This window comes from Chanodichthys erythropterus, chromosome 1 (genome assembly GCF_024489055.1).
Source record: "Chanodichthys erythropterus isolate Z2021 chromosome 1, ASM2448905v1, whole genome shotgun sequence".
Lineage (NCBI taxonomy): Eukaryota > Metazoa > Chordata > Actinopteri > Cypriniformes > Xenocyprididae > Chanodichthys > Chanodichthys erythropterus.
Genome location: NC_090221.1, coordinates 16,490,113 through 16,562,201, shown reverse-complemented (window position 1 = coordinate 16,562,201; position 72,089 = coordinate 16,490,113). Strand labels below are relative to the sequence as shown.

General features: G+C 36.3%; 1 protein-coding gene across 1 annotated transcript; it reads left to right on the top strand.

Moving 5' to 3' along the window:
• The first annotated feature begins 56,428 nt into the window (after positions 1–56,428).
• LOC137017147 (uncharacterized) lies at positions 56,429–65,675 on the top strand. The gene is made up of 9 exons (XM_067381125.1): positions 56,429–58,459; positions 60,250–60,412; positions 61,159–61,351; positions 61,451–61,519; positions 61,715–61,813; positions 64,504–64,632; positions 64,783–64,999; positions 65,126–65,257; positions 65,443–65,675. Exons 1-9 carry the CDS (start codon positions 58,351–58,353, stop codon positions 65,661–65,663), a joined length of 1,332 nt encoding a protein of 443 aa, XP_067237226.1. The 5' UTR covers positions 56,429–58,350; the 3' UTR covers positions 65,664–65,675.
• Positions 65,676–72,089: the final 6,414 nt, after the last annotated feature.

Genomic DNA, 72,089 nt, shown 5'->3' with positions numbered 1-72,089 from the left:
CTTGCACCTGGCCAAGAGGCTTTGGATGTGCAAACCTTGACTTTTTTTATGTCAAAAGCAAATAGAACCCATTATAATCACTGACGCTGTCTATACTGGATACAACATACAGATGTGAGTTCAGACTCCACACACTTGAGTCTGTTGACAGCAGGACAAATGGAGGAGTGAAAGAACGTTCACTTTGACGTGTCCAGTTTTAAGGGTTAGTTCACCCAAAAATGAAAATTCTGTCATTAATCATGTCGTTCCACACCCGTAAGACCTTCTTTAATATTCGGTACACATATTAAGATATTTTTGATAAAATCCAATGGCTCAGTGAGGCCTCTACTGACAGATAATTAACACTTTCAAATACCCAGAAACGTACTAAAGACAGTTCATGTGACTACAGTGGTTCAACCTTATCAAATTGTGTGTATCAAAGTGCCAAAGTCACATGAACCATTGACATTTTGAAACATTTTGATGACGTAACAAAGCCTCTTTTACTGAAATCATGTGATTTTGGCAGTGTGATAAACGCTCCAAACCTCTGAAAGTTTTTAAAAAGTTATACTAAATTAAACTAAACTTCTGTGGGCCAGGGTGGAGGATTTATTCTCCAGAATGTTTTACCTGGGATGAATTTCTTTGAAATTCAATGCAGTAAATTCCTCTTTCTGTCATTCCGATGCAAATTCCAATTCAACTTCCTGTGAGGTGTGGCCAGTTCAATTCAGTTTCACACTTATGAACTGAAAGCGAGCCAATTCTTCAATTTTGTATTGTGCGCAACCCTGGTTGTGTGATAATCAATAACTTTGTTCCAAGAATCCGTCCATTATTGCTGCACCTTGCCGAACCCATTACAGAGAACTAATGCATCTTGAGGGACTCGAGCCCTCCTACAGATGGAAAGCACTTTGATGCATGATTCCTTGCTTCCACTGTACCAGGATTATTATGCCGCTGCTCAATCAACCCCCTGCTTTCCCCGACTTTTGGAGGCATTTGGGAAAATAAATCTATATCAACTCTGTGTCGTACAGTAATGAGTATGTGTATGTCTGTATATTTATGCATGTGTGTGAAGGGGTTAGACGGTGACTATACATCTTTGAACAGCCGTCTGCGGAGACCTTAAAAGCTCACTGAAATGGAAATGTGGTTAAATATAGATTGATTAGTTTGTTTGTTGTTGCAGATTGATGTATTCGGAATACATTTTGCATATTTATCTAATTTATCTGAACTAAGCAATACAGCTTGCCGCCATGTTTCACCATAAAATATCAGGAAGGTGCTTACCACATGGAGAAGAGATCTTCCCCTTGGCCATGTTTTTGTTCTACTAAAGAGCCTTCTCGTTAGGGTTTGTCTTTTAAATCTGCAAGAAAGCACAAAATAAATGAATTAAATAAGATCGGAGATGAAACGGAGGGAGAAAAAACAAGGTGTAATTAGGAAGCAGACAACACAAACATACAATCGATAGTTTGGAGAAGCTCAGAACACAAGCAAACGGAACACCCTTATGGATGTGAAAACCAACACAGTATGTTATTACTGAGTGCTGTCTCCAAGCTCTGTGTTTCACAGCTTAACCCGTAATCTCCAGGGCTCGAGTTTCATATGCGCTTCTAGCAAAGTCTGGGCCAAGCCACAATGAAACTTTTGCACAATCAATATAATGTAATATGTACAAAGCCCCACATGAAAATAAAAAAGAGTCTTTACCTTTTCTCGCTTCCTCTATCCTCTTATTCACTACACAGGATGCTGTTCTGTGACACAGGACATTGTTCTTGTTATTTAAAACCCCGATATCTCGCAGCAAGGATTCGGAATATCTACATCCAAGTCCATCCTCGCTTCTCCTCTCTGCCTTGTGGAAATCATTTTATTCTGACAATATTTCTCTTTTTCTTTTACTCTCTGAAAAGACACTAATGAGTCTCTCCATACAGGCCTGATGGTAGACAGAGGCAAGGTGATTATGCAAACACAAGGTCTCGAATTGCTAATGAAAGTTGGGGAATATGTAGAAGACAACCATGTAGTAGAAGAAAAGATTAAAAAAAAAGGAGTAGAAAGTTTGTTTCTGGACTCTTTTGTAAAATCAGCCCTGACACTCAGTGCTATTAGTAACCCATTAAGCAGTTCAAGGACAATAGCTGTCCTCCTGTTTGATCATTTATCCTCCGGATCTCGTTGTTATGCCCGGTGCCTAAGATCAAGATGACTTCGGAATATCAATGGCCTTGCTAAGAAAGTGTGCAACCTAGGTAAAATGATACCTGTATTTACACAAAACATAGTTTCACAAGGCCATGTTGTTCATCTTCCACATCAAGTATTGGAGCAATAATTCAGTTTTGTTCAAATATAATGAAGCAAGTTTTGGTGCCATATGAAAGTATAACATTTCAAAAGCATAGGCTGAAAAGCCCCTTGATATTGATTCATGCCTGTGGGTGTTACAGAAAAGTAGGACAGCTCAACCTGTGCAAGGTGAAACGACAATGCGTGCCTTTCCTCTCTTATTCCTCTAGACATACTGGCTGTGTATGTTCAGTGAAAGGACCACGGGAGAGGGACGACAAATGAAATCCATTTCAACCTCTTCCTTAATCATCAGCGGTAGTTTCTCCAAAGCCACCGCCATGGATAACACATTGGGACAATCAGCCTGGCATTGTTCTCTCAGACACTGTGGCATAAAATGGCTTCCTCTTTAAAGAAGAGAATGACGTGCTTTTCATGTAAGATGCCTGGTCAGAATGTCCAACTTGAGCCATTATTCATTACTTTTCAGCAAGGTAGTCTCAGACATCTGGTTTATAGTTCTTTTCTCAAACTGCTTATTTTTTGATAACTAATAACTTTAGACTTTATTCTTGTTTTTCTTTTCTGAAATGCTTTCAGCTTGTCAAAATGGTATTGAAAAGCATTCAAAAAAGCACCTGCATAGATTCTCTGAAGACTTATGTTTCACTTTTTTATTTTCTATTGTGATAAACATAAAGGAAGTGTAAATTAGTCTTAAGTAAAACATTTCTTAGATATCCCCCCCTGTAATGTTGAAGGGGTAGTTTCACAGAGAAATAAATATTCTGTCATCACCCTCAGAACATATTTTTGCCCCTGCATTCAACATAATGAACTGTATGGACAAAAAAGGAGGCATTAAATTAAAATATCCTCTTTTGTGTTCCACAGAGGAAAGAAAGAGTAAAGGCTGAATTATACATCTGCTTCAGACCTACACCGGAGCCTCTGCACCGTAGGCTGTTTTCATTTATACTTCTGCATCGTTGTCTGCGTCGACGTGCATGCAGACCACTAGTAGGCAGTGTCCGCGGTCATGTTGAGTATTAAGGCAAAAGCCGAAAAAGAAGCAGCTTGTCATGAGACAAGCTGTCAGAGAAGCTTACAAATAACAGCGGCAGAAAAGCAGCAAATAGCTAACGAGTTTTTTTGCAGTTAGACTGCATGTGTCCCCTGAAACAGAGCGTTTTTCATTCCTATGTAAGTTGAAAACGCTTACTCTACTCCTATTGCTCCGCGCCAGTGAGTCTCAAACTCCAATGTTTCCTTCTTCTTATATAAATCTCATTTGTTTAAAAGACCTCCGAAGAACAGGCGAATTGTTACGTAACAGTCGGGGTGTATGCCCCCAATATTTGCATATGCCAGCCCATGATTGAGGCATTACACAAGGGCAGCCAGTATTAACGTCTGGATGAAAGGCATTAGACAAGGGAAGAACGTCTGGATCTGCACAGGTGAATCAACAGACTAGGTAAGCAAGCAAGGACAATAGCAAAAAATGGCAGATGGAGCAATAATAACTTCATGATAACATGATATTTTTAGTGATATTTGTAAATTGTCTTTCTAAATGTTTCGTTAGCATGTTGCTAATGTACTGTTAAATGTGGTTAAAGTAACCATCGTTTATTAATGTATTCACGGAGACAAGAGCTGTCGCTATTTTCATTATTAAACACTGCAGTCTGTATAATGCATAAACACAACTTCATTCTTTATAAATCTCTCCAACAGTGTAGCATTAGCCATTAGCCACGGAGCACAGCCTCAAACTCATTCGGAATCAATGTAAACATCAGATTTTTTGATAAAGATAAAGATCCATTTTGAGGGTTATATTAGCTGTTTGAACTTTTTTTTATGTTGTTTAAGGCAAGCGCGAGCTCTTGGGGCGTGGAGCACCAGATTTAAAGGGCCACACACCCTGAATCGGCTCATTTCTAATTATGCCCCAAAATAGGCAGTTAAAAAAAATGAATAAAAAAAAAAAAAAATCTATGGGGTATTTTCAGCTGAAACTTCACAGACACATTCAGGGGACACCTTAGACTTATATTACATCTTTTAAAAAAAGTTCTAGGGCACCTTTAATAGATTAAACTGTTCAAAAGTGACAGAGAAGACATGTTACAAAAGTTTTCTATTTCAAATAAATGCTGTTATTTTCAACTTTTTAATCATCAAAGAATCCTAAAATAAAATGTGTCACAATTTCCATTAAAATATTAAGCAGCACAATGGTTTTCAATATGGTTTTCTTAAGCACCAAATCAGGATTTAATATGATTTCTAAAGGATCATGAAGACTGCTGGATGGCTGCTGAAAATTCAGCTTTGCCATCACAGGAATAATTTTAAGCTATAATAATATTTCACAATATTATTGTATTACTGGATTTTTAATCAAATAAATGCAGCCTTGGAGAGTATAAGAGACTTCATAAAAAAAAAAAAATAATAATAATAATAATAAAATAAATAAACATTAAAAAATCTTACCAACCTCAAAATTTTCAACAAAATATGTAACAGAGAAAAGGACAAAGGCCTGTATGCTGGTATTTATTAAACACTGGTATGTCCTCTCATTGACCAGCGGCAACAGTGATATCTATCTCATTCAATTATTCTGCCCACATGGACATCTTGCTAAATCCTTTTCAATCTCATGTGCTTGATTAGTCTTCAGTTCATGCTTGATTTGCCCTTTGCTGTGCATCAACCTGGGGGCTGTTGTAATGGATAACAACACACCAATTAATCCCATCATTGTGGCAATTAAATAGATTGAGTTCCATGATACCAAAGGGGATTCCAGTGGGTGCTGGAGGATGTCAATGGATGGGAGCAGATTGATGCTCCCAAGAGCCTCCAGGAGACTAACACAGATGAACACATCTGCTTCATCTCCAAACAAAGAGTTAAGTTAAGGCTAGAAAGAGTGAAACAGAACATCAGTTTAATACTACATAAACTGCTCTCTAATATAATGTGACATTTTAAGAAGGGAGCTTCTCCCCTCCTGAGTTAAACTTGACTCCATTAGTGTGGCTTATTAGCATGGGTCAAGTTTGATCCTTGTGGGGATAGTGTGTGTCAGAAGATTGTTTTGAAGTAGCTTGTGGTAGCGCAGAGGGGATATCTCACAGCTTGAGTGAAGACTTAGTGTCATGGTGCTCCTAAGGGAGTCTGGATTATAGAGGAGTTCAGCTAACTTGCCCTAGCCCTTTAGCGTGATAGGGAAACGTTCCTTGCTTTCTGTATCTGCTTTCATCTCTCCATTCATAATTTCTCTATATTATATTAGATATAATTTTGTTTTAAAGAGCTTGCACAGTGCCATTTAAAGAGGACACCAAGACTGGAGAAATGATGAATATATATGTGTAAATATAAATGCAATTTAATTCATACAAACACATACTTTTAACAATGTTAAAAACAAGGGTACTTGTCATTGAAATAATTATCAAACAATACCAAACAAATTAATTAAATGATTAAAAAGTCCATGCTGTGTTGACCTCATTTCTAAGTAGTTCAAAATAAAAGCATCCTATTTTGCTTTTTTTCTGTATCAGTGATCTTTCTGTGTGTTTTACTTTAGTTTCCCAATCATTGGTGTGCTCTCTCTCTCTGTTTTTTCAATGTCTTTTTCTCTCCCTGTGTCTCTCCTTTGTCTCTGCTCTTTTGCCATGTTCATGTTGGGTAAATGAGAAGTGGCAATGCACACAGACACATGTACAGTGTCTGTTCTCATTATCTTCGAGAGAACTGCCTCCTCCCTCGGCCCCAGTGGCACTGTGCAGTGCAATCCAAAGAAAAATGAACTGAATGCACTAAGAGAACTCATCAAATTAGAACAATCAGAAATAAACAACAAATGTATAAGCAATATTTTAGAAAAGCAGAGACAGATTCGGTGAGAAATAGAAAGATTTTCACATCAATCTCCCATAATTTACTAATGAATATATAGGGCCCTATGTTAACAATCTAAGTGAGACTGTCCTCCAAAAAAACCTGACCCTATGGGTCGGTTTTTAAGCACCATATTACGACCTATATTTACATTTTTAAGTCATAAAAATAATGACAGTGTCGTGTTACGTCTGTCGTCATGAAATGACGTATGACTGTCATTACCAAAATGCGTGTTCATTTATATGCAATGTGTGGACTTTTTACACCATTTCTCCTATTTCCACTTAGCAAAACTAATTTTTATTAATGACTACACCCACACCACCCCTAAACCTAACCTTAGTGATTTATTGTGCATATACACTTTACGAGCACATGCGTTCCCTGGGATCGAACCCACGATCGCATTATCACATGATTGCATGTTGTTATTGGAATGCTCTACCAGTTGAGCTACGCAAAAGACGAAATATGACGCAGGTAAAAGGGAACAATGCATTAAAATTAAAGTGTTCTATTGTCAATAGGGGCGCAACTATAGCAAACGCTCCTGTGGGTTCGTATTTTATTTGTGTGCGGCTGCGTGTGTGTGTGTGTGTAACAAACAGAGTGTATGTGCATTGTGCACCCATCTGTACCCACATATTACTAATGTGCCCTTTAAATAACAAAAAAAGAGGGTTTTTGTTGGTCAATGACGCAGTCCTTTTCAGTTGCCTCAAAACAGCAATACGCCAACAATGCGCCTGAACACTCTTCGTTTTGAGACCAGCACACCCATGGCATATATATATATATATATATATATATATATATATATATATATATATATATATATATATATATATATATATATATATATATATATATATATATATATATATATATAGAGGTGGGCATAGATTAATTTTTTTAATCTAGATTAATCTAGATTAATTTTGGAATTAATCTAGATTAATCTAGATTAAAATGGCTCATTTGAATTCTGCCGAATACATTCAGAATATGTGAGATACCCAAATTGTCCCTGCGTCCCAATGTCCATACTATCCATCCTAAATAGTATGTGACATTAAAATAAGTGTGTCCCAAAGCATAGTATGTTGAAAAGAGTATGCCAAAAGTCCCCGGATGGTCTACTATTTCCGGTAGATTTTCGAAGTGTGGATCCGTGCACACTATAGAGGCTAATATTGACCACAACCCATTGCACGTTGTAGGAGGATTCAGTTCAGAACTACAAACACGAGTAAAAAGTGTTAAAAACTACAAAACATGACGAATATGCACGATAGAGGCTGAGAGGCTGTTTGAGTGACTAATAATCAGTTCAAACTGATAGAAAATATTTATTTAATGTTATATGTGTTATTTTTCATCTGCAAATACCAATGTGGACTTTTATAAAGATCTGATTGGCCATTAAGTTTTAAATTCATCTTTATGCATTAATAAGAGGAGAGTTCTCCACATGAAAGACTCGCGACTGCAGATCAACGTGCTGCATTTCTCTCCGATACGGTAGGAAATTAGCTAAATGAAATGTGGAGGATGTTCGATGATTGACAGGGAAGTTTACGGTGACAGGATGCGACAGAGAGAAAAGACGCAACTATATGACGTGATAGTATGTCCCAAAGCTTGTCTACTCTTTTGCTACACACTCAAAAGTAAGTACTTTTTGTTCACAGAAAGAGTACATATTTTAGGGCGTACTATAAGTAGGCGAATTGGAACGCAGCAAATGACTAAAAGTAATCCACCATTTTGTCCGACAAAGCAGATAGGAGTTAGAAGATTAACCTCGGTGGAGTTAAACTTTTGTATATTATATTTTGTATATTGACATCTTTCCGTGTTTGAAACAACATTGATTCTCATGTTCATTCATGGTTATTTGATGCTATAAATGGACTCGTAGTAAGAGATGATAAGTTTACGAGCCTCTTGAGCTGAGGCGCTACAGCAATCTGTCACGACCATAGTCACGACACATTAAAGAAAACTGAATTTCTTAAAAAACTACACAGTTTTAAAGCTGGGACTTTGTTAAATATTATAAGTAACCTGCTTTGTCTTGTCAGTGTCCTCTGCTCCGTGATGCATTTATCACTGTGTGACGTGACGGCCTGACAGCACCACGGCTTGTCAACCAAAGCAAAAGTAACTAAGGGGGGCGGATCTTTGCGAAGGGTCAGTTCGGCTAGGTATACATCCGCGCTAAAATATCACGGTGAAAGTCATCATAACTTGCGTAGAATAGACCCAGCTCCCAACCCAACTTTGAAAATAGATTAACGGCGATATTTTTTTTATCGCCCGATTTGAGTCTCGCGTTAACGCAGCACGTTAACGCCGTTAACGGCCAACCACTAATATATATATATATATATATATATATATATATATATCATCCATGCTATTCTTTCAGGTGTCAGGGCTGTTCCCTGTCGTAGCACAGCATGTTAGAGTTAGAGAGATCATTACATGAACATAATGAGCTTGTTAAGGAAGAGCTTAACCCATGGGCAGAGAAACAGAACATTAATCTCTTTGCTTTGGGCTAATTAGGGTAAAATCCCCATACAGAGGCATATCAGCATTGTGACCCCTGTCTCCATCCTCTCATTTAACATTCATAAATGAGTATTAAGACAATTCACAAATTGTCTGCACAGGCTTACTGCGCTATTTGCAGACCTGAAGACTGAGCTGAAACAACTATAATGTAAAAACACACGCAGCGCTACTTAGTGGCTGCGCTGTTTCAATAGATTCAATAAGATCGCATAATGGAAGTAAATCAATGGCCTCCATGTTTATGTCCAATAATGACAGTCTGATTTGTTCACGTAAAACAGTAGGAAGCAATTGAACAAAAATGTTGAAAAATTATTCTTACCCTAACTGAGATTGATCTTGAGAACATTTATTGATGTTATTATTGCAAAACTCTAAGATATGTAGTGCATGTTGGTCTGTCGTTAAAAACCTGTCTGTTATTGATTTTGTGGTTATTGATCAAGTTATCCTAAATTGGCTTTTAAGGTCTCCACACCCCCCACCCAACCACCCCCAAATCGATACTACAGTTCTGTTAACAGTAATTTGTTATATTCAACATTGATTTTAAAACCATTAATGCTGAAAATCCTTTTCTTCCACTGACAGTTTTTCTGATCAATGCAGCTTTCTCCATGTTTAAAATGTAGAATTGTGTAAAGATTACTCAGTTCAGTATAACTGGCCTTTCAACACTCAAAAAAAAAAAAATAAATAAATAAATAAATACATATACATATTATGTATAAATGTATATAAATGAAGAGTTCATTTGCAAAAACCGATAAACGCCATTTAAAAAAAAAAAAAAAGAACTAAGTGCTGAGCATTATTCTCCATATATAGCACGTTATGTATCCTAAATCCATTTTGTCAGAAAAGCCGGTTTTGTCCACTGTCAGCCATCGCAAGTTCACGTTTTACAGCAGAAGCCGACAAGCGCCCTTGTTATTTGTGTACAGAAACCGATAAGTACGTTTTAGCGAATCAGCGCACAATATTCAGGTCAGGTGACAAGGCTTCTAGTCACTTCAAAAAGACGCGCTAGCTGAGGGAAGTTTTGACTAAAAGTGATCGAGGATTTATAATTTCGACTCCTGTAAGTGCTTGTACACCATACACGACTTATATGCTTAAACCTTGGTGGTTCTTTTTCGTGTGTGCGCCGATCTGTTAGTGTGTGTGTACACGCACAGTGAGTGGATGTGTGTGTGTGTGTGTGCGTGTGCGCGCATGTTTGTGTGCACACGTGTGTTAGAGTGTGTTTTAAATGCAATAATATAGCAATTACTTGGGTTTTGTTTAACTCTGAAACATGAAATGTGGAGTTATCTGCTTTTGTCAAAAAGCGACTGTTGGAATTATCTGCTTTTGCTAAAAAAATAATAATAATAATATATATATAAAAAACATACTTTCAATGAACTTTATTTTTTTAATTTACCTGTTAATTTACCTATTTTTTAGAGTTATTATTACTTAATCAAAACAACCCAACTGCAGTTTGATTGATATTACTTGGAATGCACAACAAAAAAACACGATTTGTGAGAATTAATAAAAATGGAGTTATCTGTTTTTGCAAATAAACTCTTCATATATATATATATATATATACTGTGGCAGAAAATGTCTAAATTTGGTCAGTCCAATCAAGTCATACCTTCCACAGATCATTTGCTTAAAACTGAAAATAATAAAGTAAAATAAAATAAAATAAAATGAGACGCTGGGATAGATTTCAGCATCCCTGTGACCCTACATAGGACAAGCAGTATAGAGAATGGATGCAAAACAAAACCAAATCACTCTACTCTACTGATCTATTCTGTGGCATCATTTGATTCTTTTTTAGTCAGACTCATTTGAATGTGTGTCATATTCTGACTGGGATCACTTCACCTCTACAGAATGGCAGCTTGGCAAGTATTGCTTTCCTCTTCCCCTTTCTCTTTCCCTCACTCGTGAGACCAAGGCAGCCGTGAAATATGGTCACCAGCAAATTGAGATTCATCAGGCAGCCTGTCTTGCTCACTTGAATCTATATTCAATTCTGGAGCATCTGTTATGGCTGAGGCAGTTCAGAACACGCTGGAATTGTGAGGGTGAAATTGTGCTTGGATAAATAAACTTACAGGCATAATAAAATCCAATGAAAATATATCACAGCCTCAATAACAGTGAGAATCTTGAAATCAGTTTCTTGAAGAGAAAAGAAAAAACTTACTGCAAGCTGGTGGCAAACAAAAAAACAGCCCTTTTTCAGGATCATCTTAGTTTGTTCATAAATATGAGAATACAAAAGAAGTATTTTTAGTTGAGTTGCAAGTCATGTACTATATTCTATAAGTCACATCAGCTATATTCAACATTAATGACAGTGTTTCTTTTAAAACCAGAGAACATAAAGAACGTTTCTCTTTAATGCCTTTTAGGGTGTTGTCCTAGTTTTATGCAAAAAATGCACAGGAGAAGTGTAACTGCCCATCCTCTAGAGAACTCATCAAAGATTGAGATGTACCTCTACCGTAGGGGAGACAAACTAAATGAGCGCACATACTGCTTAGGTAAGCACAAAAAGGCCCGGCCGAAAATCATGGCCAGTAGCAATGCCATTGCTAAGAGAATAGCCTCAGCTTTCTGAATACTAGGCTTATTCAGCACAACGCAGGCTATTAAGCAAAGTCCCCCTCTGTGAAACTGGATTCCCTGTCCAGCTTTAGATACCCACAATGTTTCGTTGCATGCAACTTTGCATGTATATTTATGTTACTGTTGCTGCCCTTTTGACCAGGTCACTCTTGTAAATGAGATTTTAAATCAAAGTTTTAACCTGGTATAAAGAAATGAATGTGAGATGAAAGAAACGTTTCCATAATTTTACAATTACAACAGTGATTTTTTTCTCACCTAAGCTTAGTTTTTCTAATTATAAGCATGCTATGATGTGAAAGGTGAGACATTGTGACACAAAACAAGCAAAAGACAAACAAAGCAAGATGCCAAGCCTAGACAAGAATTACAGGAAGAGCAAACGACGATAACATATTCATAACGCATTTGAAAGCTTTCAATGCAAACGCGACCTTGTTTATAGAGTGCCCTTGCTCTTCCATGCATATTTCACCTCTCTCTTTATACCTCCTCCTCAAACATCACCTGATACTAAAATGTCAAATATATTCAACACCAACAATCATCCATAAAAGCACTCCACATTCACACTAGAAAGTTAATACTTCCTTTGCCCTTCAAAGGTGTACTAAAGGATGCTCACATTTGCACTTATCTACTCTCTCATTTATGCCAGGTTTGCTCTCTGTCTCCTTGTGTGCATATTTTATTTACATTGTATGTTTAACCTTTACTAACATGCAGAGGCGTAGGAATGATTGAAAATGTCCCTCATAATATCAATATATAAGCTTAGCTAATGGATATAATTTAGGTGACATGTCATTCACCCCTAAGTTTTGAAAGGCAGGCAAGTTGGCACTAGTACAAAGATGTTAGGAATCAGTTATACGGTTTTAATTACCATAATTCACTGTAAAAAAAAAAAAAAAAAAAAAAAAACGCCTTGGTTTTACTCAAAAAAAAAGAAAAAAAAAAGAAACTGAGAAAACTATTTTCATCAGACTTTTAATTATTTTGAACATCTAATTTGCGTTTGACCAAATAGCCTTTACAGGTCTTCAACATGCACCCTTAAGTAATTTCAACTTAATTTTCCTCATGAAATAACTCAAATACTTTGTGTAGCAGAAACATAATTCAATTGACATGCATTTGTTCTGTTTCACTATATGGTGGTAGAATAAAAAGGAGCATGCTCTACTAATTTCACACACCAGATGCACCTTAGATTACATACATATGAAAGCATGGCAATAAGGGCATATTAATCAAACAATATTAAAAAAAAAAATAAAAAAATAAATTCAACTAATAAGCAATATGAAATTAAAACATAAACCCAAAAATATGCTTAAAAATAATAATACATGACTAATTTTACCTGAATGAATATTAATGTTTCAGAGCCTGCATAATAAGCAATCGGGTTACTGGTTACTAAAAGTGATAAAGGCACAAACTGAAAAGTAGGGCGACACAATGTAAGTCATTATATCGGATTGGCTCATGAATATTAATTAGGTGACATAACAAAAGGCAGTTAAGTGAGCACAGGGATGCCGAATGAAGTCCAGAATCAATTACGCATGTAGCTTTAATCACCAATATTGGTAAAATAAAAAGGAACATGTATATTTACTAAATTTACACACCAGAGGGCTTTAGATTACATAAACATGATAATCAAGGAATATTAAGTAAACACAATTATAAAGAAAAAAAGAGAGAAAACTGCTTATTGCTCTGGGCTAGATAACTTCCACTAATAAACCATCTGAAATGGAAAAATGAATGCAAAATAAGCTTTAAAAAAGAAATAAATAGTACAACCAATTTTAATATAATAATGTTTATTTAGCATTAATGGTTGCTCTGGCCTTTCTAAAATGCAACTTTTCCATATTCATCTCACTCATGATGGGTCTCACAACCTAATTCTTAAAGCACAATGCGTTGTTGAAGCTGATAAGGGAATACAGGACTCTGAATGAACAGCGGTCAGTAAAATGAAAATCAATAACCACACTTCATTTAGTTCATGTTAATCTGCACTCTGAACAACAGTTTTAATATCTCCTCACAATGGGTACTTGAAAGGGATTTGTTTATTTAGCATGTTAAGCCTCACAGGCAGTCCTCTTTATAATATTAGCCTCACACCTGACTGAATAACCAGAGCAGGACACCAAACTACTTAAAGAATGGATTTATGGGAAAAATGGAAGGGTGAATACACCGTGGAGGGTAGGAGAACTGACATGATGAATTCATTGGAGATGTACATCTCAGTATTTGCCACAAGCTCTGGTTGAGTGCTATGAGTCAATTTGACAAGACGTCACGTCAGATGTTCAAGAAGAATGGGATGTCTTTCTATGTTTAGAAGCAAATTGGTGAGTGTATTCTTCTTGTCTTTGATGAGGAGGGATTTCTATTGAAAAATACATGGAATTCCAGATGGATGTGAGGCTTTTAAGCAGCTTTTAGATAACAGGTTTGCGGTGGTATGACGTGAGCTAACACAGTTTAGAAAATACAGCACCACGCTATTGACATCTCTTTTTAGGTATATAGGTTGTAGGTTATCTTAAAACAACTCTTTCTTGAGAGAGAAATAAGTGTGTGGTTGTCATACTCATCATGATAAATGTAAATAAATATTGTCTTATTATTGAATTATTGGACCTGCAAAAAAAAGTCTTAACCATGAAAACACTATCTTAAATAAAGTTACAGTTGCTACCATTATTAGTAGACAGAGGGAGGCATTCGAACAAGGTGACCTGTTTGCTGTGCACTAGTCAGAGAACTGAAGCTGATTGGCATGTCATTTGCATAATCAGGGCATACACTTGGTGTTGGTGGGAAATCCAGCACTGATTTCCGCCATTCCACTCCCCTTGTAGACGCACGGTGCAATCAAGCCTGAGATTAAAGGTCCTCCAAAGATCAATCTCACACCACTGCAACTCTGCTTACACAGATGAATGCCGATATTCTGATACTCCATGTGTGGGTTGATGCAGAGGGAAAAAATAGACTGAAAAACTACACCGTCAATGGAGAACAAAATTAGATCTGTCATTTTCTTTCACTTTCACCCTCTAAATCTCCACCCATCACTCTGGAACTGTAACATTGTGTGTATGTGACTATACCGCCATTTGAGTTTCATTTCCTGCTCATTACAAACCTCCAGTTCTGTTAAAGATGGATATAGTCAGAACACATTTGTGATTCTTTTCAAAATCTCACTATGGCAGTACATTTGATTAAATATTAGCTGATAATAACTGCAGCTAGATCTGAGAGCACGAACTGAAAACTCTAGTTCTGTCAGTGCTCATTGTTTTCATCACCCTTTTATCACCAACATAATAGCATTCATATTCATAGGTATTTGCAGTCAAAGTATGGTTCAAGGTGGTGTATGTTTCATAATTTTAGCAGTGACCTTTCTGATTTAAAATAATTTGAGGTTCATGTCGTCTACTTGCTAAGAAGCTACACAACAGTGTTTATGCATTCTCATTGAGCGCTAGTGATAAATGTCAACAAAGCATTCAAGCTGAAATCACACTCATTAGGCTTTCTTGCTATTTCCAGGACTCCATTTCAATATGAATGAACGAATGAACCAACCAATCAACCAACCAACCAACCAACCAACCAGCCAACAATCAATCAATCAATCAATCAATCAATCAATCAATCAATCAATCAATCAATCAATCAATCAATCAATCAATCAATCAATCAATCAATCAATCAATCAATCAATCAATCAATCAATCAATCAATCAATCAATCAATCAATCAATCAATCAAATCAATCAACCAACCAACCAACCAATCAACCAATCAATCAACCAATCATTTATTTTGTTAAGCTTTGTACCCATCTAAATTGTAGACAGACAGTTAAATAGATAGATAGACAGACAGACAGACAGACAGATCACTGATGTTGTATGTTCCACTACCTACACATTTGATTACACTTTTATCACAGTTCACTAGCAAACAAGATATGATAAAATAAGCATAATCTTCAGCTCGAAGCAACAGGAAGCCTTTCTCACTCCACCTATATCCATGCAAATTTACGAAGCATAAAATTAAATAAAGCCTGGGACACACCAAGCCGATGATCGTCCGTCGGGTAACGTCGGACCATTTTTAAGCGTCGGCCCGCTAAGCTTTCCCAGTGTCTTCTGCACTATTAGCTCTAGTCGGATGCTGTCAGGTTTTTTTGGGCCAATTCAGCATGTAGAACCGGCGTTGGGCCGTTCAGAGACAACTCTGATTGGCTGTTCGGTTTAGTGAACGAGTCAAAGCATAATAATAATAGAATAATAGAATAATAGCAAAACAGCGAGGAAAGAAGTCAAGGCGGTACAGACAGATGGCTGTTTTAATTTTACGTCATGTACCTGAGTGTTCCTGGGCAAATGCTTAATATGAACGTGAATGAGTGGAATATAGAAAGTGATCAGCATGAATGATATTCAAAACGGTAAGCTTTGTTTACGGTTCGTGTATCTGCAGCCTACAGTGCCAGTCTCCCTACTGAATTACAACTATAGATGAATATATATGAAAAAATAGACAGCGGTCTCCTTACACACAATTCAAAAATACAATAGCTGATGTAAAACACAAGTGACATTTATACAAGGCAAGAAAACTGATGGCATAAAGGCCATAACCTGCATCCATTGTGGAAAACCTCATTACAGTAAACAAATGGCTGAAATCATTTAGAACTAAGCTCTGATTGGCACCACATATTCAGCTTTCAAGGACGTTGGAGATGACATGATCCCAAAATGATTGTGATTCAGAAAGGTCACTACTAAAAGACAGGAAAAGCACATCAGAGACCTACTTACACCCCTATGCGTCCCATTCAGTGGCCCGTTGTGTGGGTCCCATTCAGAGGTCCAAAGGTGTGGGGTTACACGGACATATTAACTTTCCAATCTTGAGTGTATCAGATCTCTCTCAGAGGTCAATGCCAGTGATAATGCACAACACGCTCTGGTGCACAGAAACAAGAGGCCATGATTCAGCATGATCAATGATGAATACACCATGAGCAACACATATCCCAATGACTGAGATTAAATTTACCAATGATCCAGCTCTCTTTTTTTTTAAATGTAGAGCCAGCACATTTAGTGTAACACTATGTTGAGAAAAAAAAAGAAAAAAGAAAAAAAAAAAACTTACAGCCTAAAGCGGTTTGTTGGTCTCCCAGCAAGGCCAAGGTTGTAAGGTCAGTCTGCTTTAAAGGTTTCAAAGGGGTTTTGGGTACAGGTTTAAGAAGGATTTTGGTTTTAGCTGGTCAGGCATGGGAGATAAACTGGCTGACCAGCTAAACACCAGGCTGAGAGACCAAGACCAGCAAAGCACCTTAGACTGGTTTAAGCTGTTCATAGGAGAAAAGAATGACTGACGAAGACATGTTAACATATTATTTGTATGTTCAAACATAATAGCCTTGTTTTTTCATAACTGAGTAGGTTCTGATCTTGCTTTCCTCTCACAAAAGTTTAAAATGACACATTTATAATTGCTTTCAGTTGTTAATTTTGAAGAGCTAAAAAGCACTGAATAAAATTTTGAAATTCAGTATTCCTCAATAAATAAGATCTTTCTGTGCCTGGTGTTTGCTGAGGCTTGCATTCTGTCAATGAAGAATAATGTCTCTATTTTTCCTTTCGTTCCCGTTGAGTTTCAGGTTTGATGAGCATGGCATCCTGTCCAGCATTTTAAAGCTTATTTATAACTCTCAGTACATCAGGTGTATCATTGCTACCCAGCATCCCTCACACAGATGGCACAACACAAAGGGAGGACTTGCATTTGGTTTGCATCAGTTCAGAAAGACTTCTTGTATTGTTGAAAAAAAATAAAGAAAGAGATATAGATGAACTTTGTTCGTACATTACTTGCTTCTTGCTCTTGATGCTTTATAAGTTTTAGCATGTATTAGTCTGGAAAGCTGACACATTTTAGCATGTTGATAACGGATTTCACTCTTAGCCCGGATTTTATATTTACTTAAACTATATAATTACAATATACTTCAAATATTTAAGTTTGATTGCATTACTTATAAAATATAAGTACATTCTACTAATTTGTGGATGTAATTTGAATGTGTTAATAATTTAAGTGCATTTAACTTAAATTTATTAAGTTTTTCTCCTGACCACGCCTCTTACACATTGGTTTACGGCAGGTAATGACGGCATTTTGTCCTGGTGTGTGTGAATTCAAGGAGCTGTTGATGAGAAGTTGGAACATTTGTTTTGGCAAGTTCTACAGACATTTTTTTTTTTTCCCAAACATTTGCCTTTTTATCGTTTCCCCCCCTGAGAGACTGTTTGTGAGCAGTGAAAATCGTTTGTTAAAGTTTAAACAACGGAACTGTTTTCTAGCTAGTTAGCTAGTGTTCTCTCGTCGTTTGTTTCTTTTTCACACGAGGAGCTGTTGTTGGGCGTGTAAACTTTGTTTGAACCTCTGGCTGTCGGCAAACACCGCGCCCGCACCCGCACCTGCGCTTGCAGCAGAGGAGAGAAAATGGTGAGTGCAATAATTTAACGACCGTGTTTTATTTCGACACGGCTATTGATTAAAAGACTAAGTTAAAGTTAATTAACGAGTTGAAAACAAAAACAGATGGATATACTGTTTTATCTAGGTTCATAGCTTTCTTAACAACAGACTATCTTGTTTTGTGTTGCAGGTCAAGAAGAGATGCTTTGGATTAGAAGTGTAAGTATTGCCCTTATAACTGTGAAAAGAAAGCTCAGCTATTTAAACATTATAGGCTATAACAATGAAGTTATACAAGAACAGAACAATTTCCTTGTTACTTATACAGCCTTCACCAAAAACTCCATATCAGCTGTGTGTCATGTGGGTTTACTGAGACCTGTTCTTTGGCTGATTATTTTATTAATCTGCATACTGCACAGTGCACAATTACATGTAAACCATAAAATCAGGTGCCATTATCAAGACTTTAACTTTAATGTTTGCTCCTCACAGAAAAGTTGTCAACGACGAGCCTGACATCAGCCTGATGGTACTTCAATGGCCAGCTCTTTCTACAGTAAACCAGGTATGTATTGGTGCATGGAGTATTTGACAATACCATTATCTGATGCATTATTATATGATAATGTCTTTGTCGATCTTTGTCTTCCTCTGCTAGGTTGCAGCTGACAAGGACTCATACAGGCAAACTCCAGTGCGAATCGTCTGTGTTGATCTATAAACTGCTCAGCTAAACCCATCATGAGTGAAGATCGTCATGGAAGGATGTTTGGTGATGGATGAACCGACCAACCTCAGGACTTCTGTGTCCTTTTTTCTGACTGATTTATGCCCTGCAACTGGACTACCCTAACTGTATGAAAAATACTTTATATTTTATTCAGCAGGTAATGCTCAACCTAGGAAAATGTGAGCTGGCACCTAAAATGGAATACTGCCACTATTGTGAACTCAGGAGTGTGAACAAACCATATAGTTTTGATGCAATTTGTTGTGATTCTGAGATAGACTATTTATGTGCTTAACAATAAGCTGATTTGTTAAAACTATTTTTTCACGTTTTATAAGGAAAAGTTTTCAGGACATGAAATGTTGTTGTATTTGGAATTGAATTAAAATTAAACATAAAATTGAATGAATGTACCTTTTATTTGCTTTTTTTCTTAATTTTGTAGTAAAATAGAAGTTGCTATAAATTAACTTGCTTAGTACATTGAACTTAAATATACTATGTGTAATAACTACAAAGTAATTAATATTACAAAACATTTTAAGTTAAATGAACTTGAATTTTTAAGTTCACATTACTTAATCATTACTTATTTTTTTAGGGCAACCAGTTTCCTCAAGTAAATTCAACTTATCCGGGCTAACAGTGTTAAAGCATGTTGATGATGGGGAGGCTTAGCACAGATTAGTGGATCAAAATTGGCTGTTCGCACTGATTAGATTCTCAATATTGCCCTGACCTGTTGGTCAATTAACATTATCAGTGACACAGACACACACTTTCATCAATTAGACGAGCTACAAGTGAAAGCAGTAATACATCTAACCCTGCATCCATGCCTACTTTCCTACTATGTTGTACGCCAGAACCAATCTGTCAAAAAATGCAGTATTCATTAGAAAGTAGGCCCCAAAAACTCAGATGACCTACTGCTTTTAGGAAGAATTTTGAAGTATGCATCTGCCAGACACTTTACTATCCAATGATGCCACAGGAGTTAAGGAGTTAGAAAAAAAAAAGAAAAAAAGAAAAAGTGAATTAAAAAAAAAAAAAAATGACACAAAAATTCAGGTGGCTACTGTATGTTCAACTGTAAGTGCTACAGGTACCAAGAAAGTTATTACTTGTGAGAAAATAATTTACTAGAGTAAATGATTTTTTAAAATAATAATAATTATTATTACTACTACTACCTACTTCTAAGAGAAGAAGAACATGCAGCATTAAGTTTAATGCTGAGTAAAAAAAGCAAAAACTGAAAGAAAGAAAGTACAAAAGAAAAAGTTTTCTTCAGCTCCAGTATAGCGATTCAGGTTTGGCAGCAAATGGTGTCAAAAGGTTAATGTTGATTTAATAAGCAATTAATTTTAAGCAGGTACCTTGGAAATTGGCAAGAGTGAGGATGATAAAAGATTAGAATCAGCTGTGGTGCCTGAGAAGCAGAGCACAGAGTTCTGGGTAAATTGCCTTTTCACTGTACAAAGCTGGGCTTGTTTGTTCACAGCTCAGAGAGGAGTTGGTTGGCGGTTAATTGGTGTAATTCTCCTGGGCACAGGTTGATGATGTCATAATAGCACAAATACGTGAAGCTCCTGATGAGGTCTGATTGTTTTTTCGATGAGTGCGAGTGCAGATCGATAGGCTCAGTCTCTCTTGGCCAGAAAACCGAAAGTGTCCCTCTCTTATTAAATAAAAGCCAGATGGCCAGTGGATTAGTCAGGTAGAACCGCTGAGTGGCACTGGGTGAGTGCAGCGCATCAGAACTATTATTTCTGACGCATGTGACGCATTGGTCTTCACATGTGTGAATACATAAAAATAGAGAAAACATTCTATTTTACAGTCCTGTTCCCCATGTACATACTATGTACTTATTATATTGCAATAACTGGCTAATAACTAGGTACTAACCCTGAACCGTCCCCTAAACCTAACCTTAACCCCTGTAGTTACCTTATATTAACCAGTACATTCTTAGGTAAGTACACTCTAAGTACATGAAAACTTTGGATCAACTTTCAGAAGCAAGAAAAACAGCAAAACAACAACAATAACAAGTACAGTGAATTAAAGAGATAGTTTTCATTAAAAAAAGAAAGAAAGAAAATCTGCCATTATTTACTCAACCTCATGCTGTTCAAAATCTGTTGGATTTTCTTTCTTCTGTGGAACACAAAAGAAGATCATTTAAATAGTTTTTTTCCCATTCAACGAAAGTCAATCGGGTTCACAATCATGTATTTTTCTTTTGTGTTCCACAGATGTGAAAAAGTTATACAGATTTGTTTGGTAAAGCAACTAGCTCAAATTAAGCCCTGTTCCAAATGCTGTCCTAAACTCTTGCAGTCCTACAATGTCAAATGGGACACAATATGGTCTTGTGGACTATAAGACTACACTAAGAAAAAAGTAAAGTAAATAAAGAAAAGAAAAGAAAAGTGAAACTAAAATGAACTAAAGCAACACAACTGCTATACAGTTTGTCCTAACTTTCATTGTGTCCTAACAATCACTTTTGTGGCATTAACTGAAAATGGGCTGTTGATTGTTAGTTCCCAGCATGCTTTGCATATGGCTGGATCAGGGGAGTAAATGTTGAAATTAAGTGTTACTGTTACTTAAGTGAAGAGAAATACCTGTTAATGTTTCATGTTCAGTTATGTTTGACATTTAAAAGAGTTGAAGTTTTTATGTTTACCGTTGTGCTGAAGAGTAAAGATTATGGTTAGGTTGTGGATGGCGACATGAATGTCAAACACTGTCTTTTCCATTAATTTGAAATCACAGACTTGAATATACTGGAAACTACTCGATATATTGGAACTGATATAACTAAAAGCGTTAATTAAATTCAACTAAAAATGTAGTTTAAAAGTAGAGAAAATGTAATTTTGTATAAGGACTTGCCTTTAAAAAAATCAAGTAAAATCAAAAAGCTATTTTTTCAGTGTAAGTACACATAAGAGCGCAAAATATTTCCTTTTTTTTTTTTAATCGCTACCTTACTCTTTATAAAAGGGCTGTATTAAACATATTCACAAACTTGCATTGAAATGCATACTGAGTGCGCTACACCCTGTTCTCACTCTATATTCACATGGTCATTAGAGAACCTGCCAGCACAGAAGATGAAATTCCACACACTTAATTCTGTAAAAATCTTTACACAATACAATGACATGAACACGCTGCAATTACACACATGCACTATTCCTCATACATCACCATCAGCCATGCCTCAAAGGCAAAAACTGAACACACTTAGTGGATCCATTCATCACGGGAATTATTAATTCATCTCCACTATTAATTTTAAATAATACAATGCCCTGAAGTTAGGGACCTAACTCTCCAGACATCACTGACCTGTACCTCAGCCAATCTCTTTAAACATGCATTTTCTACAAGAACAACGTGATTACGCAATTGGCAGACAGACAAAACCACAAACTCATCAGCTATACGTTCACTGCACTATACTCTCCATCACTTCCTCCTTTCTAAATGCAGTGACCCAGACAGACCTGGCTGTATCAGATGACCCACCTCTGTCGTATCCATGAGGTTTATCCAGTTCCTCACCTCCTAACAGGTCAATCATGGCTGGTCAATCACTGGCATGCACTAGCATTTTAATCCGCTAGATACGACGGGCTTCTCTCACCGTTTTGCACAAGTTTCTCTGCAGTGCAACAAAAGTTGGAAAGAAATTAAGTGAGGGAATTAAAAACAGTTCTGGTCCAGCTTGTCCATTTCCGTTAGCAGGATCTGGAATCCGTCTCCTTATACGAATGATCACCTCTCGCCTCATTCAGTTTTCCCTTTTTCTTTTCTTAATGCATTCGCAGCAGGAGCACATTAAGAAAGAATCAATTTGTCAGCCGGTAGAGGAAGAGGAGGGGGGTCAAGAGGGAGAGTATATGCGTGTGTGCGTGTGTGTGTGTGTACGTTGGGGTATAGTGTATATCATGGCTCTCTGTCTTCAGATCAGATGTCCCTGCTTTCGGCAGCTTTAAAAGAGTTGGTGACGTGAGCTGGTGGCTCGTGTGCAGATTAAATGGAGAGACAGAAAAATGCATTATTGATGCCAGTGGAGGCTGAAGTGTCTCGCTTACAGAGCCGGCTCTGGTTCCCACACGGGGTAATTAATCCACAATTCTGAGCCAGCCATGAATGGGCTGACCATAGAAGGACCATCTCTCTTCCCTCTCCCTCCACTAGAGCACTCCCCTCCACCGGCTGCTGAAAATAGGTCACCTGCCTAGGGCCAGCCGGTGAGTGTGCGTTACGTGCATGTGTGCATGACTCACCGATGGGACTGCTTAAAACCAGAGCACATTTCTATGCCAAATTTGTAGTTCAGGTTAATATTGACGGTTGTTGTGTATTTCTTTTTGATTCCAAATGTTGCTGTATAACATTATAACCCAGTGGCAGATCTGAATTTAATATAGATTCTGGTCTTTTAGATGCTCGGATTGGTTCTTGTGTTACTAGGCATCTCCCTTGCCGATCATCATTCATTCTTTGAAATTGTTCTCGAATAGGGCTGCACGATATATCGCATGCGATTGTCACGTGCATTTCGTCAGTAAAGCCGGTTCCCTGATTACCGCTAAATCGCCATCACCTGCTTTCAAATGGAGCGGCATTTAATAGACAGAGCCGTAGATCACTGATAAGCCACGCAATATCGCGTTCATATCGCAGATGTATCGCCTTCGATAATGAACGCTATATTGCGTGGCTTATCAGTGATCTACGGCTCTGTCTATTAAATGCCGCTCCATTTGAAAGCAGGTGATGGCGATTTAACGGTAATCAGGGAACCGGCTTTACTGACGAAATGCGCATGACAATCTCATGCGATATATCGTGCAGCCCTATTCTCGAAGTTAATAGGCAATTACAAAAAAAAACAAAAAAAAAACAAATGACCAACGGTCTGTAAAATAGTAGCCAGTAGTGTAGGGTAGATTAAGATATATATTAGAGACTTTGAAGGAATTAAAAAGAGAAGCTAAACTGGTCTGAGCTTGTCTTGGCAAAGACTTCTGCGTAAAGCAGCTTACAAGAAAGTGCATGCACTTTAACAATTACTTCAGAAACTAAAGATTCAAGTTAGAATCAACAAACAAAACAGCATATTTGTGTTCAACAGGCCCCTTTCCAAAGCTCTTTAGCCTCCTGCTCTGTGAAGATCTGAGCAAGGTCACAGGCATCAAGAGAGGAACAAAGGAATGAGATGAGAGAGAAAAACAGAGATTTAAAGAACAGAGAAGGAGTTGATCATAGAAGAGATAGGGCTACACAAATAATCCAATCCAAGCTTTCAATGGAACATTTCTGCTTTGGTTTAGCTCGCTTTAGCTATAGCTCTGCATGTAGTTAACTTAAAACATATTTGATATTGTTTTTTAAGAATAATATACAGTATAATCATTTATAATAATAATAATAATAATACACCTGTCAAAAGTATGGAAACAAGTCTCTTATGCTCATCATATGGCTGCATTTATTTAATCAAAAATATAGTAAAACACTAATATTGTTAAATATTATTATAATTTAAAATAGTTGTTTTTTATTTTAATACATGTGATATCCTGTGATGGCAAAGCTACATTTTCAGAATCAATACTCCAAACTGACATCTTTTTAACTCTGCAGTTGAACTTTTTCTATTGATAGAAAAAAAAAAAAAAAGAAAAAAAAAATGACAATGCAATCTAAATCACAGTTTAAACATTTGACAGAATATTTGAATATTTCACTGCAGCTCTAATCTAGAGTGAAGTAATGCTCTCTCACCCTCAGCCACAGTTGAGAGTACAATGCGAATACATTACATTATGTGCGAACTCAATGCCTGAGAAAAACAACAGTGAATTCCATGTGAGCCAACACATAAAGGAAAGAAAATGAGAGCGGAGGGCTGAAATGCACACGTGTGTTTAACCAGCAGACGCTGAGTGGGTGGTAGATTTTACACTTCCTCACAACATCTGCACTTCCAACATGAGTGTTTATGAACGGCAAAAACCTTTCATTTTTTTCCGCCTTTAGTTACATTCTACAACATAGTCAACAAACAAATCTAAGAAAAATGGCAAGTATTGCTAGAATACCATACTAAAACTAGGCCTAAGAATTTGCAGACCATTCTAAGAAAGTCTGTGGAATTCTGATCAAATAATTAAAAATGTGTTAAATTGAGATGACGGTATACGCTTTTAATGAAATATGATCAAATTTGCTGACATATTGAATAATACATGACCATGCAATCAGCAAGCATACAGTTCTGCTCATAAGTTTACATTTGCAAGATCATAATAATTGTAACAAAAGAAGGGATCAAAAAAGCCAAGAGTTGAATTGGATGATCGGTGTAAATTGTACTTATTTTGTCTTCTGGGAATCATGTAAAAATCCTATGAAGCTTCCAAAGTGTTGTATTCTTAAATATTGGTGAATGTTTTCACTATTTGTAATAGTTGTGTAAGAAGCCTTCAATTGTCCTCAGTGTGAAAAGATGGATCTCTAAATCATAATTACCAATGGAAAGGGTTCAAATAGAGAAGATGCAGGAAAACCAAAGAATGTGCAGGACCTGGAAGATTTGTCTGAAAGTGGGCATTTTAACCACTTGGGACAAATAAGGGACTCATGAACAACCATCACAAAACATGGTTTACACTCGATGATCATCTAGGCAACAACACACAGTAGTAAGATTCAAGGGTATGCAAATCATTAAACTGGTTCATTTGTCCATTCACTTATTATTTTGTCTTGTGAACTATATGTAAACATCAGTTGTGTGAAACAGCTTAAACCTAGGGTGCTCCTCAATTAAACACCTGAACCAGTCAATAAAGGTCTTATACCAATAAAGGCATACTAAAAACTTCCAGGCAGGTGTGTTGACCCAAGTTAGAGCTAAACTCTGCAGGACAGTGGCCCTCTAAGATTGAGTTTGGACACCCCGGCTTAAACAGATCTCGCCCCCCATAGTAGGAAAAATAAATACTATGGTAGTCAATAGGTTGTTTGCAATCACGTGGTTTTGGTGACGCGCAAAATACCGGTGGAGGGCAAGCATTGAAAATTAGAATGCAAGAGATGGAGAAAAGAAAAAACAGAAAATCACAACATATGTTGAACGTGATCTTTATGTTATGAAGAGGAGTGACTTTTCCACTTAATTGAAAGAATTCCTGCCATCAAGGAGGTAGATATAAACAATGTGAAGCTGCCGTCACGACGCCTTCAGATGTAGTCTGGGTTTGTTTATATCGCGCTGCCTTTCTGCTAGTGAAGTTAGGGCAGTATTTTTGATTTTGTGTCGCGACTGTGAAAAATATCGCCATTGTAAGTCATGCTGAGTCGAGAATTGCAACAGGAGCTCACATCATCGTTCAGGGAAAAAACTGGACGGTGTACAATTGTTGCCTTTTATACGTGTAAAAACACAGTAAGCAGGTTGAGGAGGTGACGGGAAGACGCCGTATCAAATCTAATAATGTGACTGATTTAACCCACTCCCTATCACTCAGTAAAATAATCACATATAGCTGAGTGTTTTTGAAAGTGTTGTCTTTGTTGTTGAATCGACTTCTGTCAGCTTTTTAAACATTTATTTATTTGGACATTTTCTACCATATGATGGCTGAAGCAGCAGCGTGTGACAATGTTCTCATGGTAACCAGATCAACATTGTGAACGGAATACTACAAAACTGAAGTGAAAACACCAAATTATCATTCAATGGGATAAAATAGCTTCTCTTCCCTGCAAACGATACCATGAAGAATGTGGATATTTAACCAAGTCAAAAACAAGGTAAGCAGGTATCAATATTGATTTCAGTATCAGCAGACACAAAACGCTATTTAAGGTGACAAAAAAGTTAAAAAAACGATATAAGTTATAAAAAAATGGTATAAATTATGTAAACGATATAAAAACCCTCTGGTTTCTCGATTTTATCGATCTGAGCAACCATAAACGACGCAAAACATATGGATTTTGAGTTTTTGATAGGATTCCTATATAGAAAAATCACTCCCTGCCCTCCAAACTCATTCGCGCTGCTGCTGTGACGTCATGTGCAAACAACCTATAGGGGGCGGGATCTGTTTGGTTACTGACATTCTTCCAAGTATCTTCCTTTGTGTGCAGCAGAACAAAGAAATTCATACAGGTTTGGAACTACTTGAGGGTGAGTAAATGATGACAGTTGGGTGAACTAACTTGAAAATCTTATGAACAGAACTGTATTTCATTTCTTCACAGGCTCGGAGTGTGCCTGACAATAACATAGGAAGTGAAGCTATAGAGATGCAGGATGCAATTAACAGCTCTGCCTAGACACTCTAAACCAAACACCTCCCCCAAGATATATTAATGCATATATTAAGTAACACTTCAGCTTTTTTATGTGTGACATACAAAGTGGCCCATCTTTAGGAAGCAAATATAGTCTAGATTGAAAATAAAAAAAGGGGCGACTTCAGCACTCGGTGAGAGATGGATTGTAGGGCAAACCACACACACAGCAGTGACAGTCTCCTGAGTTTCATAACTCCCACCTACCACTTCAACACTCCCAGCATTGTTTTTTTTTTTTTTTTTTTTTCGAAAGACCATCTATCTTTTGACCTGCCACCCAATTAGGCCCATGCCTGTGATGAACTGAGCCAATTAAGTTGTGCATGTTAACTCAGACAGGAATGCATCTTATAATGGCGCAGTGCAGTTTTCCTGAACTAAACACGCTTCGTTTCTCATGCATTCATTACTGCTTGTTGATTAGCCATCACTCACTCGAGACATGCTAATGCTCACTGCTTTACTGCAACATCAGCGCAGTTCTCATGAAGCATCATAATGTGTGCAAATTGCTAAAATCACCATTCCGTGATGGTTCATTTTACTGTCACCTGGTTTTACTGTATGCCATGACTTGAACTATGAATTAGTACGTCACACAGAGACTAAATAGATGCAAAGGCTTTAATCTAAGTATGATGCAAATTTAACTTAAGAAACAGAAGAATGATGATATATTTATAGTTTAGATTGAATTCAGAAGCTATTTTAATTGTAATGCACCGGTGCATTAAAAAAAGCCATAAAATAATCTTCGGCGGACGTCAGGAGCTAAAAGAAATCCACAAGATAAGAAGAAAAGAGAAAAAAGCCTAGTTTAATCATTGCCATGTCATACCACAGTCAGATTAAAAGTTTGAGTGAAAATGTGGGACTCGAAATTGAATATAAACTGGATTTTAGTAGAGGCACAGTGAAGTAAATATGAACATGCACCCCTCCCCACCCCCTCTAAAGGGACCTCTGCTTGTAGTAAGGACCTGAAAGAGGTCCCTTTAGAGGGGGAGTACATGTGTTTGTGGAAAGTTCATGCTCAAAACCACAAGATGACACCTTTAACTGTGGGTATGTGGTTTGGAAACTGTCAAATACTGTATTAAAGGCATACTCTTTTCCTTTCAAATCAACTCAGGCAGCTGAATCAATGGCCTTGAACAGTAAATGAATGATTTTATGAATAAATTAATAATCTATTTCATTTTTAAATAAAAGCAAAATAGAAGCATTTTCACTAACAGACTGTAGACTTTTTATGTAGCTGAGTGAACTCAGAAGCACAAACATATCATTGCCTTCAGAAAATGGCAATTTGATTTAAGCATCATTTTCAGTATTATGGGTAGAGCACCGAACAGGGCAGTATTCTACGTAATTAGATTTTTAATTCTGTGCAGGGCCTTTTTCTGCATTCCTAAAAATGAGAGTCAGTGCTGACTTGATGTAATTGACCAATTACAAGGGTGTTTTTTTTTTTTTTTTTTTTAAACCTTAGATTGCATTAACACTCGCTCATGTTAATTTATCCTGATGCAGGAAATTAGATCTGAGAGGCAGGTTGATTTTGATTAGCCTTTAAGAGGTTTGATCTTGGTAAAATTCAGGTGCAGCATCTTGTCTTGTTTCTGTGACTCAAATAAGACATACAAATAAATAAATCATATGTATTAAAGGATTAGTCCACTTTTAAATAAAAAGGTCAAAATTACAGTTTCAGTGCAGCTTCAAAGGGCTTTAAACGATACCAGACAAAGAATAAGGGGCTTATCTAGCAAAATGATTGGCCATTTAAAAAAAATAAATAAAATAATAATAATACAACTGTATACAACTTTTCGCATTCTTCAAAATTCTTACGCTGTATGTCCTACGCCTTTCCTATTCTACTTACGGAACGAATGCGGCAGCAGTTTCGCTTTTTTCCTTTGAAGGCCATTGAAGTCCACTATAAGGAGAATAATCCTGGAATGTTTTTATCAAAAACCTTAATTTCTTTTCGACTGATGAAAGAAAGACATGGACATCTTGGATGACATGAGGGTGAGTAAATTATCAGGAAAATTGTATTTAAAAGTGGACTAATCCTTTAAGCAGGATTGCATTATAAAAAAGTAAGGGAGCATCATCCAAGTTTAAACGATTTGCTTATTTTATAAAACAAATTGGTAAAACTTTACAATAAGGTTTCATTTGTTAACATTAGTTAATTACATTAGTTAACATGAAAGCATTTATTAATCTCAGGTAATGTTAATTTCAATATTTTACTAATACATTATTAAAAGCAAAAGTTGTATCTGTTAACATTAGTTAATGAACCTGAACTAACATGAACTAACAATGAACAGTTGTATTTTTATTAATTAATGTTAACAAAGATTAATAAGTGCTAACAAATGTATTGCTTATTGTTAGATAATATAAGTTAAAGGAGTAGTTCACTTTAAAATGAAAATTACCCCAAGATTTACTCACCCACAAGCCATCCTAGGTATATGAATTTCTTCTTTCAGATGATATATTAATAAATATCCTGATGCATCCAAGCTTTATAATGGCAGTGAACAGGATCAATGAGAATAAAGCTCAAGAGAGTGCATCCATCCAAAGCACACGGCTCCACACGGCTCTGGGGGGTTAATAAAATCCTTCTGAAGGGAAGCCATGTGTTTGTGTAAGAAAAATATCCATATTTAACAAGTTATAATGTAAAATATCTAGCTTCAGCCAGACTGCCTTCCGCATTCAACTTAAAGGTGCAATATGTAAAATATTCTGTCCGCTAGAGGCCTATTCAAAACAAAGGTGTAGCTTGATGACGCCAAGTTTGAGCACAGAATCTTGGGACATGAGGTCTTCACCTCACAGAAAATAATCGGGATAGGACTCAGGCAGAAATCATGTTCATGGATGCGATTGTTAACATTACTGTAGTATGAAGCAGAGCAGGACCGAGTGTTGTGGGAGCTGAACGAGCTATGCCGCAGTTGTCAGCTGCGCTTTTCCGGTTATGAGTATGAGGTAACGCTGCTCTGTTTATATTTGAGTGTGTTGAAAGTTCTTTTGTAAAGTTACGTTCGCTCGGCGGCTGCTGTGAGACACTTGTCGCATACTGCAGTAAGAAAGATCAATTTTAGAATATCATTTTAAATGCTGGATGGCTTGTGTTGATAAATGGCATGCAATTAATTTTAAAACGTATTGTATGATGGAGAAAATGCTGCATTGCTGTTACTAAAAATAAAGCTGCATCTGATTATGCTATGCTAGCTACTTCACAAAATAGTGTTTTTCTCTGAGGCATGGTAAAGTATGGTACTCGCAAAAAATCAAGAAAATTTGATTTAAACAATAAGACTAAAAGTGTTGAGCTATATAACAATAATTAGTTTTCTGTCTATAAATATATCAAAACAGTTGTTCCCTTGCCTATTAAAACATGTAATATATTGAAGCGTCTGTGGTGTTTCCATGGTTTCTACAAAATCTAACCAGAAACCGAGGATAACGGGGGAATGACGCAATTGACAGGAGACTCCTCACACGTCCTGGAGCCTTGGTTAAAATTGCAATTTTCTCATGATTTACAAATAGTTGGAAACATTTGGGATATTGTTAGTACTCAAGGGAACAAAATATATAACACAGGCCTTTTACTGCAAAATTCTTACATATTGCACCTTTAAGAAAATGTGTAATGCCTCTCGTGGTTCAAAGTGCTTACGCTACATCCTACACCTTCTATATTCAACTTACGAAAAAAGCTTAACTGACATGACATCAGTTACGCTTTCCTTCTAATTTGAATACAGAAGGCGGTCTGGCAGAAGCTAGATATTTTATAATAATAATAATAATTTGTTACATTTATATAGTGCTTTTCTGGGTACTCAAAGCGCTTTACATATAGTAGGGGGACTCTTTATTTTACTTATAATTATTATTTTACTTTATAACAGAAGGCCTTTATTAAACCCCCAGAGCGTGTGGAGTATGTTTTGCTTTGGATGGATGAACTTTCTTCAGCTTCATACTCGTTGGTCCAGTTCACTGCCATTATAAAGCTTAGATGCGTCAGGATATTTATTAATATAACTCTGACTGTGTTCATCTGAAAGAAGAAAGTCATATACACAAAACAAACCAAAACAAAACAAACAGGCTCTGGAGAAAACAAAAACCCTATGCTAAACAGCCACAAACAAACAAACAAACAAACAAACAAACAAACAGACAAACAGACAAACACACACACAAACAAACAAACAGACAAACAAACAAACAAACAAACATACAAACAAACAGACAGACAGACAGACAGACAGACAAACAAAAAAAAACACTTCCTTCTCTAAACAGCTGGACAAGATGAGACGGGATTGAAGCTTCTAACAAAAGCTTCTCAAACTCACTACTCTATTACTTCAAGTGCCCTGGATGACAATAACAAAAGAAACAGTTCTTTGTTTCCCTATATTATTATTTATCAGAGATGCACACTTGTTGCAGAAACAGCAATGATCCCTGATGCCCCTCACTGGCTTATCAACAAGTATACTTTTCTTGATGATTAGCTGACAAGTAAAATTAAGCAGTCAGGCAAGCCCTAGCATAAAATAATACAACTATATTTAACGTTTCCCTTTACATTTCAGCATGTCGCTCATCATTACTTCACATATGCAGATGTGTCTATGCACTCAAAAACATGTTTACCATATATCCCCTGAATATTAATGGTATTTGCACAGAAAAACTCCCAAGTGCACGATTTACACTTGTGAATAAACAGAGCCCGTCAAAGATCTGCCCTGTTATGCACAATGCCTCATATAATTTTAATATCATAATTAAAAGTTAATGTCTGAATTATTTAAGTTTGCTTGTAAATATATCAAGACCAACATTTATGGAAGATGCAGCTTTTTACTGTCAGTTTTCAGTGATCTCAAATAATCGCACTGTAAAAATCTACAGTGGCAAGGGAACACCTCAAAAACATAAGGCCCTCTGCGTTGCTCTCCACTAAGGGCTGCACTGATTGTTGGTCTGAAATAAAAGTGTTTAATCTGCGTTCAGGTTTTAAAAAACGTCCACCCCTCTCAACTTCTCAATTCTCCCATTTGAATGCTCTCCTGTGGTCCTGGCTAGCATCAACACTCAAAAACTGTAGAGTTGCTGAGTCATATGGCATGATGCCTCACTCAGGTTGAATTCTCTGCCTTCACCGTGGAATGCGTTACCGTGGCTTCTCAATACTTCTCAATAAAAAATTGGGTGGTATGTCAAAGAACTATAAAGAAAGGCATTATTTTGGTTAGTGCTGTAGTGGTTGTCCCTTCCCCCACCAGATGGCAGGTTGGTGACTGATTCTTTAACATACATGTTTGGCTGCTCATCAATCCAGACTGATTGGTTTCGATGTTAATGGGCTGTGCGTGGCTTAATTTCTCCCTAATGAGAGTGTCCTTGAGAGGTGTACCATTAGTGAGAGTTTCTAAGATTGCTCGCTTATTTGCTAGGATGTTATCCTCGCTACACTTCCTTGAATTCATCACACTTTTTCGTTGCAGTGCACTTGTAGTTTGAGATAAGCTCTCGATTGAGGGATTCACACTTGATGAGAGTTGCCTTTATTGAAGCTTGACAGGACTGGACGTTTGACTGATTTGTGCCTTGGCCTGGGGGATCTGTGATTTTTCTCACAGATGGAAGAAAAGTACAAGAGTCACTACATCTGTTTTGATTATAAAGCCAATGTTCTGAATGTGCAAGAAAACACAGACCACTCTGTTAACAAAAGGTTTGGGAATCGAGCATCAGTACCTTTTTTTTTTTTTTTTTTTAAATCAAAACTGAATTATTTTCATTTAATATTTTTACAACTGATGTAAACAAGACATGAAACTAAAATACAGAAACATACAGCAAGATCAGTGTAGTCTGATTTGTAAACAAATGACTCTTATGAAATGGTACATAAAGGTATGAATCAGTTAAAAAGGTACTGGAAAAAAAAAAATCATTAATTGAATCATTAGTGAACCAGAATCATTAAGTGAAATCAAATTGTGCAATCAGCCTAACTTCTAATGATTCCCAACCCATGTTAACAACATGAATTAAAGATTATCAGTCAGTAAGATTTATATATTTATTTTAATTAACACATTTATTCAGCAAGGACACATTAAATTGATCAAAAGTAAGAGTAAAGACTTACATAACAGTAAGACTGTATTTTTACAGAAGTTTTCTATTTCAAATAAATGCTGTTTTCTTGAATTTTCTATTCAAAAATCACTGTTTTCTTAAAAATATTAAGCAGCACAACAAGTTTTAAATATTGATATTATAAGAAATGTTTCTTGAGCACCAAATTTCTGAAGGATCATGTGCCACTGAAGATACTGTCAGCTTTGCCATCACAGGAATAATTTACATTTTAAAATATATTAAAATAGAAAACTGTTATTTTAAATTGTGATAATATTTCTATGAACAAGTAATAACTAATATCAGATGAACAAGTGCCCATGGAGGTGGATGTGTATGAACCTGATATTCTGCCACAAAGGGAAGAAAATGCTTGATTCAATCAAAATGATCCCAAAAAGTATACGAAGAAAACTGCAGACTTACTACCATACATTTGGGGGTTGGTACAATTTTTTAAATATTTTTTTAGAAAGAAATCTCTAATGCTTACCAAGGCTGTATTTATTTGATCAAAAATACTGCAAAAACAGTAATAAATAATATTAAAAAAAAAAAAAAAAAAAAAAGCTTTCTACTTATATATTATAAATAATATATTTTAAAATGCAATTTATTCCTGTGATGCAAAGCTGAATTTCCAGCAGCCATTACTCCAGTCTTCAGTGTCACATGACCCTTCAGAAATCATTCTCATATGCTGATTTGATGCTCAAGTTATGTCTTATTATCAATGTTTAAAATGGTTGTACTGTTTAATATTTTAGTGAAAACCATAAATATTTTTTTAAGGATTATTAGATTAAAAAGTTCAAAGCACAGCATTTATTTGAAACAGAAACAGTACTGTCACTTTTGATCAGTTTAATGAATCCTTGCTTTTCTAAAATAGAAAACTGTTATTTTAAATGGTAATAATATTTCTCAATATTACTACATAATCTTACAGACACCAAACTTTTGAAAGGTAGTACACATAAATATATATATATATATATATATATATATATATATATATATATATATATATATATATATATATATATATATATATATATATATAGTTATATTTATTAATTTATATTTATTCATTAGACAGACACTGTTACCCAAAGCAACTTACAAATACTCCACAGGCAATTTCTCAAAAAACAGACAATATTTTTTTTCAGTGCCACATTCAACTCAGATAATACCTCAGCAATAGTCATATCCAAATGACACTGAGACCTATTTCAGGCATAAAAGCTATGTGATGAATGTTCACTGCTTTGCTCCTACGTGAATCTCTTTGTTTTTATCCCACTTAATATATTTGGAGTTCCATGGCATGGACTTTTCCATTACTAACAGCAATAAAGCTGACATACAAATCCTCTGTTTAAACCTTCATTTGTATTCATACTGTACTAAACAACTAGCCCTTACTTTAGATAAATAAATAAATAAATCAATAAACAAATAAATAAATGTACATATGGAGGTCATATATAAATTGCCAGTCAATTACATAGCTTGCTTATTAGTTTGTGCAGCTGTAAGAGTCAAACTCTCTCACATTTAACACTCAAAGGTCTGTCAGGCAAAACCCCATGTGTCTGAGAAAATGTTAGCACATCTGTGATTTAACATCTGGATAACTTCCATTTAAATATGATAAACATGGCAAATGATTTAATTTCATGTAGCAGACCCAGGGCATCTAGGAGTCCGTCTGTTAGCACACATGACCACATGCAACCTGAATAGCAAAGAAGCGCTCTCACATGGAAAAACTTATATAAGTAAATGTGTCAGTACACATAAGGTGTTATTATATTTGGCTGTATGCTCCATATAATCACATATGGAAATTATGACTCACCGCCCTTTGGACCCTCACCCATTACACTAAACTACAGCTGGTTTCATAACTACACATGTGGTTGATATTTTTGTATGGAAATAACTTCCATTTCCTCCCAATAATTTGTAATGGTTGAGAGGCCTGTTTGCTACTTCATCATTTGCAGCATTAAAAGAGAGCATCACCTTTTGAAATTTCCTCTCATCAGCTATGTAAATACATGCAATTACCACAACTAGATGGGGACCTATAACCTTCTCTTCTAATTGGAGCTTTGCTTGAAGACAGTTGAGGAACTGTGTGTGTGTGTTAAGGGCTTCAGCCTGCCTTTTCCGTCTTTTCTCTTAACACAGAGAAACACTGAAAGGAGCAGGCTGTTCCTTTCTAAGATCCAAACAGAATGATGGGCCTTAGAGTTAAGCTTGTTTAACACGGGTTAACAAAGCACCGCTAAGCACTGATCCTCCGCATTTTCTTTAAGGAGCTGTTACTCAGGCTTGCCTCAAGCTACTTAATGAATCAATAAGCTTAGCAACAGCCTTGGTCAGTGTCTGACAATCCAGAGATATATTTAACCACGAGGCTGCTAACACTACCATAGAAGCACAGAGACAGACACTCTGTTCCAAAACATACTGAGCTGCCCATAGGCATTAGAGAGAAACAAGATGGTTTGTTTTTAATATCATACATGGTACATGTCTGATTGTATGGATACATATTTAATAATATATATGTGTAGACTGATATTTTGCTGTTCGAAAGTTGGGGGCTAGTTTGGTTCATTTTTATTATTATTTTTAATTATACTTTTATTTAGCAAGGATTCATTAAACTGATCAAAAGTAACAGTAAATACATTTATAATGTTTATGTTTCAAATAAATACTGTGCTTTGAACTTTTTAATCTAAGAATCCTTGAAAAAAAAAGATTTATGGTTTACACTAAAATATTACACAGTACAACCATTTTAAACACTGATAATAAGACATAACTTGAGCATCAAATCAGCATATTAGAATAATTTCTGAAGGATCATGTGACACTGAAGACTGGAGTGTAATGGCTGCTGGAAATTCAGCTTTGCCATCACAGGCATAAATTGCATTTTAAACAGTATTTTTGATCAAATAAATGCAGCCTTGGTGAGCATAAGAGACTTCTTTCTGAAAATAAATAAATACATAAACAAATAAAAATAAATAAATAAAATAAATAGGGCTGTCAAATGATTAATCGCGATTAATCGTATACAAAATACAAAAAAAGTTTGAGTTTGCATAACATATGTGGGTGCACTGTGTGTAATTATTATGTATATATAAATACATACAAGTTAATGTATATATTTAAGAGAAATATGTTATTTATGTACAAATTTTTTATTCATATATAATATAAATTATATAAAATATAAATAAATACATATACTTGTAAATATTTTTCAAATATATACATGAATGTGTTTGTATTTATATATACATAATAATTACACACAGTACACCCACATATATTAGGCAAGCTCAAACTTTTATTTTGTATGAGATTAATCGCGATTAATCGTTTGACAGCCCTAAAAATAAATAAAAAAAATCCTACCAACTCCAACATTTACGGTGGTAAGGTTGCAGTTCTCATCGTTTACTTTTTTTATGGGGGTGGGGTGGGGGGGGATCAAGCATTTTCTTCCCTTTTTGGCAGAATATCAGGTTCATACTCACCCTTATCACACTTTTCCTCCACCTCCATGGGCACTTGTTCATCTGATCCATCCCAGCCTTGGAATTGAATTAATCCGCCTCTTAGACATCAGTTTGGCAGTTGCATTCCTTTCTATTTTTAAATTTGCTATGTGAAAAAAAATCTTAGACCTAAGTTGTATAACTGGCTCTCTTTAAAGGGTTAGTTCACCAAAAATTGAAAATTATGTCATTAATTACTCATCCTCATGATGTTCCAAACCTGTAAGACCTTCGTTCATCTTCGGAACACACATTAAGATATTTTCGATAAAATCCGATGGCTCAGTGAGGCCTGCATTGACAGCAAGTTAATTTAGACTTTCAAACGCCCAGAAAGGTACTAAAGACATATTTAAAACAGGTCATGTGACTACAGTGGTTCAACCTGTAGTCAAAAAAACAAAATAACGACTTTATTCAATAATATCTAGTGAAGGGCGATTTCAAAACACTGTTTCATGAAGCTTCGAAGCATTATGAATCTTTTGATTCAAATCAGTGGTTCAGAGCGTGTATCAAACGATCTCAAACTGCCAAAGTCACGTGATTTCAGTAAACGAAGCTTCGTTACGTCATAAGTGTTTCGAAATTTCAATGGTTCATGTGCCTTTGTCAGTGCTCCAAACCAGTGATTCGAAGCAAAAGATTCGTAAAGCTTTGAAGCGTCATGAAGCAGTGTTCTGAAATCGCCCATCACTAGATATTGTTGAATAAAGTGGTTATTTTGTTTTTTTGGTGCACAAAAAATATTCTCGTCACTTCATAACATTAAGGTTGAACCACTGTAGTCACATGAACTGTTTTAAAAATGTTTTTAGTACCTTTCTGGGCATTTGAAAGTCTAAATTAAATATCTTAATTAGTGTTCCGAAGATGAACAAAGGTCTTAAGGGTGTGGACCGACATGAGGGTGTGTAATTAAAGACAGAATTTTCATTTTTGGGTGAACTAACCCTTTAACTCTGTAATTGTTTTTTGAACAGATTACTCTAGTTATGTCCCAAAACCTAATGAATCGCCTCACATAGGCAGCACCCTAACCATCCTAGAACCTCATAAATGAAGATTTGGAATGCTCTACATAGGCAACTCAGCTAAAATAACAAAGAAAAAGAAAAAAATGGCCAGATTGACAAAATCAAGTGCCTCAATTGCAAACAAATAGGGAACAAATGGAGGATTTTATCTCATTTGCTGTTTTTGCTGTCATGCATACAGTGAGTCACTAAAAACATTTTTTATCAGAGCAGTGAATGACATTTCTAGATCTCCCAAAGAGCAGCTGCTGCAATTACTTCTACATTACCTAAATAATCACCTAGAAATTAATGACATAGACATCCCCCTCCCAGACACACTCAAACACATTCATCCCATTTTGGGTTTTTATAATATACCAGTCACACAGCTGTTTTTACTTTGTCTTATTTCCGAAATTAAAGCCCATTGCATATGACCCCAATTTTTTCAGGGCTGCTTCATTATTCTGTTTGATGAGTGGTCTTTTTCTCTCAGGCATACGCAAATCTAAGCTTGTGAGTTATTTATTTATTTATTTATTTATTTATTTATTTTCAGATACAAAGAAGGTAGTTTGTATCATGTAAGAAGTCCACAATGATTTAGCGGCTTATTCTCAGCTTAAGCACCAATCTTGCATTAGTTCAAACAAGATTAAGAGTGTAACTTGGTGTATCTGCAAAGTACAAGAGGGAGTTCTGCATACACATACTATATATGTATGTGTGTATACATATACACACACATACATATATAGGAAACTGTAATTCTATAAGATCAGAATACTATTCCACTTTCCATTTTCATTAATTTCATTTTTTTCCCCCATTCAGTCACATTAAAGAAAACCTCCTGCCTGCTGAGATGATCAGTCAAGCCACTGTCTGCATTGCCATGGCAACACTTAGAAAGTTTGACCATGAAAGTGTTCCAATAGGAGACATAACAAAGAGACATCACTCAAGGTCTTCCAGAAAAGCTGCATTTGCCCAATGAAGTGTGGCTGATGCGTGTTACATGACAAACTTTATCACTCTGAGGCTGAATAGACAACAACATCAAGGGCAGAGAGATTTAAATGAAAATGTTTTGAAGAAGAAAAAAAAAAATCTGAGGGTAATATTAAGGATTAATAGTTGGAGCAAATACAAGACCAAAGATCCAGCTGGTACTGTAATCTTTTTTACACTTTTAAAATGGTGCCTATATATGTGAAGCTGCGTAAAATGTGTGTAAATCTTCATCTTTTCTTAGTGTTTGTCCCTGCTAATCTCATAGCGGGCCTTTCTCACTTTCTGCGGGGAGTGCACAGAGGTTAAGTAGGTCCGGTCCAACAAATAAATAATGAATGAAAGGACAGTAATTAAGTACACAGATCAGACAAGGCCTAAAGAACCTTGGATGGTGACCCCATTCTTCTGTTGTTTAAATAAAGCCCAAAACTGCCTTGCTTTCTGCTTGTTTACCTCCTTCTCTGAACCACTGAACAGCAGCCTAAAGCAAGGACACTAGAACATTCAAGAATGAATTCATCTCAGCCACATACAGCAACAATATCTATCTATCTATCTATCTATCTATCTATCTATCTATCTATCTATCTATCTATCTATCTATCTATCTATCTATCTATCTATCTATCTATCTATCTATCTATCTATCTATCTATCTATCTATCCATCCATCTATCCATCTATCCATCCATCCATCTATCCATCTATCCATCTATCTATCTGTCTATCTGTCTATCTATCTATCTATCTATCTATCTATCTATCTATCTATCTATCTATCTATCTATCTATCTATCTATCTATCTATCTATCTGTCTGTCTGTCTGTCTGTCTGTCTGTCTGTCTGTCTGTCTATCTATCGATTCAGCCTTTCTGTAAATAGGATTCTCTTCCACAGTGTTCGATATAATGCCTTTGTGAAAACAGTATTTACTGATGCTTGCTCTAACTCTGTGTGCTGTCCTCAGAAATAAAGAAGGAGGTGTGTAAGGTGAAGCTAGGTTGCAGCTGAGGAGACGGAACACTAGGCTAGATATTCTCAAGTGGGTACAAAGCATATTAAGGAGAGCACATTGATTCGGGCAGCCTCTGGAAATTTAAAGTCTGCACAAAGTGAACAGTATATCTGGATACCCTGTAGTAAAACTAAAAAATTGGAAAACTAAAAGAAAGTCAGAAGGAATTGAATGTAAAATGAAAAAGTAATGTATTAAATGTCTTTGGTGTTTAACATACAGTATTTCTTCAGGTTCTATCCAAGTACGCACACGCGCACACACATCAGAAAGACGTCTGTGAAAGAGCAGAGACAGTAAGAAGATAAAGACGGACCACTTCTAGAAAAATCAATGGGAAAAATCAAAACGTTCAATATGGCAGCTGTAAGAAAAGTCCTGCCTTTCAATCAAATGCTTTTAATCTAGAATGTTAATGCATATAAGCTTGACTACACTATATTTAAATAGCATAAAATCCTTACTATTTCTGACATATTCTGTGGAGACAAAAAGAGTATAGTAGTATGTTATCTAAAATGCATGCCATCTATATAAAAATCTATTTTTATAGTTTCTTCCCCTTCTCATTACCATTCACAAGTGAAACAGCAGGATCACTGCCTTTATGGTACTTTACTGCATATCGCTTTAACATTAACACCTGCCATACAGGGTCGTTTTTATAGAAGTTGGGACATGCCACTTCACAGTGACACTACATTAGCATTAACTTGATGGACAGAGATGTTTTCTGGCATTTCCCCTGTACATTAGGCACAAAAATCTGCACTTGAATTTTTCTGCCAGCGCAGTAAACACTCCAGTCATTTGGTGGGCAGATTGTATCACATTAGTGCACTAAAAATCCAGGCAAATTGCTCAGCAAATTTGGCACATGGTGTTCAGAAGTTAAATGTGGTGCATTGATACTGTTCAATGTCAAAACTCATCACTCTCTCTCTATTCTCACGATCACTCTAGCGTACTGATGGATTGTTTCTGCACAGTAGCTTTTGTCTCTGATGCTGTATATAATTACATAAACAGCGTTAGAGGTGCTTAATTGCTTTTGGCACCATTAATCTTAAGCTCAAACTCTATACAATCTTAAAGTTTGATGGTGTAATATTTATATTATTCAGTGTAAAAATTCAGTTTAATTGCATGACTCACCTATTATTCAGAAAACACATATGTAAATTTCCAAAGCAATTGTCAACCATTGTGATACTATAAAAATTAATGTTATTAATTTAAAGCGCTCATATTTTTCTGAATAGTATGAACACAATGAAACTAAACTGACTATATACACACCTGGATTTGTCCATGAAGCATCTGACCTGAGACAGTGATTTAGGGCTGCATAACGATTAATTGTGATTAATCGTTTGCAAAATAAAAGTCTGTGTTTACGTAATATATGTGTGTGTTCTGTGTATAATAATTATGTATATATAAATACATGCACATGCATGTATATATTTAAGAAAAAAATATATTTATATATAAAATATTTATATTTATATGTAATATAAAATATATATAATATGTATATTTATTTATACATGTATATATTTCTTAAATTTATACATGTATGTGCATGTATTTATATAAACATAATTATTATACACAGAACACACACATATATTACGTAAACACAGACTTTTATTTTGCAAACGATTAATCGCGATTAATCGTTGTGCAGCCCTACAGTGATTCTGGTGGCTGTACATGTAGCAAGTGTAAATGGGGTGTTTTGAGACATTTTCACCTCCAACACAACCTCAGGGGACCTTCGGATTACGCTTTCCCAGGAAGAGACTCTCGGCACGCGGTCCAGAGTCTCAGATCTACTCATGCCTGCCAGACAGTCTCTTGGCAGTCCCAATGCCTTTGTCACAGTCATCTTATTTGAGCCAGCCCATTTTTATAATAAGCCAGACAGTAGGCACTGCCAGACTGTGCTCTCAATCTTTTTTTTTTTTTTTGGTAATATTTCCCACCTCAGCAAAGGGTAAGTGAAGGTTACCATGCGGTATGTTTGCGGGCAACACTGACAGACTCGCATCAAGTGGGCTGTGTTTTTCAGCCCCATGTGGTGCAGACTGGCAGATTTACATGTTAGAACAGCATTTGATTAATCTCCAACCTTGACCATCACACATCATTGGGTAAAGCCTAAAATTGGGGGATGGGGGATTTTCAGAACTTTGCAGGGAAACCAAATTCATGTTGGACTTGCCATAAAGAACCAGCAGACAGCTCCAGCTTAGAAACAAAGGCAGTATCCAGTCTTGCAGATCTTGCTAGAAGGATGAAATTCCTGCCAGGTTGCATTCTGTTGGGGCCTGTAAAACTGGCTATTTCTGCACAGCAGGACCAAGCAGTGAAAGGAAACAGGAATACTAGAAAGTAGAGGGCTGCAGAGAGACAAGTTTATGCGTGGGAGATGAATGGAGTTGCACAGGAATCCTTTCTGCAGTCGTCTGAAAAAAACCCACATTCCTAAGAGCAGCAAAATTATAATTGAAATACAGTCTACTTAAAAAACTTGGGATGAATTTCCTTTATCAGTTGCACATAGTAAACTCTATTAAGCAATGAGAGGGAGGAAGATTGAGAGGGAATTTTGTTGGGTTTCCATGTTTTATAGGGATTTTTCATATACATAATGATTGTTATACTGTACAAATTGTATTATATCCCCTAACCCTACCCATCACAGAAAACTTTCTGTATTTTCACCTTTAAAAAATAAAAAATAAAATCTGTATGAACATTTCAAATTGTTATCACAGGTTTTATTGCTTAATATTTTTTGTGGAAACTGTGATACATTTATTTATCTTTGATGAATTGTTGAATAAAGTTGTTATTTTGTTTTTTTTTGGTGCACAAAAAATATTCTCGTCACTTAACATAACATTAAGGTCGAACCACTTTCAAAACAATAGTATTTTTTTTTTTTTGTAAAGTAAAAGTCTTCTTGTAAAAGACTATTACTTTTAATCATTTTAATACATCCTTGTTGAAAAAAAGTTTTAATTTCTTCTTACTGTCTTACTGACCAGAAACTTTTGAACTATATAGTGTATGTAAGCATTCCGCTTCACGTCGTGCCTAACAACGCCCTTCAGCCGTGACTTATTCACGTGACTTATATTACCTTATTGCTTTTATTAAATGGTTATTACACAATACAAATATTAAAAGCAAAAATATATAAGCCAATAACAATTTAACTTTCATGAAATAAACTCTTACTAAAAGCCTTCCTTCCGATGGAAAAAATAGTCCCTGACTGTGAACAGCAACATAAGTTACATTATTACGCCATTAGATGGCGGCAAAGACTGTCTTTATGAGTGTGTCAGTCAGTAGCGAAGACTTTTACATTGAAAAGACTGAATTGTTGTGAACAAGAAGCAACTGACAAATGCTTTGACTAGCGCTGTCAGTCACGGGAAAACCCCTTAACTGTTAAAAGGACAAGATAATACATCAGACATTTAAACAGATTTTTTATTATGAATATAGGACTGACCTGAAGGAAAATGCTAAATCTGAATGCAGGTAATAAACTCGCTCACTCAATCTCTTTCTCACAACACTCTTCTACATAATACAGTAAGCGTCAATAAACAATATCAATTGAGAACATACAGTTTACGTTGCTAAGAGTGGTTGCCAAGGGTGTTATGTAGTGATACACAGAATCAATGGGTGAAGAGTTCATAGCCTTGTTTTATCGTGAATAAAACACAGCTATTGACCAATCAGAATCAAGGACAGGAACTAACTGTTTTATAAATAACTATTATTAAATAAATAAATGTAAAAATGGACTGCACACAAAATCAGTGGTTTTGCAAAAACCTTTTGAAGTGCTACACACATTTCTATAAATATACCTGAATATACGCAACTATGTATCCTTCTAAAAATTACATACACTCTACTGCTTGGGAAGAGATTCCTAAATCAATGGCGTGTACTAATATGCTTGAGTGCTGATTTGATTGAGTTTAAACAAATGCTATATTGAAAGGAATTGATTTTCTTGCATGCCTCCTTCCATTTACTGTGTTTCTAGCTGGAGAGGGAATCATAGCAGAAAGGACCGACTCTTACACTAAGATGTAAGGTCCCCCGGATACCCTCCCCGGCATGTGTGCCATGTGGATAATGAGAGGTGTCAAGCAGCTTACTGAAGCGCTTTAGTTTCTCCATGCAGCTTCTCATGCTTCAGCCTATCTGTATCAGAACCCTGCATACATCCCCCAGTCTATAAAACATAGCAAACAGATTTAGCCAGCACAAAAATTTGACTTGGTTCCATTTTATATTCATTAGAATTTGTGTGTTGCATCACGTGGATCTGTTGCCCATTTTTTGTTCTTCTCATCTAATTTACTGCCCTTCTGTCATGCTTTCCATTTATTTATTTATTTATTTATTTATTTGTTATCCGGGTTGACTATGATGATCAGAATCCTCAGTTGCTATGCTTGCGTAGGCGTAGTCATTTTACATAAAGTGCCATGAGGACGGGAATGTGAAACGGGCTTTTGTTGCTGGAAGCAAGGCACACATTAAGAGAAATGTCACTAATTTGGAGAGTGAATCACTGCAATCAGAAGGCATTGTGAGGGGCGCTTGCAGCGGTGCACATTGGATGTCGCATCGGCTCCAACGTGATAATGAATGCATGTGTAACCAGTGTACACAAAAGCACAGTTTAACTGGGAGTGCTGGGGTTTGGGGGGGCTCATTACGGCAGGATTGCAGCCATCGCTTCATGCCCTAGAGGGGAATTCCAGAGAAGTCCCGTCAGCACTGATGAATTGTTTTTATGACTTTATAAGGGTTATGTAACAGATGCACTATATAAAATCCTGCAGTTATTAATGCTGTTGTTATTGTAAAGGCTGTGGAGACAACTGACCCTTTCTTCCTCTTGAGAACGGAGTGCTCAATCAATGACAAAAGTAATGTAAGTCTCTCAAAAGTGTTCTCAAAAAGTGTGAGAGGGACATTTGATCAGTCTGGATGACAAGGCAAGTCAGTCACATTGGCTAACTTTTTGATAGCCCCGTTGCTCTTTATGTTCTTTATACTGACTTTATACTTTATACTTTACTACCAATTCAGATCAATAAATTATTAACACAAAACATTCTTGAACATATATAAAACAAATCTAGACAATGTGTACTTTTGTCTAGACAATGTGTAGGCTACCTTTGCAAGATAAAACAAAAAGGTTATTCATCACACTTCTTTCTCACTATATTTAATGATAACATCTGCATGACATTTTCAAAGTTAAACTCTTGTACTTGGATTTACCTGGGGAGACCAGACCTAAATGCATCCCTTTCACAAGGGAAATAAAGATATGGCTAAATATGTTGCCTAAATGCTTACATAAGTGATGTCGGTTTCAAGTTCAAAGTGCTGTTCTCATGAACACTGCAGCTGATTCAAGAAAATACCGTGGACAGGTGGACAGGTGGACGGACGGACGGACGGACGGACGGACGGACGGACGGACAGACAGACAGACAGACAGACAGACAGACAGACAGACAGACAGACAGACAGACAGACAGACAGACAGATAGATAGATAGATAGATAGATAGATAGACAGAAAGATAGATAGATAGACAGAGAGACAGACAGATATATAGACAGACAGACAGATAGACAGATAGACAGATAGATAGATAGATAGATAGATAGATAGATAGATAGATAGATAGATAGATAGATAGATAGATAGATAGATAGATAGATAGATAGATAGATAGATAGACAGACAGACAGACAGACAGACAGACAGACAGACAGACAGACAGACAGACAGATAGATATTGAATTGAATAGATAGATAGATAGATACAAATTAATACTAGCCTAGTAACCTATACATTAGGTCTGTTACCAATCAAATGAAATCATTATCAAACAAAATCAGTGGTTTTCCAATAATCTGTGACTATTTCCATGTATTGATTAAATGCAATCATGACACCCTGTTTCTCTGATCGTAAAATGGACTGTAAATTGTTTGTAAAGATTCATCTTAGTTGACTGATGTAATGACAGATGTGTGCTTTTAAAGACCCATACTTGAATTTACAACAGGCCATTCATCATAAGCATCGAGTGATTAATAGATACATCACAACATGTGTCCCTGTTGTGTTGCAGATTCCAGCTGATCCACAACTCCCTGCTGATAAATGACACATTATGTAAAGATGAACAACTGCTTTCTTTTGAGCTAGTGTGATTTTAAGTTATAACATGACAGTTTTGAGAACGTCCAGAGTAATGAAAACCACATGATCATCTGTTAAAAAGCAGAAAAACATTAAGGGTCTGACCTAGATACTGTACATGAATGTTAACATAACATTTTAACATGTACAGATGATGCATTAAATCTCTGAGAGAAGTGATCTAGGGATCCCCTGCACTTTATCCATTGTTCTCTATACATTATTTAAAATACATTATACAAAATAATCATAATAAAATGACTGCGATATATGAATACATTGCCAGTCTGGTTGATCCCTGGGAATGCAAGCTTATATGATAGCACTTGTCTTTTGTTAACTTGCAATTTCTCCAGCTGAATTGCATTTCTTTCTGTCTCTCCACACCCCACTTTATACCTTTCACACTGTTCAAACTCAGCCTATATGGTACAAATTGTGACGAGACGTCTTGTATGGTCCGTTCAGAGCTGTTTTGCTCCAGGCTCCAGCATGAGTGTGTCTGCTTGAGCTGATTCTTCTGTTGTTTTAACTCCGTGTCAGATACAACTGCAGCAGATACCATCTGTTTGAAGGTCCATAGACAGGGAGATCTCACAGGCCATATTTAATTATGAACGTACAAGACTGCATACAAGTGCATTTTTTTCTATACATATAAAATTAGGAATATATAATATTTGAATACAGATTAGTGCATATCATCAAAGAGAGAGAGAGAGAGAGAGAGAGAGAGAGAGAGAGAGAGAGAAACAACTTAATACTGCAAAATAATTATGCGATTTATGTAGCACAAGCTTAATATATTTTCACTAGAATGTCTGCACTGTAGTACAATAAATAAATAAGTAGCAAAAATAAATAAATACTTTTAGAATAACATTTTAGAATAAGATGTAAGGCTTATATAGTGTTTATAAATAGGTGTTTATCTAAAACAATATTTACTGTTTTCAGTATTTAAGTAAGTAGTCACTGTATATGAGATGCAAAATATGCATAAATCTAATGCTACAGTGCATTTTGCCCTTTTTGTCTTGCCCTGAATGGAGTAATTTCCCCCCTAAGAATTTAACTAAAATATAGTTCTTCAAGTGATATTTTAGTGATAGACAGCTATAAATACGAAGCACCTTGGAAATCACCGGTTACTATTACCAGCGGGGCTCACATGTTACAAGATATTATGCGAGGACCCCCTGAATAATGGACACCAACGTGGGTGCCCTGCCCGGATTTTTATATCACATTTCTGTTTACAAGCACCAAATGCATTACTGTGATCCATTACACTCATTTTCATTTAAATATGTGTCATCAAGGCATTTAACTGTCATAATACAAAGTAACCTTAAAGGATTAGTTCACTTTCAAATAACATTTTCCTGATTTTTTAGGAAAATTTACTCATCCAAGATGTCCATGTCCTTCTTTATTCAGCTGAAAAGAAATTAAGGTTTTGATGAAAACATTCCAGGATTATTTTCCTTATAGTGGACTTCAATTGGCCCCAAACAGTTGAAGGTCAAAATTGCAGTTTCAGTGCAGCTTCAAAGGGCTTTAAACAATACCAGACGAGGAATAAAGGTCTTATCTAACAAAGCGATCTGTCATTTTTGAAAAGAAAAAAAAAAAAGGAAATGTATGCTTATGGCATTGCATGTGCTTCCACCAAAACCGCACTTGCGCTGTATGGCAGCTCCTACACCTTCCCTATCTACTTATGGAACAAATGCAGCGCCAGTTCCGTTTTTTTCCATAAGTAGAATAGGGAAGGCGTAGGACATTTTTGAAAAATACAGAAGTGCGGTTTTGGCGGAAGCACATGCAAGGGGATAATTTGTTTATATTAAGCATATACATTTACATTTTTTTTCCGAAAATGACTGATTGTTTCGCTAGATAAGACCCTTATTCCTCGTCTGGTATCGTTTAAAGCCCTTTGAAGCTGCACTGAAACTGTAATTTTGACCTTCAACCGTTTTGAAGTCCACAATAAGGAGAATAATCATTGAATGTTTTCATCAAAACCTTAATTTTTTTTTCCACTGAAGAAAGAAAAACATGAACATCTTGGATGACATGGGGGTGAGTAAATTATCAGGATTTTTTTTTTTTTTTGAAAGTGAACTAATCCTTTAAAGGTAGTCTTGGAAGGCACCATTCTTAATCTTAATGTAAACATACACAGTCGTCTGCCACACTATCTGTTGTTAATGAAGAGCTGACTATTTGCGATAAATAAGGGCATTCTAACAGCTGTATGCAAGATGCCAATCAACAAAGTAACAAAGGTATGCTGAAGTATAAAGATTCCCCTTTACAGGAAGTAAGAGGCCTAAAAAAGCCTTACTGCTCTTCAAAATGACCCTTTTCACAATGGTTTGTAAATGCAGACTGCATGGCTAGGTGTTTTTATACATCTGTGGCAATGGGTTTGATTGAAACACCTGAATTCAATAGTCGTGGCTTGGCATCAAAAAAAGAAAGAAAAAATAGAAGAAGAAATATTTATCCTTCTTTCTTTCCCCTCCCTGACAGTGCCACCCTGATAACAAGCTGTCAAACAGCAAATACATATATCCTTTTGATTGGCATTTTATAGATAAAAATGTTCTTGCAAAAGTGCAAGCTGTGGCAGCACTAAAATATGAGAAATGGTGAATGGCTTTCTGTGACCTCTACCGTTTCTCATTGTGATGGATGGACATCACTTACCTCATCTCCATCCCTCAACAGCCCCCCTCCCCCCAATGGATTATAAGATTGGTAATAGCGACTGCACTTAAAATACTCGGTTTTTGCACAGACAATTTATGAAAGAAGAAGAAATGAGAAAAAAGAACGTGACAGGCGAAGAAAGACAGGAAGGTCCCTGAGGGCCCTGCAGTGGTGTTTACATGGAAATCCTTGACATTTATACCTCTGCGCATCTGGCTGGAGCTGCCTGAAAACTCAAAGTTATGTAAAATAGACAATGAAGTCCACGATGAAGTCTCTCTTGCTTTCTCTTTTATTTTTACTTTATTTATTTATTTTTTTATTTTAGCTCACAGTGAGACAGTGGGATTAGCTCCCTTATTTAACATTTAAAAATAAATTACATTATCTGTTTAAAACCGTGGTTTATTATGGGTTGTTTTCATCGAGATCCGGAATTGTCAAGCGGTAGAAAGCTGACCTTTCACATACCAGCAGGGTGCTAAAAAGGCGGTGGAGGGATTGATAAAGAGAGCGAGAGAGAAAAAAAAGTATTTTTGTCAGCACAACATAGGCTATCTAACCACAATATGGCACAGTGAGAAGTCTGACGGACCACAAAGAGGCAAATATCAGAGATCGAATGGGAGGTCTGTACAGAAGGAAAAAATCACAACAGATGTCATTTAACAGCCTCATCTCCAAGTGTGCCACTGGGCTTGAAACTCTCCCCTCAGTATTCCACTGCATGCAGAAAATATCCAGCTAATCCAGCCAAAAATTTATACAGGCAGCAGAGCACATGCACCGCCATCCAAGCAAGCCCATGGACTAACACGCAAACAAACAAAAGCGGGCCGGTTATAAATTGCGAATGACAACAAATAAATAGACAAATCTGTGAGGAAAAGTCTGGTGCTTCATCAAAAAAGGGCAACAAACTTTAAACACAAACAAGCTGTAGAAAAGAGCTTGTCTGTCCATTATTTGAATGGGCTGGGCTTGATTTTTTTTACTGCATAGGCTACATGGTCTTTCAGTTTTCACATATTCTCTCTCTCTCTCTGTCTCTCTCTGTGTGCACGTGTGTGTGTGTGTGTGTGTATACTATATATATAGGAAGAAAAGGAATGTGAAATAAAAATTCAAAAGAAAGAAATCTATGGAGAGAACTTTGAAACATTTGAAAAAAGTGGATATAAAAAGTGCACACCCCCCTATTTAACAAGGGTACACTTTTTAAGTGTCGTGGAGACTTTAAAGGAGAATGCCCTCATGAGGGCTTTTCACACTTGAAGTAGTTAACCCTGGGTAAAAGGAATCCTGAGTTATCTTTATTCACGTTTCACACTGCTCATACTATACCAGGGGTTAACAGTAAATCCTGGGTATACATAAGCTACCGTTTCACACAGCACATTTGTAAACCTCAGGTTAAAGTCCTTATTTGCATATTTGTGGTGTCAGTGTTACTGACTGAACAAATGCAGCATGTGACCTGTTTACATAAATGGTCTAGCATTGCACGTCCTCATTGCTAACTGCAATATCAATTTTTTTTCTGAATGAACTTTTCGAACTGTAAAAGTAAGAATGACGGTCTCTTCTTCACTCCAATTGTTGTGATTTCCATCTCTGTTTGAATTTTTTCCTATCATATGCAGAAACGACATTGCGCATCTAGTTGTAACATTCTAACACCGCATTGTTTCACACTGTACAAGTTTGGCACTGCAATGTGGAGTTAACACCCTGCTCCAGAGAAGAGTTTCATAACAACAGGTAAAAAGCGGTGCTAACCCCGCATCTAAATTACAAGTGAGAAACATTCGGGGTTAAAAGAGGTGTTTAGAATGTCGATAACCTGGAATTAAGCCATGTTGTTCCTAATCAGTATGACTTACCTTCTTCTGCAGAACACAAAATAAGATATTTTGAAGAATGTTGGTATAACCAAACAGTTTCTGTTCCCAGTGACCCCCATAGTATGGACAAAAAAGCACTGTGAAATTTCTCAAAATATCTTCTTTAATTGTCTACAGAAGAAAGACAGTCATCCAGGTTTGGTAATAGATGACATTTTTTTTGGCTGAACTTTACCGTTATTAACCCTGATATTCATTGTTATGTTGTTTGTCCAAAGTTATTAAAAAAGAAAGAAAGAAATTTGCCACTAAAAAGATCTAGTCTAGCTTAGTTTTGCCACATACTGTAGGAAAGTACTGACACAGAGAGTAGGTCCTGACAGCAGGTATTTTCTCTCAATGTCTTTTTGCCATGACGAATTGACTGTCACCGACTACTTCACTATTTGTGGTGTTTGGCCATTTTGAGATTGCTACAACAGCAGGTTATTGTTCCCTAGCACCTAACTTTCAAACAGAACATACTTTCCTCTCGCTGTATAATCTTAGACGTTCAGCCTTCAAACTCTGGTGAGTGAATCACCATTCACTCTCTGAAATGGACACTACTTCACCAGGCTTTTCTCGTTCTCTACTGCGCTCTATTTCTCTCTCTCTCTTCTTTTTACTCGATAGTGTGCGAGAGGTCAGTTCTAAGATTAACAACTTTTTGAGCAATGCTTTTTCGATCTGTAAACATGGCATATTTAGTAAGACCCAGAAGTCATTCCTACTTGACATTCGAATACAGTGGTAAAACGAACCGTTCTCATTGCTTAACCGTTCCAGCCCAGCCGTTACGGATATGGTTTCATTTTCCACTGTGGGGCTGTTAACAGAGTTCTTTGGACTGTAATACAAATGAATCAGTCATTGCCTTTATAACACAAGAGTTTACAGACGTTATGAGATGTAAATAGCGAGCGTGTTATGGGGGATGATCAGATATTTCTTTTAATTTTATTATTAACTGTTTGCCAGGCAACAGACAAACGAGCAATCCTGAGTGGCGATGTCACTACATGCATTCTACAAGCACGGTTAAGTGCTGAGAATTCTGGGCCAAGAACGGTTTGTAATTGTGTCATGCCAAACCAAGCTCAAGTGGAAATATAACTGAAACTGCTCCTTACTGTTTTTAGGACCGTTGTCATTCTGCCCAACGATGGAAAAGCGGGTTAAGTCTGTGTTATGGTACTGCAAGTTTTACAGTATGTGCGTGAAGAAAAAGACTGTGTTTTGGCATGGATATTTAATAAATCACCTTGATCAACAAAAGAAATCTCACCAGACTGATCCTTTGCAAAGTGACTTCCTTCCCACAGTAAATTCCAAGGAGGTTTTGCAGCTGAGTGACATATAAGCTGACATTAACCCTGCCGGCTGTTATTTGGATGTATCGCTCCGGGTTTTTTTTTTTTTTTTTTACAAATCCATATATGCATTCATCAAGCCAGAATACTTTACGGGAGTACCCAAGTGTTCCCTGGCTAGCCATTAATAAAAAATGCATGAATATGAAAGGAATAAATCCAGACAGCTGTTTAGTAGACAAAACGCCCTATTCCCGAAAGCAATCTCAGCTCAAAGCACCTGCCCTCAATCTTACTTAACAGGCAGTAGCTCTTGCTAACCTATGGTACTCGTGCTCTTATCAGAGCAGAGATGCCTACTAAATGGATGTTTCCGCCTTAATTCCTCAGTTCAGTGAAGGCCAAACTATGGAAATACTGTCAGCTAAATCATATTTCTTAAAAAACTGTTTTGGATTAATGGGGTGGATACTTCTCAATCAAGACATTTTTGAACGACATTGCTTAAAGTCCATTGTCATCACATTTATGATTAATATTTTAAAACATATTAAAATATTAAAAAATAGTTATTTTAAATTGTAATATATTTCACAGTATTGCTGTTTTACTGTAAAATATTTTAATGACCCAAAACTTTTGAAAACTAGTATCTAACTATGGAAGCTTGTTTCCTCCATGAAATAAAAAAAAATAACAAAAGTGACTTTTTTTCTCAGAATTGCGAGATTTAAACTCACAATTGCGAGTTGTAAAGTCAGAATCGCGAGTTATAAAGTCAGAATGGCGTGATATAAAGTCAGAATTGCGAGTTATAAATTCAGAATTACATTATTTAAAGTCAAAATTATTAGTTATAAAGTCAGAATTGTGAGATATAAACTCGTGATTACGTGTTATAACGTCAAATTGTGAGGGAAATGACTGACATTTTTTCTCAGAACTGTTTATATCACAATTCTGACTGTATAGCTCATAATTGTGAGTTTAAAACTCGCAATTGTGAGAAAAAAAGTCAGAATTGTGAGAAAAAAAAACAAACAAATCACAATTACCTTGTTTAATTTTTTTATTTAGTGGTGGAAACAAGCTTCCATATCCGACTGTCCTTTTACATAAAGTCAAATTCAGGAATTTAAGTGTATTTTCAACAGCTTTTTAAATTAGAAAAATAAATAAATAAATACATAAATAAATAAATTGTGTGTGTGTGTGTGTGTGTGTGTGTGTGTGTGTGTGTGTGTGTGTACCTACTTATGTCACTTTTGGGTACATTCACCAGGATACACACCAGTAAACTGGGGACCACCAAAAAAACTTGGGACATTTTGTATGTCCTCATTTGTTTGACCATATAGTGGCATTCAGCATGCTCTAAAATGGTTTCCTGGCTTAAAATCTCATTTGTCCCAAAAATTCACTTTTATGTGATTTGTGTACTTAAAGTGTGTATGCCCCCCCACTAAAGTGTGTATAACACAGCGCCCTCTAGGAGAACTGCACTTCCGGAAAGATACACACTTTTGGGATTCTGACCAATCAGAGCGCAGGAAGATACTACGAGCGCGGGACTGGTGATCTGACCAATCAGAGACCAACACGTCACCAATAAAGATGGCGGAGGCAAAAACTATCATGAATATGAATGAATTGACATATAATCCACATTTAATTTGAGAAATATTCACAATAATTTGTGTTTAAATAAAAATAGACTCATTTGCAGGAGCTCTCATGCTTTATATTGGCATGTATTATTAACTTTTAATCCTCGGAGTTTTGCTCTCGCATCAATGTGTGTGTAAAGATCGCGCTGCCCCGCCCCCGCCTAACGGAGACTATATCCGCGTACTGTAACTACAGTTTATTAATGTACGAACGAGTTTGACGCGGGGATGACAGACATTACGTCATGTGAATATGAAACATACATATTTCCTCCCAAAAGCGGAGGGACAACTGTTTTAATCCGTCAAGTATGATGATTTATACATATGAGTTTATTTAATAAAATACACAAGCAACAAAAAGATTTGAAAACCTTCAAAATCGCTTGCTTTTATGAGTGATTTTATTTGCTTTAAGTGTTTTCTCCTACTTTGCGTTCTGCTGTTCCTCCATTAGTATCAGAGACAAGAGACAAGTACAGTACACAAATAGTAACATAAAAAATAAATAATAAAGATATGTGAAAAAAATATATTATAATATTATATAGATAGGAGCAGTTACAGCAAACATTCTCTTTATATTTTATATATAATATAATAATTTATATTTATATATGATATTTATAATAATTAATATTATATATAATATAATAATTTTATATTTTATATTATATTATATATAACAGTTTCTCTCACTTTGGTGCATTTCTCCAATCACAACTAAAATTCTTACTTGTTCAACATCCACATTATAGTCTCTTGTTCACATCATAAATGAAGATATGTGAAAAAAATATATTATAATATTATATAGATAGGAGCAGTTAACAGTTAACTAAAATTCTTACTTGTTCAACATCCACATTATAGTCTCTTGTTCACATAATAAATAAAGATATGTGAAAAAAATATAATATTATATAGATAGGAGCAGTTACAGCAAACATTCTCTTTATATTTTATATATAATATAATAATTTATATTTATATTTGATATTTATAATAATTAATATTATATATAATATCATAATTTTATATTTTATATTATATTATATATAACAGTTTCTCTCACTTTGGTGCATTTCTCCAATCACAACTAAAATTCTTACTTGTTCAACATCCACATTATAGTCTCTTGTTCACATCATAAATGCAGTTTCTCATTCTCCTGAACAAATTGCAAATGCTTTGGTACATTCATGCATTTGATGTACAAGTGTCAGATGTTTCCTACATTATCACTTGCTTATGTCATGTTCATCAAAATATACTAGGTGTCGAATAGTTTTTATTTTCATAAGCCATTAAATGCAAAATGGTTGAACTAGTCATAAACTGTCAAGCATATTTTCTATACATTTCTTTTAGACTTTTTTTGTCCTGAATTATTAAATTTCAGGGATGAATTTTGAATTTCAATAATGAAGGGGAATGTAATTCAAGCAATGTTCAACAGTTCTCTAAAATATCTCAGATGCCATCTCATTTGGGAGGCACAGACAGAGCACAACACAATGTTACACACTCTGAACATGAATGAACAACAAGGACACAAACAGAGTCAACAGACAGAAGAAGGAGTAAGGATGTGTGGTGGAAGGGTACGGAGGAGAACAGAGGAAGAGGAAGAAGAGGCCAAGACTGAGATGTTTCTGATGGAAATAAGAGCCACTGTTGTAGATCATGCTCTCAGTCATGACCTTAAGGCCGAGATGGGTCAAAATAGCCGAATGATGGGAGATGTGTTTGTAGACAGAACAGGTGTGAAATCAGATAATGTTCACTATGTACTGTTCACTACATAAACTGTAGACTGATGTAATGCTATGTTACTGCAGTCTACTTGCATTTTACATTATACAGTAAATATTACGGTGGCTGAGAGAGATCACCGCGCACAACTGAAGAAAACACATGCAAACAGAAAAAATGAACAAAACATCTTGATCAGTTTGACAACACACTTGCTGCAAATATTCACCCAAATACAGAAACTTGCTGCAGACAACACACATACAATGATGATGAAAACTTTCAGGTAATCGACAACACCACTGACAAGTGTTCATTGAACAAGCATGTTCCAGCCAGGTTCGTCACTTGTTTGGGGTACCCTTGAAACATTTCTTTGTTATCAGTTCTCCTCTGTCCAACAGTGAACAGAGCATAATTCAGGCAGCTATCATAAGTCCGATTGGGATGATCGCAACAGTCAAAGTACTTATTCCAGTTCCATCCAGTTGAGGATCATATTCATCACGCTGGAATGGATGGTTTGGTGAGGATCTGTGCCACTGGCTGTCATTATATCACATGACATTGTAGCTACTGTAATTTTTTGACAGACCACCAGAAAGTATATCTGAATCCTGTCTCATCCAGTCTAGAGTGACGTGTTCATACTGTTGAAATGTACGCCATACAGATAAAGTGCAGTCTTGTGTATTTTCAATCACTGACATCAAAATCGTATCCATATTACTTCTGAAAATACTGTCAGAGTGTCTTTGTGAACAATGATACAAGGACTTGTCATTTTGATGACACTGATATAAGGATTATGAACTGGTTACAGGCTATTGCATGTAATCCATTGTGTGCTGTTATTTGTATGAACTGTTTTAAGAAATGCACATACTGGTTTACATCTTAAGGATGCATATGAATGAGAATATATAATAGGAGAGCAGTTACAGCAAACATTGTTTTATATTTAGAGAGAGAGAGAGAGCAGTTACAGTGTTTAGTATAAAAAGTGTTTAAAAGAATCATGACTCAAGCTGGGACGTTTACATGTTTGTTTACAGATTTATTTTGTTCATACTTTGATTTTAAAAGGCACTGGATGTGAAACCCCTGCTCCCCTAACACTAACCCTAACCCTAACCCTAGCCCTAGCTGAGAGCTGCAGACAGTGACACTGAGTGACTCGCCGCCCTTCCCCCACCGGCTTCTGATCGCGCGCGCGCCTCCCGCCCATCCCCCACAGCAGCAGCGCAGCAGCTTGAGTGCAGAGTGAGATGAGCTCTGAGGAGAGATCACGAGTGCTGCTCAAATGATGGAATAATCTGTCGTGGCTATGCGTTTTTAAAGCACTTTTACAAGATCTAGCAGCTTTTCCTTCCTTTATATTTAATATAAAATACCATAAATTAAAAAAAAAAAATTGAAAGAAAATGCTGTTAATAAAGTGCACGTTAAAGTTTATTTTAGAGCCTCGAAATAATCCACACATCTCCCTGATTTTAACTCAAACATTTGATTAAACAGAATTAGTAAAAATTAAGATATGTTCCAAAGAGATCGTTTAAAAGTGATCATGTGCTCTGTCCATTAGAAAGACGTACGCCTCCGTTTTTATTTTATTTTTTATTTTTTTATTTAAGTTTGAAGAACCAGTACTGTGAATAAATCAAACAAAGATCTAGGTGTTTGCCAAAATATTTATTAGGTCAAATAAATGTAGTCACAATTTCAACGTGAAATCCAAATACGTAACTACGTCATGCACGCACGTCAGCTGTGGATGTGTTTTCCCGGGAAATGCAATCACATGGCATTGCTTGACGCGAAAAAGACGACAACCCCCATCAATGGACGCTGGAGAGGTGAGATCAAGTGTTGTCCCGAAAATGCATGATAACTAAAATACACTGTGAAATATGAAAGTTAGTAAGATGTATGTTTACTTTAGTGGTTAAATTATTTTCTGTTAATGTTTTATTTCTCGATTGTATTTGAGTTTGATTCTCATTTGATTTTTTTTTTGCAATAAGGAAAAAAACAGTTTATTGCTTATTTGTAGGCATTGATCAGCAAATATAATTTTGTTATATTTCATATAATATCTCTTTAGATTCTACAATTTAATCAGTGGTAGCCTGTTTTTCTCATTTTTTGTAAAATGTCAACAGTATGTATTGTAATTTGAAATAATTAATTTTCATTTTTTATTATTTGATGTCATTTTTAATTTTATGTAATACATTATTTACACTTTTTTTTTTTTAGTGGAACACAAAAGTATCCATGTTTTTTTATTTATCTTCACAGAGCTTTTTTGCACAATGACAGTACATAGACACTTTATAGTATTTTTTATTCTGTGTGTCAAGCTCCAAAGCAGACAAAATAGTCCATATGAATCTATCAGGTTACTGACTGAAAATCTGTAGCTTTTAAATTAATATGAATATGGATTGACATCAATCATCTGGTCACAATGGTTTTTGGCATCAATGATATTGCTGTTTTTTTTAATCTAAATGCCTGTTTCAGACTGGTCACATGTGCTGTCATTGCATAGAGCTCTGTATTACATTTAAAAATAAACTTTAGTGTTCCACAGAAAAACACAACACAGGTTTGTACAATTTTAGTACAGGATTAGTACAATAATTATGTACATTTTTGGGTGAACAATTCCAGTAAGATCAAAAAGATTTTTAAAATGCTTATTTAATCCATTCACCTTATATTTCTTTTTATTTCTTTTTTTCCAGAAATAATGCTGAAAAGCAAAAGGCGTAAAACACCTCTGCAGGATGCAGAGGATCACATGACCCGTAGAGCTGATAAGCCTGGGCTTCAAGAGCAGTTCATCAGCAAATATAAAGGCAAGTATTTATGACTAACCAGATACACGAATGGTTTGGTCTTGATGTCATTAATGCAGAATAACCTGCTTTACAAATAAAGTCTTGTAGTTTAAAGGGTTAGTTCACTCAAAATTGAAGTTTCTGTCATTAATTACTCACCCTCATGTTGTTCCACACCTGTAAGACCTTCATTCATCTTCAGAACACAAATTAAGATATTTTTGATAAAATCTGATGGCTCGGTGAGACCTCTAAAGCTACTAAAGACATATTTAAAACAGTCATGTGACTACAGTGGTTCAACCTTAATGTTATGAAGTGATGAGAATATTTTTTTGTGCACAGAAAAACAAAATAACCACTTTATTCAATAATATCTAGTGATGGGTGATTTTGGGCACACAAAAAGTATTGAACTGCTGTAGTCACATGATCTGTTTTAAATATGTCTTTAGTAGCTTTCTGAACACTGAAAAAGGAAATGATTTTGCTCTCAATGCAGGCCTCACTGAGCCATTGAATTTGATCAAAAATATCTTAATTTGTGTTCTGAAGATGAATGAAGGTCTTACGGGTGTGAAACGACATGAGGGAGAGTAATTAATGACAGAAATTCATTTTTGGGTGAACTGAACTTTTAGGTGGTTATTGGTTTGTATGTAAACCAGGACAATGGATCATTTTTATAATAGGGTTAGTTCAAATAATGTCATTTATTACTCACCCTCATGCCGTTCCATACCCGTTAGACCTTCAATAAGGTGATTATTTTTTTTGCAGCTATCAGTATATCGTTGTGCATGATCATGTACATGATCAATGTTTTTTTTAATTTTTTTTTTTTATTATTGGGTTTTGGTTAAATTCCTGAAGTAAGGGCTGCTTTTTCACTTTTTTTTTTCTAAGACACAATATACATCAGTAATACCCTCTTGTGATTTAAAAAAAAAAAAAAAAAAGCTTTTACTTTAAAGGCAGTTGCTAACAAGTGTCTAAATGGGAGACAGAGGTTTGTCTGGGACATTAAAAATCGTCACCTGAACAGATAAAGTCATCTACTCACTAGTCACTTTCACAGCCTCGTTGTGTTTAGAGGTAGATTTAGGGATGTACACTGTACACAACCATTCAAACATACATTATAAGAATGCAAAACATTATACTTATTACACAGGGAGATGGATTTTTAAAGTTTTACAGTTCCTGGAGGCACATTTATCAACAACAACAAAAAAACTCTTTATCTAAAGCCAAAAACCATCCATAAACATCCATACACCACAAAGACAAACTATCCAGAAGCGATGCATGTTAAACACAGAATTTTCTTTTAAAAATAATATAACAAAAACATGTTCTAGATGATTTCTTGAAGCTTAATCATGAGGACGATGAAGTTTTGCAACTGTGGTGTATTAATAGGCAAACTTAAGCTTAGTTTCTGCAGCAATACAAAAGCCAGTTAAAACAACATATAGGGTTTTAGTTGAGGGAACCAGGGGTGTGTGAACTACAAAAATACGTCATCGCTGCAGCACTCTATTCTAAACTATATAAAGCCAAGATAATATTGCTTATGTATGAAAGAGTATAAAAATTTTAACTATATAATTTTAAGACTTTAAAGTATAATGTAATGTATAAAAAGCACAGCATACTTAGAAATTTGCCTGGCTATTGACTATTTTCATTCAGTAATTTCCCTTTTACATATAATGTACATCATATGGCAGAGAACTTTAAGTAATGATCAAAATGATAGTTGACTTTTAATAAACTGCTGAATCTAATGCATTTCTCCTCTTCAGGGCGTGGAGTTTTCACCACTAGAGCTTTTTTCAGAGGTGATTTTGCTCTTGAATACAGAGGTGAACTTCTGAGTTCAGAAGAGAGTCTTGACCGAGCTGAACACTACACTGAGGCCGAGAACGCGTTCCTGTTTGAGTTTCAGTGGTGTGGCAGAAATTGGTGGTGAGTACAGACCTGTTGGATTGATGTAGTAGAGGCACTATATTGTATCGCAAACCTGCAAGATTTAATTCTAGCGGGTTTGCTGTCTCGTGTTTTTTAATTGACTTGTTTTAAATGACCATCACATGCAACTTGAAAAAAGAAATGCCTCTATCGTGGTCAGTAGACGAGGTGGCAGCACAACTGTAATGATCAGACTATAATCCCAATCACTTTGAAGCGGTACTAACTGCAGTGGAAGAACAAACCGAGCCGAGTTGAGTCGTACCGCACAGTGAGAAAGTGCCATAAAAGAGCAATGGCACCAGGGTTCGTTTTAATCTAAACAAACATACCAAGTGTGAACACACCCTTAATACTTAAAATCAACCATGAACTGACTTGAAGGGTGCTGAGTGCAGTTTCTTTGAGTCATCAATATTCGTTTTTAACCGTATTCCCAAAAGAGAACAAAATGGTGAATGTTAGATGCATTTGTCTGCTGAGAGGATGTTGCCATACACTGTCCGATAGATCCGTGGTTTTCAGACCCTCCTCTCTGCAGATTCTGTTTGTCTCCTTAACCTGACACACTCGGTTGAGTTCATAGAGCTGTGTCCTGATGATCAGCTGATGGTCTGAATCGGGTAGATTAAAAACGAGACATACAACTTATGCAGAGCGGTGGGTTTCCACTTAAAAATAACTCTACTTGTCTAGCATATATAAGATTACAAGTATTGAGTAATAATTTTATGTCTTTATAGCATAGATGCATCTAAAGAAGACGGTTCCTTGGGAAGACTTGTAAATGACGAACACAGAAATCCTACTTGCAAAATGAGAACCCTTGAAGTGAGCAGGAAACCTCACCTGTGTCTCTTTGCTGTGCGAGACATTCTACCAGGGGAAGAAATCACTTTCAATCACGAATACTCAGATTGGCCATGGCGAGTCAAGGTACTATCAAGAAAATGATAGAAAGATTGATCAGTAATTCAGGATAATCTTTTACTATCTGATTAGTTACCATGTGATTGTGGTCTCATATTTCTCAAGCCTTTGAATCAAGCATCAACTGAATCCTCTGATAAAAAGCCATCCATCAGTTTGGGTCCGCAGAGATCGGTAAGTCCACTTTAAAACATCTGTATCATTATTCTATATTATTGACTCTTTTGTGAGTAGTGTGTCTGGGTGTTAACAGAAGGAAAGGAGTGATAGATAAAGTTACTGTAGGACAGCTAGAGTAATTACTAGTTTTTCTGTTCTATACAAACATTTCTGATTTTTATATTCACTGGTTCCTTTTCTGGCATCCAGCCTCATTGTGCTGCTCCTGTTTCTTCACCTGGATTGGACGAGGTGAACAGCAGTGGTCCACATAAGCAGTCAGGCAAAGCAAGAACATCAAGAAAAACGGTAACTATCTCATAATGCAGCAACTATTAGATGATTTCTGGGAAAAACTGTTGATATTTGAAATCGACACCCAAACAACCACACCCCTCCCTTCATTGCTCCGCCCCCAAAATACTGAACACCCTATTCAACACAGGCAACTACTAACAGCTGATGCACAGGTGTTCAACTAGAAAAGATCTTTATCGCTGGCAGACCATGGGATGCATTAGAAGGTTTGTTTTTAGTTGATTGTAGGTGCGTGTCCACTTCATCCAGCACACTTTGTGTAAACGCTCCAAATGGTACAAAATAATATTCTGTCAGAATTGTAAAAAGTTAAATTGGTTCCTTCCCGGTCTGGAAGGAACCACTGCGGAGAAGCACAGTATCTGTGTGACTCGTCATAGACATAAACAGAGAGAAGTAGCTCCAGCTACAGTGTTCTTTAGACACATGCAGTTCTGTTTATTAACCGCTCAAGCACCAAAAGTTATGGAATGTAAATGTAGCGCCTTACTACCCACCTCTGCTAGTTACCTAGTTATTGTCACAATTTTATTTTCAATATTGTTAATGTACATTTTATGTTTGTTTAAAAGGTTAGTTCAAATAATGTCATTAATTACTCACCCTCATGCCGTTCCACACCTGTAAGACCTTCATTCATCTTCAGAACACAAATTAAGATATTTTTAATTAAATCTGATGGCTCAGTGAGGCCTCTATTCAAAGCAATGACATTTCCTCTCTCAAGAACCATAAAGGTACTAAAAACAAATTTAAATCAGTTCATGTGAGTACAGTGATTCAACCCTAATATTATAAAGTGACGAGAATATTTTTGTGCACCAAAAAACAAAATAACGACTTTTCAACAATATAGTGATGGGCCGATTTCAAAACACTGCTTTGGAGCTTTATGAATGGGTTGTTTGCACATGACGTCACAGCAGCAGCGCGAATGAGTCTGGAGGGCAGGGAGTGATGTTTCTATATAGGAATCCTATCAAAAACTCAAAAGGTTTTGCATTGTTTATAGTTGCTCAAATCGTTAAAATCGAGAACCCAGAAGGTGTTTATATCGTTTACATAACTTATACCGTTTTTTATAACTTTTCATTTTTTAACGTTAAAAGTTGTCGCCTTTTTATAGCGTTTTGCATCTGCTGATACTGAAATTAATATGGATACTTACCTTTTTGTTTTTGACTCGGTTAAATATTAACATTCTACATGCTATCGTTTGCAGGGAGGAGAAGATATTTTATCCTATTTAATTATAATTGGGTGTTTTCCCTTCAGTTTTGTAGAATTGTTTACAATGTTGATCTGGTTACCACGAGAATAGTGTCACGCGCTGCTGCTTTCAGCCGTCGTATGGTAGAAAATGTCCAAATAAAATAAATATTTAACAAGCTGACAGAAGATGATGCATTTCTTTGTTGGAAGCGTGTAAATGTAACTAGTTTTAATGTTATTTTTGTAAATATTCACTTTCCCCATAAGGAGAATCGGAGGGTCACGATCAGGGGACGGACACCGACACGCTGTATTTTTGTATTTATTTCAACAAATGACCAAAATCAAACCCATAGAAGCTTGTGAACAGTTTTGAAGTGGCTGTGTGCAAGTTACAATCATTCACAAGCGAGTGATCATACTCGCAAACATAATGTTAATTAATTATTGCACAAAAACCAAATACAAAACTCAAAAGTATGTTTGTTTTTTTTGTTTTTTTTTAAGTGAAAGGCAGTGGGTTTATTTAGTGACATTATTACATTTGCTAAAAGTCGTCTTTCCTCACCTTCTCAACCAAGGCGAAAATTGTATTACCGTCCATTTTTTTTTTCCCCGAACGATACTGTGAGTTCCTATTACAATTCTCGATTCAGCATAAATGACCAACAATGGCGACATTTTTCACAATCAAAAATTAAAATACTGCACTTGACTTCACTAGCAGAAAGGCAGCACGATATAAACAAACCAGACTAGAACTGAACGCGGCGTGACGGCAGCTTCACATTCTCTATATCTGCCTCCTCGATGGCAATCAAGTCTTTCAATTCAGTGGAAAAGTCTCTCCTCTTCATAACACAAGGATCGCCAACATATGTTGTGATTTTCTGTTTAAACCTTTCTAAACCAGCACAGAAAGGACTTTTCTCCATCTTTTCCATTCTAATTTTCACTGCTTGCCCTCCACCGGAATTTTGCGCTTCACCAGAACCACGTGATTGCAAACAACCTATTGAATCAGTGACTCGGAGCGCCAAAGTCATATGATTTCAACAGTTTAGCCGTTTGATAGGAGAGCCGAGTCACTGATTTGATTTGTGAAGCTCCGAAGCAGTGTTTTGAAATCGGCCCATCACTATATTGTCGAAGTCGTTATTTTGTTTGTTTGGCGCACAAAAAGTATTCTCGTTGCTTTATAATATTAAAGTAGAACTACTGAACTCACATGAACTGATATAAATATGTTTTTTAGTACATTAATGGATCTTGAAAGAGGAAATGTTATTGCTTTGAATAGAGGCCTCACTGAGCCATCGGATTTAATCTAAAATATCTTAATTTGTGTTCTGAAGATGAACAAAGGTCTTACGGGTGTGGAACGACATGAGGGTGAGTAATTATTGACAATATTTTCATTTTTGGGTGAACTAACCCTTTATGCTAAATACTTCTTTATATATCCACAGAAGCGGTTTCAATCAAGACTGGCAAAATTAAGAAAACATCATGAAGATTGCTATGAACGTTTTAACAGGGCAGAAATTGAAAATGAATGCAATACGATTGCTAAACAGCTATCACAAAAAGATTGTTTGGTGAGTAATATGTCAACATCATCACAATACTCTGTGATCAACACCTCAGTCCATTAACAGCTAATTATTTTAATATTAATTAATAGTTTCCTTAGTTCTTTTGCTTGTAGACCTTGTTTTTATTCAAATTATATTTTCAAACTGTTACAGTCATCCTTAGTCACGTCCACAACTGATGCATCCTCTTCATCACCACCCTGTGCTGTGTCCACCTCTGTGATGACCTCATCACCGTCACCGTATTACCGGTTACCAGAGGGGACACTGCAGTTGGCAAAAATGAGTAAAGTCCTAATGGCCATGGAGAAAGGAACACTGTCTGACTTCAAAGGAAAGAAACTTGACAACATTGAAATTGACCCAAATGGTATGAGTATACTTGAATGGTCTGTGTGTGTCTGTGCTGTATATATTTGCAAAAACTGTACATTATCATATGTTACAGATGCTAAGTATAATCAATAAACTGTTGATTTTTTTATCAATTGTTTAGAGCAACTTGAGGCTCAAGGTGATTCCATGTCAAGTGATGAGGAGGATTACAGTGACGTATCTCAGACAACAGCACCAGCAGAGACTGATCCACCTGTTCAATCTGATCAATCTGTTTCACAAGAGGATCAAGGTAAGAAAAATCTCTAAACTACACACACAATAATCATCAAATAACCATAAATTAGCTCCAAGCAGCAATAGCCATCCAAAGGCTTTTCAAAATTCAGAAAAATCTACACATTAGGACATATGTATGATTTGGTCATACTCACTGATTTAGTTGTTATGAGAATTACATTTTTAATTATTCCATAGGTTCTTCAAATGCTCCAAAAAAGAAATGGGAGGACAATGAGGTAAAAGCAGTAGAGAGACACATGATGGAGTTCATCAAGACATGCAAATTTCCTGGTAAGCAAGACTGTGAAAGATGCATTCACGCAGAGCCAGAAGCTTTGAAGCAGCGAACATGGACTGGTGTGAAAAATTATGTGCGGAACAGGATCACGACTCTTAAAAGAAAGGGTGGTTTGTGAGGAGGCACAAACACAAAAACACTTCAGTGCCTTTTATAACTTCTTTACTGTAAAAAAAAAAAAAAAAAATTATATATAAATATATATATATATATATATATATATATATATATATATATATATATATATATATATAAAAAAAAAAATAATAATACTGTAAAAATATAATATGATGTGGAAAGTGTTAAAAGTATTATTTGTGTGAAGAGAGTGGCTCAACTAGTGACCAGCTCATTGAAAATGCTGTACATTAAAGTTGTTAGCAGAAGACTGTACTGCGATGTTGCATAAACTAATCAAAAATACTTTTCTTTAATCTGTACCATTTATCCCAAGTAAAATAATCCCATATTAGCTCTTATAAATATATTTTACATCAAGAAAGACAGAGTATAAGAACGCTAATGAAGAAAGAATAGTTCATTTTCAATTAGGGCTGGGCGATATATCGTATGCGATTGTCACGCGCATTTCGTCAGTAAAGCCGGTTCCCTGATTACCACTAAATCGCCATCACCTGCTTTCAAATGGAGCGGCATTTAATAGGCAGAGCCGTAGATCACTGACAAGCTACGCAATATCGCGTTCATTATTGCAGATGAATCGCCTTCGATAATGAAGGCGATATTGCGTAGCTTGTCAGTGATCTACGGCTCTGTCTATTAAATGGCGCTCCATTTGAAAGCAGGTGATGGCGATTTAGTGGTAATCAGGGAACCGGCTTTACTGACGAAATGCACGTGACAATCGCATACGATATATCGCCCAGCCCTATTTTCAATGTTCCGTTTTCATTGTTGAGGTAAAGGGGATAAGGGGGAGGAGCGAATGTAAAGGTGAAAAGAGGGAGGAGCGAATGAAAAGGTGAAAAGAGGGAGGAGCGAATGTAAAGGGGATGAAAAGAGGGAGGAGTGAATGTAAAGGTTGTGAAAAGTGGGAGGAGCGAATGTAAAGGTTGTGAAAAGAGGGAGGAGCGAATGTAAAGGGGATGAAAAGAGGGAGGAGTGAATGTAAAGGTTGTGAAAAGAGGGAGGAGCGAATGTAAAGGTTGTGGAAAAGAGGGAGGAGCGAATGTAAAGGGGATGAAAAGAGGGAGGAGCGAATGTAAGGGTTGTGGAAAAGAGGGAGGAGCGAATGTAAAGGGGATGAAAAGAGGGAGGAGTGAATGTAAAGGTTGTGAAAAGAGGGAGGAGCGAATGTAAAGGGGATGAAAAGAGGGAGTGAATGTAAAGGTTGTGGAAAAGAGGGAGGAGCGAATGTAAAGGGGATGAAAAGAGGGAGTGAATGTAAAGGTTGTGGAAAAGAGGGAGGAGCGAATGTAAAGGGGATGAAAAGAGGGAGGAGCGAATGTAAAGGGGATGAAAAGAGCGAGTGAATGTAAAGGGAAGGAGGAGGGTGAAGGTAAAGGAGGAAGTTAGAGAGAATTTAAAGACTGATGAATGGAGGAAGTACGGAAGCCTCCAAGTTAGTGCCAGTTTTGCATTTGCATCGTTGTCCTTTGTAAATTGTTTTTTTTTCTAATCTTTTTGAATTTCTGTTATTCTCCACAATGTGTTGATATTGTTAATATTAAAGACTCATTTAATCAGTTTGTCTCACTAGAGTCCCCAAAGAGTCATTTTATCGGAGTGTGTGTATCACTAGAGTCCCCAAAGAGTCATTTTATCGGAGTGTGTGTATCACTAGAGTCCCCAAAGAGTCATTTTATCGGATTGTGTGTATCACTAGAGTCCCCAAAGAGTCATTTTATGGGATTGTGTGTATCACTAGAGTCCCCAAAGAGTCATTTTATCGGATTGTGTGTATCACTAGAGTCCCCAAAGAGTCATTTTATCGGAGTGTGTGTATCACTAGAGTCCCCAAAGAGTCATTTTATCGGATTGTGTGTATCACTAGAGTCCCCAAAGAGTCATTTTATGGGATTGTGTGTATCACTAGAGTCCCCAAAGAGTCATTTTATCGGATTTTGTGTATCACTAGAGTCCCCAAAGAGTCATTTTATCGGATTGTGTGTATCACTAGAGTCCCCAAAGAGTCATTTTATCGGATTGTGTGTATCACTAGAGTCCCCAAAGAGTCATTTTATCGGATTGTGTGTATCACTAGAGTCCCCAAAGAGTCATTTTATCGGAGTGTGTGTATCACTAGAGTCCCCAAAGAGTCATTTTATCGGATTGTGTGTATCACTAGAGTCCTCAAAGAGTCATTTTATCGGAGTGTGTGTATCACTAGAGTCCCCAAAGAGTCATTTTATCGGAGTGTGTGTATCACTAGAGTCCCCAAAGAGTCATTTTATCGTAGTGTGTGTATGACTAGAGTCCCCAAAGAGTCATTTTATCGGAGTGTGTGTATCACTAGAGTCCCCAAAGAGTCATTTTATCGGAGTGTGTGTATGACTAGAGTCCTCAAAGAGTCATTTTATCGGAGTGTGTGTATGACTAGAGTCCTCAAAGAGTCATTTTATCGGAGTGTGTGTATCACTAGAGTCCCCAAAGAGTCATTTTATCGGAGTGTGTGTATCACTATTTTTATTCATATAGTTTTTTGACTATTATTACATTTTGCAGAAAACATCCCTAATGTCTTAAGGCCCCAGTGAGTAGCCAGAGATGACTCTGGTGAGGAAAACATCTTAAGATGTTTTTGGGGTAATGATTATTTGCAGTCAATACTAAATAAACTAGAGGGATGCAGGCAGTGGTCAGGGAAGTGTTCTCTGCCTTGAAGTCAAGACAACTTTATTTCTAAAGTGTGTTATACTATACAGTTAACTTCAAAACACCTTAAAATAACTGTTGCAAATTGTAACAATTGACATGACTTATATTTGAGTTGTAAAACAGTTCTGCAGAAGACAATAATGTCATTATTCAGCTTAATTCAGTTCATCTTTTGTTCTCTGATAGTCAATACAGTCGAATCAATAATATTTCTGAATGTTAATTGTCATTTCCCAACTGAGCAATCCAAAGGCACTCGATCTCAAGCTGCAAATCAAATGAAAATGTATGCTACCCATTTTCAGTGCTCTTGAAGAAGTTAAAAAGCCCAGTTTAGTCTCTCACACTAGTTTCTCTGCTCTAGCTTGATTCCAGTACCCAGTATTGAAACTTTGAATTGTAATATTACACTTCTGTGTCTTCTTAGGATAAATAACTTACAAAATTACAAGTTACAACAAAGTCCTGAAAGTGTACCTTAACCAGAGTCTGTGTATCTCCACAGTCCTCAAAGGATGACTAGATCAGAGTTTGTGTATGTCCCCAAATTGGACATATAAAATACTGTCCCCAATGTGAAGGTAAAGTGTCAGGTCTTTAAGGAAGTGTTTTATTGATAAAATCAAGTGATATCTGTAATAAGGGCTTCTCCAGAAGCGCAGTGATGTCTTTCTTTAGTCTCTAGACCCTTCAGAAAGGGTAGTCCCTAAAGGTAGGGTATCCAGTCATACGTCCTCACATTGTAGTTAAGTAGGTATGTGTGTGTGTGTGTGTGTGTGTGTGTGCGCGTGTGTGTGTGCACGTTTTAACCAAACAGCAAAGAAAAAAACTCCACCCCTGTGCTAAATCTTACCTCACACTGATAGATAAGAGAGAGGATTGAGTTATCAAGCAGGAGGGTTTTAGATATAAGTCCTTACCCAACATAAAAAAACAGAGGGTGAAGAGAGGAACAGAGGGTGAATAGTGTTTCACTACGGAAGCAGAGTCCCTTTGCTCTGACAGTTTTTCACTAGCAGACACTGAGCCATTAAACCCACTGGTCACAGCAACATCAGTTCTTTCAAGCAACTTAGAAAAGTACTTCAGCCAATTAACCAATTACTGCTTCTTCAAGTCAGATAAATCTTAAGGAGAGAGATGGTTAGGCCTATTTATTTATTTTTTTACAAATTGAATCACTATGCTCTAACCAGATGAGATTGTGATTCACTTTTAGGCAGGGCTAACAAGCATGACTTTCATTTTAGTCACATTTCTAAATGTGCGCTCATGCAAATAATACTGTGAAAAAAGTGTGATCAGCATCAGTTTTTTTTTTTTGACAGATATGTTGTTTGTCAGTTATCTGTCACATAATCATTTGTGTGTTGTCAGGTGTATATATTTGCACTTTTAAATATTAAATAAAATGTGTGCCTTTTCAATCAAGAAGTCTAACAACCTGTTACCTGTATGTGTTAAAATTTGTCATTAAAAAATGCTTCAATTATGGAAACACAATTAGCTTTGAAGAATTAGCTTTTTTAAACATACTTGCATACTACATACTGTACTTTCATACTAGTGAACGTTTATGCATGGGATTAAAAGCAAAATGGGTAACACTTTATTGTGATAGTCTATTTTAGACATTCAATTAATAATAATTAGCTTTCCAAATACATTAAATGGGTCATGACATGAGAAATCGTCATTGGTCCAAGGAAGGAACAGTGGTGAAATGGAGACAGGGTCATGGGCAGCCAAGGCTCATTGATGCACGTGGGGAGCGAAGGCTGTGTTGCTCGAGAAGTTAATGCTGGTTCTGATAGAAAGGTGTCAGAATACAGAGTGCATCGCAGTTGCATATGGGACTGCATTGCCGCAGACCAGTCAGGGTGCCCATGCTGACCCCTGTGCATCGCCGAAAGCGCCAACAGTGGGTACGTGAGCATCAGAACTGGACCACGGAGCAATGGAAGAAGGTGGCCTGGTCTGATGAATCACACTATCTTTTACATCACATGGATGGCCATGTGTGCTTACCTGGGGAACACATGGCACCAGGATGCACTATGGGAAGAAGACAAGTCAGCGGAGGCAGTGTGATGCTTTGGGCAATGTTCTGCTGGGAAACCATCCATGTGGATGTTACTTTGACACGTACCACCTACCTAAGCATTGTTGCAGACCATGTACACCCTTTCATTGAAACTGTATTCCCTGGTGGCTGTGGCCTCTTTCAGCAGGATAATGCACCCTGCCACATAGCAAAAAGGGTTCAGGAATGGTTTGAGGAGCATAACAATGAGTTTGAGGCATTGATTTGGCCTCCATATTCCCCAGATCTCAATCCAATCGAGCATCTGTGGGATTTGCTGAACAAACAAGTCCGATCCATGGAGGCTCCACCTCACAACTTACAGGACTTAAAGGATCTGCTGCTAACATCTCGGTGCCAGATACCACACCTTCAGGAGTCTAGTGGAGTCCATGCCTCGATGGGTCAGGGCTGTTTTGGCAGCAAAATGGGACCAACACATAACTGAACCTCAAGGAACATACTAAAATAAAAAATAAAAAATCCATGTCATGACTCCTTTAATGACAGTTAGTTATTTATAGTTAGTAGATAGTCTAAAGTGGACTATCAAAATAAAGTGTACCCGCAAAACGTATTTTAAGGAGCGCAATTAATTGTTTAATTAATTAAACTGTTACATATAGGTATGCAAGTTTGTGAAGCGTGAGAGAGAGCGAGAGAATGAGACAAGAAGAGAAGTGTTCTCACGGGTCCAGTCTTTCCTAGTATGTGATAATGGGGGCTATAATGCACTGTGTTTTTACTAATGGAAACACAGAGAGCTTGGCGGCACTGAAAAATGAGACACACTAAAAGCAGAGGGAAAAAAAAAAAAAAAGAAATATACAGTTACCTGTTCAATTCACACTTGTCAAAAAAAAAAAAAACTTGCTAGCAAGACAATGTAATTCCACTGTGTATATAAAAGGAGAGTGCATCTACAGTGAAAATAAAGAACATACATATAAATAAAGAAATAAATAAGCTAAAATAGAATCATTTTAGCATCATATTTGATGTTTGTTAATAATCATGGCTTAATATAAGTATGTCAGATTATATTGTGTGGCAACTGTGAAAACGGGGCATTTTAGGGCCAAACTAGAAGCAGAATGCAGAAAAACCCCTAATCCCCTTTAGCAAATGACCAAATGAAAAGAAAGTACATCTGATCGATCTATCAAATTATAACATTTACAAATACCTACTCCTGGCTAGCCCAGTTCAATGAACTGAGCAATTTTAAACAATGAGAATCTCAACATTGACCTGATGTTTTCAGATGTTTATGAGCAAATCAGCCCTGCAGCAACAAGCAACACAAAACAGCATTATCATTTTAATTCTAGGAAAAAATTTCATCCTAATTACTGAGCCAAAAATGGTAAAGTACGTCATTTCGGACTATCTTTGTCTTTCTTTATTAGCACACAGAATTTCCCCTTCAGCAAAAATGGAAGTATTAAATATGCATGTCACCGATTAACTGAGCCAATTGTGGTTTAACGTCGAGATGTAAAGTTCGCCGATGGTAAACGATGTGACATGACCCCACTTCAGGTCTCGGTGACTCAATGCTTTATGACACATGCACTCTATGACACACAGCAACGTTCATATCTCTTCATACATACAAGCAAA

Excerpts from the sequence above, each read along its gene's own strand:
- LOC137017147 (XM_067381125.1), top strand. The coding sequence starts at position 58,351 with ATGCTGAAAAGCAAAAGGCGTAAAACACCTCTGCAGGATGCAGAGGAT. Across the intron at positions 58,460-60,249 it reads GTTCATCAGCAAATATAAAG|GGCGTGGAGTTTTCACCACT; the intron begins GCAAGTATTTAT and ends TCTCCTCTTCAG. Across the intron at positions 64,633-64,782 it reads TATCACAAAAAGATTGTTTG|TCATCCTTAGTCACGTCCAC; the intron begins GTGAGTAATATG and ends AAACTGTTACAG.